We start from the raw sequence: 70,934 nt of genomic DNA, 5'->3' as shown, positions 1-70,934 counted from the left end.
GAGACACCTCTGTCTGTAACAGACTCTAATGTTAAAGAGGACTTTAGAGGACCAGGAGACACCTCTGTCTGTAACAGACACTAATGTTAAAGAGGACTTTAGAGGACCAGGAGACACCTCTGTCTGTAACAGACACTAATGTTAAAGAGGACTTTAGAGGACCAGGAGACACCTCTGTCTGTAACAGACACTAATGTTAAAGAGGACTTTAGAGGACCAGGAGACACCTCTGTCTGTAACAGACACTAATGTTAAAGAGGACTTTAGAGGACCAGGAGACACCTCTGTCTGTAACAGACACTAATGTTAAAGAGGACTTTAGAGGACCAGGAGACACCTCTGTCTGTAACAGACACTAATGTTAAAGAGGACTTTAGAGGACCAGGAGACACCTCTGTCTGTAACAGACACTAATGTTAAAGAGGACTTTAGAGGACCAGGAGACACCTCTGTCTGTAACAGACACTAATGTTAAAGAGGACTTTAGAGGACCAGGAGACACCTCTGTCTATAACAGACACTAATGTTAAAGAGGACTTTAGAGGACCAGGAGACACCTCTGTCTGTAACAGACACTAATGTTAAAGAGGACTTTAGAGGACCAGGAGACACCTCTGTCTGTAACAGACACTAATGTTAAAGAGGACTTTAGAGGACCAGGAGACACCTCTGTCTGTAACAGACTCTAATGTTAAAGAGGACTTTAGAGGACCAGGAGACACCTCTGTCTGTAACAGACTCTAATGTTAAAGAGGACTTTAGAGGACCAGGAGACACCTCTGTCTGTAACAGACTCTAATGTTAAAGAGGACTTTAGAGGACCAGGAGACACCTCTGTCTGTAACAGACTCTAATGTTAAAGAGGACTTTAGAGGACCAGGAGACACCTCTGTCTGTAACAGACTCTAATGTTAAAGAAGACTTTAGAGGACCAGGAGACACCTCTGTCTGTAACAGACTCTAATGTTAAAGAGGACTTTAGAGGACCAGGAGACACCTCTGTCTGTAACAGACTCTAATGTTAAAGAGGACTTTAGAGGACCAGGAGACACCTCTGTCTGTAACAGACACTAATGTTAAAGAGGACTTTAGAGGACCAGGAGACACCTCTGTCTGTCTGTAACAGACACTAATGTTAAAGAGGACTTTAGAGGACCAGGAGACAACTCTGTCTGTCTGTAACAGACACTAATGTTAAAGAGGACTTTAGAGGACCAGGAGACACCTCTGTCTGTAACAGACACTAATGTTAAAGAGGACTTTAGAGGACCAGGAGACACCTCTGTCCGTCTGTAACAGACACTAATGTTAAAGAGGACTTTAGAGGACCAGGAGACACCTCTGTCTGTAACAGACACTAATGTTAAAGAGGACTTTAGAGGACCAGGAGACACCTCTGTCTGTAACAGACACTAATGTTAAAGAGGACTTTAGAGGACCAGGAGACACCTCTGTCTGTAACAGACACTAATGTTAAAGAGGACTTTAGAGGACCAGGAGACACCTCTGTCTGTAACAGACACTAATGTTAAAGAGGACTTTAGAGGACCAGGAGACACCTCTGTCTGTAACAGACTCTAATGTTAAAGAGGACTTTAGAGGACCAGGAGACACCTCTGTCTATAACAGACACTAATGTTAAAGAGGACTTTAGAGGACCAGGAGACACCTCTGTCTGTAACAGACTCTAATGTTAAAGAGGACTTTAGAGGACCAGGAGACACCTCTGTCTGTAACAGACTCTAATGTTAAAGAGGACTTTAGAGGACCAGGAGACACCTCTGTCTGTAACAGACTCTAATGTTAAAGAGGACTTTAGAGGACCAGGAGACACCTCTGTCTGTAACAGACTCTAATGTTAAAGAGGACTTTAGAGGACCAGGAGACACCTCTGTCTGTAACAGACTCTAATGTTAAAGAGGACTTTAGAGGACCAGGAGACACCTCTGTCTGTAACAGACTCTAATGTTAAAGAGGACTTTAGAGGACCAGGAGACACCTCTGTCTGTAACAGACTCTAATGTTAAAGAGGACTTTAGAGGACCAGGAGACACCTCTGTCTGTAACAGACACTAATGTTAAAGAGGACTTTAGAGGACCAGGAGACACCTCTGTCTGTAACAGACACTAATGTTAAAGAGGACTTTAGAGGACCAGGAGACACCTCTGTCTGTAACAGACACTAATGTTAAAGAGGACTTTAGAGGACCAGGAGACACCTCTGTCTGTAACAGACACTAATGTTAAAGAGGACTTTAGAGGACCAGGAGACACCTCTGTCTGTAACAGACACTAATGTTAAAGAGGACTTTAGAGGACCAGGAGACACCTCTGTCTGTAACAGACACTAATGTTAAAGAGGACTTTAGAGGACCAGGAGACACCTCTGTCTGTAACAGACACTAATGTTAAAGAGGACTTTAGAGGACCAGGAGACACCTCTGTCTGTAACAGACTCTAATGTTAAAGAGGACTTTAGAGGACCAGGAGACACCTCTGTCTGTAACAGACTCTAATGTTAAAGAGGACTTTAGAGGACCAGGAGACACCTCTGTCTGTAACAGACTCTAATGTTAAAGAGGACTTTAGAGGACCAGGAGACACCTCTGTCTGTAACAGACTCTAATGTTAAAGAAGACTTTAGAGGACCAGGAGACACCTCTGTCTGTAACAGACTCTAATGTTAAAGAGGACTTTAGAGGACCAGGAGACACCTCTGTCTGTAACAGACTCTAATGTTAAAGAGGACTTTAGAGGACCAGGAGACACCTCTGTCTGTAACAGACACTAATGTTAAAGAGGACTTTAGAGGACCAGGAGACACCTCTGTCTGTCTGTAACAGACACTAATGTTAAAGAGGACTTTAGAGGACCAGGAGACACCTCTGTCTGTCTGTAACAGACACTAATGTTAAAGAGGACTTTAGAGGACCAGGAGACACCTCTGTCTGTAACAGACACTAATGTTAAAGAGGACTTTAGAGGACCAGGAGACACCTCTGTCCGTCTGTAACAGACACTAATGTTAAAGAGGACTTTAGAGGACCAGGAGACACCTCTGTCTGTAACAGACTCTAATGTTAAAGAGGACTTTAGAGGACCAGGAGACACCTCTGTCTATAACAGACACTAATGTTAAAGAGGACTTTAGAGGACCAGGAGACACCTCTGTCTGTAACAGACTCTAATGTTAAAGAGGACTTTAGAGGACCAGGAGACACCTCTGTCTGTAACAGACTCTAATGTTAAAGAGGACTTTAGAGGACCAGGAGACACCTCTGTCTGTAACAGACTCTAATGTTAAAGAGGACTTTAGAGGACCAGGAGACACCTCTGTCTGTAACAGACTCTAATGTTAAAGAGGACTTTAGAGGACCAGGAGACACCTCTGTCTGTAACAGACACTAATGTTAAAGAAGACTTTAGAGGACCAGGAGACACCTCTGTCTGTAACAGACTCTAATGTTAAAGAGGACTTTAGAGGACCAGGAGACACCTCTGTCTGTAACAGACACTAATGTTAAAGAGGACTTTAGAGGACCAGGAGACACCTCTGTCTGTCTGTAACAGACACTAATGTTAAAGAGGACTTTAGAGGACCAGGAGACACCTCTGTCTGTAACAGACTCTAATGTTAAAGAGGACTTTAGAGGACCAGGAGACACCTCTGTCTGTAACAGACACTAATGTTAAAGAGGACTTTAGAGGACCAGGAGACACCTCTGTCTGTAACAGACTCTAATGTTAAAGAGGACTTTAGAGGACCAGGAGACACCTCTGTCTGTAACAGACACTAATGTTAAAGAAGACTTTAGAGGACCAGGAGACACCTCTGTCTGTAACAGACACTAATGTTAAAGAGGACTTTAGAGGACCAGGAGACACCTCTGTCTGTAACAGACTCTAATGTTAAAGAGGACTTTAGAGGACCAGGAGACACCTCTGTCTGTAACAGACACTAATGTTAAAGAGGACTTTAGAGGACCAGGAGACACCTCTGTCTGTAACAGACACTAATGTTAAAGAGGACTTTAGAGGACCAGGAGACACCTCTGTCTGTAACAGACTCTAATGTTAAAGAGGACTTTAGAGGACCAGGAGACACCTCTGTCTGTAACAGACACTAATGTTAAAGAGGACTTTAGAGGACCAGGAGACACCTCTGTCTGTAACAGACACTAATGTTAAAGAGGACTTTAGAGGACCAGGAGACACCTCTGTCTGTAACAGACTCTAATGTTAAAGAGGACTTTAGAGGACCAGGAGACACCTCTGTCTGTAACAGACTCTAATGTTAAAGAGGACTTTAGAGGACCAGGAGACACCTCTGTCTGTAACAGACACTAATGTTAAAGAAGACTTTAGAGGACCAGGAGACACCTCTGTCTGTAACAGACACTAATGTTAAAGAGGACTTTAGAGGACCAGGAGACACCTCTGTCTGTAACAGACACTAATGTTAAAGAGGACTTTAGAGGACCAGGAGACACCTCTGTCTGTAACAGACTCTAATGTTAAAGAGGACTTTAGAGGACCAGGAGACACCTCTGTCTGTAACAGACACTAATGTTAAAGAGGACTTTAGAGGACCAGGAGACACCTCTGTCTGTAACAGACTCTAATGTTAAAGAGGACTTTAGAGGACCAGGAGACACCTCTGTCTGTAACAGACACTAATGTTAAAGAGGACTTTAGAGGACCAGGAGACACCTCTGTCTGTAACAGACACTAATGTTAAAGAGGACTTTAGAGGACCAGGAGACACCTCTGTCTGTAACAGACACTAATGTTAAAGAGGACTTTAGAGGACCAGGAGACACCTCTGTCTATAACAGACACTAATGTTAAAGAGGACTTTAGAGGACCAGGAGACACCTCTGTCTGTAACAGACACTAATGTTAAAGAGGACTTTAGAGGACCAGGAGACACCTCTGTCTGTAACAGACTCTAATGTTAAAGAGGACTTTAGAGGACCAGGAGACACCTCTGTCTGTAACAGACTCTAATGTTAAAGAGGACTTTAGAGGTCCAGGAGACACCTCTGTCTGTCTGTAACAGACTCTAATGTTAAAGAGGACTTTAGAGGACCAGGAGACACCTCTGTCTGTCTGTAACAGACACTAATGTTAAAGAGGACTTTAGAGGACCAGGAGACACCTCTGTCTGTAACAGACACTAATGTTAAAGAGGACTTTAGAGGACCAGGAGACACCTCTGTCTGTAACAGACTCTAATGTTAAAGAAGACTTTAGAGGACCAGGAGACACCTCTGTCTGTAACAGACACTAATGTTAAAGAGGACTTTAGAGGACCAGGAGACACCTCTGTCTGTAACAGACTCTAATGTTAAAGAAGACTTTAGAGGACCAGGAGACACCTCTGTCTGTAACAGACTCTAATGTTAAAGAGGACTTTAGAGGACCAGGAGACACCTCTGTCTGTAACAGACACTAATGTTAAAGAGGACTTTAGAGGACCAGGAGACACCTCTGTCTATAACAGACACTAATGTTAAAGAGGACTTTAGAGGACCAGGAGACACCTCTGTCTGTAACAGACACTAATGTTAAAGAGGACTTTAGAGGACCAGGAGACACCTCTGTCTGTAACAGACACTAATGTTAAAGAGGACTTTAGAGGACCAGGAGACACCTCTGTCTGTAACAGACACTAATGTTAAAGAGGACTTTAGAGGACCAGGAGACACCTCTGTCTGTAACAGACACTAATGTTAAAGAGGACTTTAGAGGACCAGGAGACACCTCTGTCTGTCTGTAACAGACACTAATGTTAAAGAGGACTTTAGAGGACCAGGAGACACCTCTGTCTGTAACAGACACTAATGTTAAAGAGGACTTTAGAGGACCAGGAGACACCTCTGTCTATAACAGACACTAATGTTAAAGAGGACTTTAGAGGACCAGGAGACACCTCTGTCTGTAACAGACACTAATGTTAAAGAGGACTTTAGAGGACCAGGAGACACCTCTGTCTGTAACAGACACTAATGTTAAAGAGGACTTTAGAGGACCAGGAGACACCTCTGTCTGTAACAGACACTAATGTTAAAGAGGACTTTAGAGGACCAGGAGACACCTCTGTCTGTAACAGACACTAATGTTAAAGAGGACTTTAGAGGACCAGGAGACACCTCTGTCTGTCTGTAACAGACACTAATGTTAAAGAGGACTTTAGAGGACCAGGAGACACCTCTGTCTGTAACAGACACTAATGTTAAAGAGGACTTTAGAGGACCAGGAGACACCTCTGTCTGTAACAGACACTAATGTTAAATTAGCCTAATATGGAGGACTTACATCTATGAATTTTATAAATATTTAGAGCTGATTAGAGCTAATTAGTAGTGCTGACTGTTGATGATAATGATGATGATGATGATGATGATGATGATGATGATTAATCCTATAATCATCTGAATGGACCCATCCCTAGTTTCTACCCATAATCCTCTGCAGGAGAGACTGAAACATCCCATTCAGTAAACATGGAGAGACTCAGAGAGGCTGAACCAGTCTGATGGGTGTGTCAGAGAAACTCACACACACTGGTGATTTCCCAGCATGCCTTGTGGTCTGCAGGGTGTGGTAGTCAACAGGCTGGAACAGGCACAGCTGGAGTGTCTGAGTCACACCTGGAAACCTGGTTCTGATTGGACAGCAGCACTGAAGCTGCATACACTCCTCTGCTCTGCTGCACTGCAGTAGACCAATCAGGAGCCAGGAACAAACCCAGGTAACCCTGCATTTACCTGAAGGTTTGCTTCCTTGTTAACTGGATTCTAGCGCTGTGTTTACACCAGTCTGGTCCAGGTCAGTTCAGTCCAGGTCTGTCTCAACTGCCAAAAGGAAAAACAAAGATCCACTCTATCGGATATCCTATGCTCTTGTGATGGGAAAAGTCCTCTGATTGGTCAGAACATTTGTAACTTCCTGTTTCATCATCTCTAACAATGAAGAAACACCTGAGCACAACTTATATATCCTGTAAATCTCAAAGAAGAAATTTAAAACTGAACCACCTGTAACAACGACAACGTATGTTACTCCTGCTACTAGCACCCCTGTGACGGTCTACCTGTTCTGTCTTTAATCACCTGTGACGGTCTACCTGTTCTGTCTTAAATCACCTGTGATGGTCTACCTGTTCTGTCTTTAATCACCTGTGACGGTCTACCTGTTCTGTCTTTAATCACCTGGTCCGGTCTACCTGTTCTGTCTTAAATCACCTGTGATGGTCTGCCTGTTCTGTCTTTAATCACCTGTGATGGTCTACCTGTTCTGTCTTAAATCACCTGTGATGGTCTACCTGTTCTGTCTTTAATCACCTGTGATGGTCTACCTGTTCTGTCTTAAATCACCTGTGATGGTCTACCTGTTCTGTCTTTAATCACCTGTGATGGTCTACCTGTTCTGTCTTTAATCACCTGTGATGGTCTACCTGTTCTGTCTTAAATCACCTGGTCCGGTCTACCTGTTCTGTCTTTAATCACCTGTGACGGTCTACCTGTTCTGTCTTAAATCACCTGTGATGGTCTGCCTGTTCTGTCTTTAATCACCTGTGATGGTCTACCTGTTCTGTCTTTAATCACCTGGTACGGTCTACCTGTTCTGTCTTTAATCACCTGGTACGGTCTACCTGTTCTGTCTTTAATCACCTGGTACGGTCTACCTGTTCTGTCTTTAATCACCTGTGATGGTCTACCTGTTCTGTCTTAAATCACCTGTGATGGTCTACCTGTTCTGTCTTTAATCACCTGTGATGGTCTACCTGTTCTGTCTTTAATCACCTGTGATGGTCTACCTGTTCTGTCTTAAATCACCTGTGATGGTCTACCTGTTCTGTCTTTAATATCCTGTGACGGTCTACCTGTTCTGTCTTAAATCACCTGTGATGGTCTGCCTGTTCTGTCTTTAATCACCTGTGATGGTCTACCTGTTCTGTCTTTAATCACCTGGTCCGGTCTACCTGTTCTGTCTTAAATCACCTGTGATGGTCTACCTGTTCTGTCTTTAATCACCTGGTACGGTCTACCTGTTCTGTCTTTAATCACCTGGTACGGTCTACCTGTTCTGTCTTTAATCACCTGGTACGGTCTACCTGTTCTGTCTTTAATCACCTGGTACGGTCTACCTGTTCTGTCTTTAATCACCTGTGACGGTCTACCTGTTCTGTCTTTAATCACCTGTGACGGTCTACCTGTTCTGTCTTTAATCACCTGTGACGGTCTACCTGTTCTGTCTTTAATCACCTGTGACGGTCTACCTGTTCTGTCTTTAATCATCTGTGACGGTCTACCTGTTCTGTCTTTAATCACCTGTGACGGTCTACCTGTTCTGTCTTTAATCACCTGTGACGGTCTACCTGTTCTGTCTTTAATCACCTGTGATGGTCTACCTGTTCTGTCTTTAATCACCTGTGATGGTCTACCTGTTCTGTCTTTAATCACCTGTGACGGTCTACCTGTTCTGTCTTTAATCACCTGTGATGGTCTACCAGTTCTGTCTTTAATCACCTGGTCCGGTCTACCTGTTCTGTCATTAATCACCTGTGTTTCTTTCTGCAGTGTATCCTGAGGGGGTGGAGTCACACCACAGATGTTTACAGAGTGGGAGGAGTCACAGTGTTTGTATTAGAAATGTGAGGCTAAGGGATCAGAGCAGCTGTCAATCAAACCACGGTCGCACCCCCAGGAGCAGCATTCAATCAGCATCAGTGTGCAGGTAAACCCACCAAATAGCAGACACCTGATTCAGGATGTTGATCCTTGGGATCAGACCAGTCCAGTCAGGAGAACTGATCCGGTTCATTAAAGAGGGTCAGTGTCAGAGCTGTCAAAGATCCAGATTAGATAATCTGGGAGAGATGGGATTAACAGATGAATAAATGTGATAACAGGACTTAAAGTCCCTTTTCTCTTCCTCTCTACTGTTTCATCCTACAGATCAGTCAGACCAGGACCATCAGGATGAATAAAACCAGAACAAAGGTGTACCAGTAAAACCTCATTTAATAATCCTCCAATCAGAGTGAGACACCTGGGCAGGTGTGTGAAAAATAAGCCCAAAGACACTTAGACTGTTATAAAATGATCTGGTTTTCCCCTTTTTTTAGATTTTTGTACTGGATCAGACAGAATGGTTCTGTATTTTGGTTTTAATCTAAAAATGCAGTCACACCCCTAGTAAATATGGCAAAATCATCTTTTTTTAAAAATAATTTTTCCTCTTTTCCCCAAACCGCCTTGTGGACTCAATGAGACCTGCTGGTGGGGTCAGATGTGGTTGAGTTTGACACCTGGGATCTAAAGGACTCTGAAGTCCCTCACCCTGAGAACTGACACTGAGATCCACACAGACAATCAGCCAAAGCTGCAGGAGTCTGGGAACAATCAGGATTACACAACAGCGAGGCTAACCAAGCCAGGAACCGGGTTATATAAACACGGGACAGAGAGACTGGGACAGAGGGACTAACCACAGGAACCGGGTTATATAAACACGGGACAGAGAGACCGGGACAGAGGGACTAACCACAGGAACCGGGTTATATAAACACGGGACAGAGAGACCGGGACAGAGGGACTAACCACAGGAACAGGGTTATATAAACACGGGACAGAGAGACCGGGACAGAGGGACTAACCACAGGAACCGGGTTATATAAACACGGGACAGAGAGACCGGGACAGAGGGACTAACCACAGGAACAGGGTTATATAAACACGGGACAGAGAGACCGGGACAGAGGGACTAACCACAGGAACAGGGTTATATAAACACGGGACAGAGAGACCGGGACAGAGGGACTAACCACAGGAACCGGGTTATATAAACACGGGACAGAGAGACCGGGACAGAGGGACTAACCACAGGAACCGGGTTATATAAACACGGGACAGAGAGACCGGGACAGAGGGACTAACCACAGGAACAGGGTTATATAAACACAGGACAGAGAGACCGGGACAGAGGAGCTAATGCGTAGTGTGGACTCTAGGTGGCGCTGTAGAGGTAATGCTGTAAACAAACATTTTGATCGATGTTGATATCAGGACTAAAGTCAACGATCAATAATCAACAATGACCTGATGAAGACTTATGGATGACAGCAGCCAATCACAGCGCTCCTTCTCTCCTCTGTCTGCTCTCTATTGGTCTATCTCTGTGATCTTACTGCTGTCCTCTGACCACGGTTCTCTCTCTCTTCCAGGACCACCATGCACCTGAAGGCGTGTCCTAAGCTCGTGCGTTCAGAGTTGCGGTTGGATGCGCCCAGTGCTCAGCAGAGTGGTCTGTTTGTGAGCCAGCAGGGGGCGCTGCTGAGGACCTGCGGCAGTAACCATGGCAACAGCCCCCGCCTCCCGCTCAGCGTCATCTCCACCAACACGCTGCGCTGCAGCGGCTCAACCAATCACGGTGTTGGCAGCAGCGTGGCGTCGCTACGGCTCAAGGTGTCGCCTGGCGGTCCCCTGCAGCTCCTCCCACCGACGGTAGGCTGTGAGAACAACACACTCAGACTGTGCCCGCCCACACTGGAGGTCACACCGGAGGTTATGGACGCCTCCCTGGACGTTTGGACTGTGATCAAGCCCGGACACGTCCGGGAGAAGATCGCCATCTTTGCCCCAGATGGACAGAGCTCAGACGGCAGTGGAGAACGGATGCCAACCAGCGGTTCTGGTAGCCGAGAAAGGACGCTGTCAGCCTGTCAGAGCTACAGCCCCTCATCAGGACCCCTCAGGGCCACCAAAGCGAAGGGAAGCCGGGAGGAAAACTGCAGCGCCAAGCGACGGCGACGGTCCGGGAATGCCATCCAGCAGGACCAAAGGGGCCAGGAACCCCAGCAGCCCGCCCACAGAACGTCTCCATGGCGACCAGAAGCGACCCAGCGGTTAGGCAGGGTGGCTTCTGAGGAGGAGGGGGAGGAGCAGAAGGTGTCCGTGGTGGAGATGGTTGCGTTCCTGGAGCAGAGAGCCAATGAGACAGACACCAAACCACTGCTAACTCTACAGAGGAGCTCCGCCTCCATTACCTTGTCCAGAGCCCCGCCCTGTGAATTCAAGGACCCCGCCAACATCAGGGAGGAGGAGCCAGAGAGCATCAGGGTGTCAGACATGGTGGCGAGGCTGGAGTGGGAGTGTCAACAGCGACGGACAGAGGGTGGGCTGTCCCGGAGCAACAGCCTGAGGAGAAGTGTGGGGCGGGTCCTGCTGGCTGCCGCTGAGCATGGCCCCGCCCCTGTGGAGCACAGCCCTGCCCCCTGCCAGTCAGCAGTGATATCATCATCGATGATGTCGTCTTCAGAGACGACACAAGTGATATCATCAGAGATGTCATTGCCTGCCAGCAGGGAGCCAATCAGCTGCTTTGGAACACCACCCACCTTAGCTGTGACCCTGCCCTCTTCCACCTGTCAGGCCACACCCCTTCCAGGTGAGTCCAGGGTGGCGACCATGACAGTCCCTAAAACAGAAGCCCCACCCCCCTCGCAGAACCTTTCCCTGAGCAAAGAGGTGGAGCCTCCACCAGGTTTGTTGTTTATGTCTCCTGCGCCACGCCCCTCCTCAGACTATGCACCTCCCAGCACAGACTCAAGGCCCCGCCCCCATGACTCTAATAGCCTATCAGAGCAGAGGAGGTCATGTGAGCGTGCCGTGCTTTCGGCCGCCGGGTGCTCCTTGGCGAAGGTTTCTGTAGGGCGGCGTGCGTCCGTGTCCCAGGACTTCCTGTTGATGCGTCAGCGTCTGCAGCAGCTGCTGGAGCCCCGCCCCTATCTTACGGTGCTCCCTCATCACGTATTGGTTAAGATCTTCTTGTTCCTGCCCACGCAGAGCCTCGCCGCGCTGAAGTGCACCTGCCAGTACTTCCACTTCATCATCGACACATATGGCGTACGGCCCGCTGACTCACTCTGGGTGTCTGACCCCCGTTACCGTGACGACCCCTGTAAGCAGTGTAAGAAGCGTTACGGGCGTGGTGACGTGTCGCTGTGCCGCTGGCATCATAAACCGTACTGTCAGGCGCTGCCCTACGGCCCCGGGTACTGGATGTGCTGCCACGGCGCCCACAGGGACACGCCCGGCTGTAACGTGGGTCTCCATGACAACCGCTGGGTTCCGGTGTTCCACAGCATCAATGTGCCGATCTACAGGAGGGGGCGCCATGACGACTGAGACTCCAAATGGGCTGGGCAGATGCGTATATGTCTCCTCCAATCCTTTGCCATTCAGCGTGTGTGAGAGCGTGTGGGCGTGGCCTCCTTCACTTTCAAGCCTGACATGAATCAAAGCAGCAGAAGAAGAACGGGTGCATAAACGGATTTCTATAGTTTCACAGCGAATGTTTACCTTACATGTGGTGCCCTCTGCTGCTCAAAGCTTCCCGATAATCATCTTCCTCTAATCAACTGTCCATTTATGGGAAGGGGGCGGAGTCTCAGACAGGACTTTTCCTCTTTTCTAAAAGGATCAAAGCATGCTCTACAAACTTCAAAGGATGACATCACCAAAGGCAGAGGGAGGATGCTGGTGAAGCTGGGGACACTGGGACTCTTGCCAATAGTCGGCCGTAGTTGGTAACTTTTGGAAAAGTGGGCGGAGCTGGGGAGGAGCGAAGGAGCTCCGCCTTTTTTCACTAAAGTTGCCAACTAAGGATGATGAACATGAGAGGATAATGACCCATGTTAGCTCTAATCCGCAGTGACCTGTCCAATCAGAGAGAGTTTTTAATGCCTGTCCCTTTGAGGAGGCGTGGCTTCATGTGGGCGGACTTCAGTGTGTGCTGCGCTCTGATTGGATGTTAGTTGTTGCACCTTGCTTGTGTTTACATTTGTACATAGTGAGAGTTTATGAGTGCGTGATAATCAGCGTGGCCTTGTGAGGAGACGATGCAATAAAAAAATCATAGTTTATATGTGAGGGGAGAAAAAAGAGTGAGCCTTGACCTTTGACCTTCAGAGATTTCCGTTTTTTAAGGGTTGTTGTGTTTCAGCTGTTTCATGGTGTTGCTTTAATAAAGTGCTTTATCTTTACTTCCTGTTTGGGTTCAAAATGTCTCGTCTCGTTCTTTAACGCCATGGAAGCCCCGCCTCCACCCTCTCTGCTGGTCTAAACCCGACCTTCATCACCTCTTCTCTCTCCTTTTCCTCACAGAAATGAATAAACTATGCTTTATTTTTTCCTTATACTGTTTGTTTGGATCAGAGAACAGTGGTGATGTAACATTCTTTTCTTCACAACTCTTGCTTCAGTTCAGAAATACAGGGAAATGAATGTTACATCCCCAAAGTTCAGTTCTTTAACCTTCCTGCTTTGATCAGAACACAGAAAAATCTGATTTAAAGACGAGAGTCTGTCCTTTATTTCTGTTTGGAAAATGAGAAGCAGAACACGATTTGGGAACAGGATGTTTTTAACTTTGGATTTATCACGAGAAATTAAGAATTCCCTTTCCTGGTTAAAATAAAACTTCAAACCTGAGGAGACTCTGTAATTCCATCTTAGATTTTTAGAGAGTTTTCCAGCGTTTTAGTTTCAATCACAAAAGCTGGAAAAAAAAAAACCCAAATTTTAAAAAATTGGTCCAACTTGAAGAAATGGAAAACATGACCAAACAGGAAAGGTAAACATTTCAAAGTAAAAGCCTCCGTGTCAAAATAAAACCCAACATAGGCACCTCCAAAGGTTTACAGTCTGATAACAGGCCTGCTGCCTCTACACATCCTGTTCTAATGTACTGCTGAATTAATGGTTTATATCTTTAGGAATATTTGTTCATGAATAGAATTATAAGAAAAAAACATTCCACCAAACAAAAACATCATAAAATAAAATCTGACTTCTGCTGCAGACATGGACAAATCCCTCCAGAAGTTCAGTCTCAGTAAATGATTCATTTTAATCTGCTTATAATAGAGCCCATGGATTCAGCAGTAGATTCACACTAGGATTATTTAGTAGGCCTATTATTTTACTGTCATACACAATGGATGGATCCCTAGGCTTTTATTTTGAAATGTTCATTCCCCTTGGGTAAAGTGATTTCCTTTTCAATCTAGTCTTCAATTACAACAGAAAAAAAGAGCCATCATATCTTAAAAACAAATACAGGAGCCAGTTTTTATTTTGTCTTTCCATTTCTGTGATTTACACTCAAAATTAGCTCACCTGTCCCTCAGGTGTGACCCCACACAGATGTCTCAGGTTAGCTCACCTGTCCCTCAGGTTTGACCCCACACAGATGTCCCAGGTTAGCTCACCTGTCCCCCAGGTTTGACCCCACACAGATGTCTCAGGTTAGCTCACCTGTCCCTCAGGTTTGACCCCACACAGATGTCCCAGGTTAGCTCACCTGTCCCTCAGGTGTGACCCCACAGATGTCTCAGGTTAGCTCACCTGTCCCCCAGGTGTGACCCCACACAGATGTCTCAGGTTAGCTCACCTGTCCCTCAGGTTTGACCCCACACAGATGTCCCAGGTTAGCTCACCTGTCCCCCAGGTTTGACCCCACACAGATGTCTCAGGTTAGCTCACCTGTCCCTCAGGTTTGACCCCACACAGATGTCCCAGGTTAGCTCACCTGTCCCTCAGGTGTGACCCCACACAGATGTCTCAGGTTAGCTCACCTGTCCCCCAGGTGTGACCCCACACAGATGTCTCAGGTTAGCTCACCTGTCCCTCAGGTTTGACCCCACACAGATGTCCCAGGTTAGCTCACCTGTCCCTCAGGTGTGACCCCACACAGATGTCTCAGGTTAGCTCACCTGTCCCTCAGGTTTGACCCCACACAGATGTCCCAGGTTAGCTCACCTGTCCCTCAGGTGTGACCCCACACAGATGTCTCAGGTTAGCTCACCTGTCCCCCAGGTGTGACCCCACACAGATATCTAAGGTCAAACTTTTCTTGAAGCCCAAACACCAAAATAAAAACTACTGAATGGAGACAAACTCCAGTTTTTAAATATTTCTTTAATTAAACTTTAATTTCGCTCCGGTCACCGTGACCTCATACTCGGATGCCGTGATGTCAGACTGATGCTGAGACATCATTTGATGCCACGGGGGCGTGGTCACCTGGGTCAGTGCATCAATCAGCTGATAATAGTTGTATTTGATGTCATAGTCCATGTCGTACCAGAAGTTCACTAGAACAGAGAGAGAAGGTTGAATGTTGGACCATTGATTATAGTGGTTACTTATTGATCAATAATCAATAATCATGAATGCTGTCTCATATTTAATCACATTAAACTATTTCAGGTATAAACAGAACCGTGTGTGGCTGATGTTTGATGAAAACTTGCTGATGAATGAAATGAAGTCAAAGAGATGGATCAGATCATGATTATTGATTATTGATTGATTATTTCAGTGAGTGCTCTGCTCCACCTGTGTGGAGACTGATTCTCTCTTTAACGATCTTTAACATTGAGGACGATGAGAATAAATGGCATCAAAGTGAGAATCATTCAGTTCACATGATTTTCTCATGAATGAAGATTCTAGAAAAACCTTCATGTCTGTGGTGTTCGTAATCCTCTGGTAACCTGGGTGACATGAGAGCAGGAGCTCAGTCTCCCAGGTGTTAGTAACCTCACCTTTACTGAGGTAGGAGGCTAGTGATGCTTTATTTCACTGCTCTGATCCTTTATCAGCCCAGGAGCCACCGTCATTCCTTCTGAAACTAAACTCTTAGTGAGAAATGGAGGACGCAGTCAGAGCAGCGATTCTCTGATGTCTGCCGTCAGACTGTAGTGGTAAATGTATCGGCAAACTCTGTGACCGTAGAGCAGTGAAACTCAGACTGCCTCTCTAACATGGGCTTAGAGACTAGACTCATCAGCTCTGATCTAGATATTTATATAAACAGAGAAACAGAATGTTAGAAAGAGGAGGACGTGTTTACTCCTGTCTGCCTCTGAACTCCTCCACTGTAGAGTACCAGTGTTCTGATTGGCCAGATTTATGTCAATAGAGCCAAAACTCTGAAAAAAAGTGGGCTCTTACCTACGTTCAGGGGCTCGTACCTACATTCAGGGGCTCGTACCTACGTTCAGGTGTTTATACCTTTGCTAAGGCGCTCGTACCTACGTTTAGTGGCTCATACCGATGTTCAGGGCCTGCACTCACGCTCAGGGCCTCGCACTCACGCTCAGGGCCTCGCATTCACGCTCAGGGCCTGCACTCCACGCTCAGTGGCTCGCACTCACGCTCAGTGGCCTCGCACTCACGCTCAGTGGCCTGCACTCCACGCTCAGGGCCTCGCTCAGGATTCACGCTCAGGGCCTCGCACTCACGCTCAGGCCCGCACCACGCTCAGGGCCTGCACTCACAGTTCCACGCTCAGGCCTGCACTCACGCTCAGGGCCTCGCACTCACATTCAGGCGCTTGTACCCACGCTCAGTGGCCTGCACTCCACGCTCAGGGGCCTGCGCACCCACGCTCAGGGGCCTGCACTCACGCTCAGGGCCTGCACTCACATTCAGGGTTCAGGTGTTTATACCTTTGCTAAGGCGCTCGTACCTACGTTCAGGGGCTCGTACCTACGTTCAGGGGCTCGTACCTACGTTCAGGCGCTCGTACCTACGTTCAGGGGCTCGTACCTACGTTCAGTGGCTCGTACCTACGTTCAGGGGCTCGTACCTACGTTCAGGGGCTCGTACCTACGTTCAGGGGCTCGTACCTACGTTCAGAGGCTCGTACCTACGTTCAGGCGCTCGTACCTACGTTCAGGGGCTCGTACCTACGTTCAGGGGCTCGTACCTACGTTCAGGGGCTCGTACCTACGTTCAGGCGCTCGTACCTACGTTCAGGGGCTCGTACCTACGTTCAGGGGCTCGTACCTACGTTCAGGCGCTCGTACCTACGTTCAGGGGCTCGTACCTACGTTCAGTGGCTCGTACCTACGTTCAGGCGCTCGTACCTACGTTCAGGGGCTCGTACCTACGTTCAGGCGCTCGTACCTATGTTCAGGTGTTTATACCTTTGCTAAGGTGCTCGTACCTGCAATGCAGCCATGTGACTGTTTGACGTGGTGAAACCATAGTGATGGCAGGAACAGCATCTCTCCAGCCTTCACGCTGCAGCTGATTGGATGAGCTCGGCCGTATTGAGGGAACCGGTCCAGATCGGGATCCAGCGGGTCCACAGAAATCCACGGTACCTGAGGGGGCGGAGTCAAAGTGAGTACAGTACAGAGACAGCGGAGATTAACCACAGACACCTGAACGCACCTTCTCAGAGCCACTCTGATCCACGACCTCGAACTCACCGTCATCTCTCTGGTGGTAGACGGCGGGCTGGAAGACGCCTGACCGACACGAAAAGATGTACAGACATGTAAACATAAACTTGTAAACAAGAACGGGGTTAACGGTGGGGGACTGGAGCTAACAGGCTAATGTGGTCAGAGGCTGGTTGCTATGGTTACCGTAGGGGATGAAGGGGCGGTCCGTTGGCGGCAGCAGGATGAAGTTTTTCTCTCCAGAGACGACGCAGTAGAGGTTCTCATAGTGGTCTTTGTGCACTGATACACAACAAAAATACACACCAGTATTAACACACTCACACACACACACAGACACAGACACACACACAGACCATGTTTAACACCGTTAGAGACTTTCTAACCCCCCAGAGTCCTTTATCCAGGTCTAAACTTCTGTATCTGGTTACCGTAGTCCTGGTCCCCAGAGCTCTACGGCTACCGCCAACAGATTCACTGACTGTTAACTTCACTAGTCACAGCTCACAGCTGAAATGCACACTCCACCAATCGGAGACATTCTGTGACACTGTGGGATTGTGGGTAATGTAGTGTTGTTGACTGAGGCTGATTCTACATGTTGTCTTGGTTTCTCCCTCAGCTAGCTCATGGTAAGTCCACCTGGAGTGGTCCTGACGTTATGGCTGAAAATCAGCAAAGACTGATGTTGTGGCTGATTAGGGACAGCAGGAGGGAGGGAGTGGGTGTGTCTTTATGACATCATAACCATGTGATATCTGTTTAAACATGGCAGTAGTGTTGGGTCTTACTGGACGTTATGGCGCTGTCCTCACCGAGCCAGAAGTTCACAGCGTCAGGTAACCGTCCTAGCAAAACAAACACAAATGTTAGGTTCATAAAGAAACGGTGCAATCTGAGCATGCTCAGTAGCCTGGACACACCAAGCGCCGTGCTCATCCAGGGTACGTGAGACTCGATGTCGTCTGTGAGTTCAGGAAGCTCATCGAGAAGGTTAGAGCACTGCTTCTGGACATAAAACACGCCACGGCGCCGCACCTGAAATACACACAGACAGGAAGTAAATAAACCACGCCACGGCGCCGCACCTGATATACACACAGACAGGAAGTGAATAAACCACGCCACGGCGCCGCACCTGATATACACACAGACAGGAAGTAAATAAACCACGCCACCGCGCCGCACCTGATATACACACAGTCTGTGTGTATATCAGGTGCGGCGCTCTGAGGGCGGGACTGACACTGTGAGGGCGGGACTGACGCTGTGAGGGCGGGACTGACGCTGTGAGGGCGGGACTGACGCTGTGAGGGTGGGACCCTGGTGCCACCAGTTGTAGTACTGCAGTGGCCCTGTAGGGGGCAGCAGCTCACCTTCCTCTCAATGATGTCCAGAACATCAGAAAAGGTCATCCTCCTCTCTTCAGGCATGACGAATCGATCCCCGCTGACAGCATCTGCGTACCCATTAGGAGTCACGGCTACGCTAATGACCTTTGACCCCACCTTCCCCCTGCTCACAGGAAACAGCTGATCACGACTCTTTATCAGGAAATTCCAAATAAGAAGAAGAGAGCAGGCCTGTGGGCGGGGCCTCCTCACCTCAAGTACTCAGGGGTCCACCTGGTCAGAGCTGGCCAATGGCTGATGGCGTTCCTGATGATCACAGGTTTGTTGGCAGAGATCCAGTCCCTGAAGAAGACCAGAGGGTCAGGTGACCCGTCCAGGTACGGCACCGAGTGGTTCAGGTAGAGATCTGAGAGACATCAATAATCAATCACCGATCAGAGATCTGAGAGACATCAATAATCAATCAGAGATCTGAGAGACATCAATAATCAATCAGAGATCTGAGAGACATCAATAATCAATCAGAGATCTGAGAGACATCAATAATCAATCAGAGATCTGAGAGTCATCGATAATCAATCACCGATCATTTAACATCAGCAGTATTGATCAGTAGTTATATTAATATCAGCAGTATTGATCAGTAGTTATATTAACATCAGCAGTATTGATCAGTAGTTATATTAACATCAGCAGTATTGATCAGTAGTTATATTAACATCAGCAGTATTGATCAGTAGTTATATTAATATCAGCAGTATTGATCAGTAGTTATATTAACATCAGCAGTATTGATCAGTAGTTATATTAACATCAGCAGTATTGATCAGTAGTTATATTAATATCAGCAGTATTGATCAGTAGTTATATTAATATCAGCAGTATTGATCAGTAGTTATATTAATATCAGCAGTATTGATCAGTAGTTATATTAACATCAGCAGTATTGATCAGTAGTTATATTAATATCAGCAGTATTGATCAGTAGTTTTATTAACATCAGCAGTATTGATCAGTAGTTATATTAATATCAGCAGTATTGATCAGTAGTTATATTAACATCAGCAGTATTGATCAGTAGTTTTATTAACATCAGCAGTATTGATCAGTAGTTATATTAACATCAGCAGTATTGATCAGTAGTTATATTAATATCAGCAGTATTGATCAGTAGTTATATTAACATCAGCAGTATTGATCAGTAGTTATATTAATATCATCAGTATTGATCAGTAGTTTTATTAACATCAGCAGTATTGATCAGTAGTTATATTAATATCAGCAGTATTGATCAGTAGTTATATTAATATCAGCAGTATTGATCAGTAGTTATTATTGATCTCCTTACCGTGAGCCTCCAGAGCAAACTCAGCCAGTCGGTCCTTCACGGTCTCCATCTTCTCTCTACGTCATAACAGTGACGGTGATGTGGTGACGTCACCGATTAGGGATCAGATCCTCAATAATCAATAACGGTTAAAGCAGTTGTTTCCGAAGTTCGGTGCCATGCTGTAGTGTTTACTTTTATGCGCATGCGCATTTTCCTCCACCGTCTTCTTTTACAATTTCCGGCAGTTTCGAAGCATGTTGTTGTATTACTGCCCCCTACCGGTGACCGAGAGTACTTCAGTCTGTCGGACAGGTCCTCTTCTTCTACAGTTTATTCCTACAGCATGGAGAAACTGAGCTGGGTTTCTTTCAGCAGGTAGAACCACTAACTTTCACTGATAGACAGCAGATCCACTTCTCTGATCATTTTAAACACTGTTTCTGTCTGTCTGTGTTTCCTACACTGCTTTAAGGGCCATCAGCTCACAGATCTAAATATTCATTCAGCCACAGCATCCCAGACTCAGCCTGGTCACCCTCAACACGTCCCAGACTCAGCCTGGTCACCCTCAACACGTCCCAGACTCAGCCTGGTCACCCTCAACACGTCCCAGACTCAGCCTGGTCACCCTCAACACGTCCCAGACTCAGCCTGGTCACCCTCAACACGTCCCAGACTCAGCCTGGTCACCCTCAACATGTCCCAGACTCAGCCTGGTCTCCCTCAACATGTCCCAGACTCAGCCTGGTCACTCTCAACACGTCCCAGACTCAGCCTGGTCACTCTCAACATGTCCCAGACTCAGCCTGGTCACTCTCAACATGTCCCAGACTCAGCCTGGTCACTCTCAACACGTCCCAGACTCAGCCTGGTCACTCTCAACACGTCCCAGACTCAGCCTGGTCTCCCTCAACACGTCCCAGACTCAGCCTGGTCACTCTGAACACGTCCCAGACTCAGCCTGGTCACCCTCAACACGTCCCAGACTCAGCCTGGTCACCCTCAACACGTCCCAGACTCAGCCTGGTCACCCTCAACACGTCCCAGACTCAGCCTGGTCACCCTCAACACGTCCCAGACTCAGCCTGGTCACCCTCAACACGTCCCAGACTCAGCCTGGTCACCCTCAACACGTCCCAGACTCAGCCTGGTCACCCTCAACACGTCCCAGACTCAGCCTGGTCACCCTCAACACGTCCCAGACTCAGCCTGGTCACTCTCAACACGTCCCAGACTCAGCCTGGTCACCCTCAACACGTCCCAGACTCAGCCTGGTCACCCTCAACACGTCCCAGACTCAGCCTGGTCACCCTCAACACGTCCCAGACTCAGCCTGGTCACCCTCAACACGTCCCAGACTCAGCCTGGTCACCCTCAACACGTCCCAGACTCAGCCTGGTCACACTCAACACGTCCCAGACTCAGCCTGGTCACCCTCAACACGTCCCAGACTCAGCCTGGTCACCCTCAACACGTCCCAGACTCAGCCTGGTCACTCTCAACACGTCCCAGACTCAGCCTGGTCACTCTCAACACGTCCCAGACTCAGCCTGGTCACCCTCAACACGTCCCAGACTCAGCCTGGTCACTCTCAACACGTCCCAGACTCAGCCTGGTCACTCTCATTACGTCCCAGACTCAGCCTGGTCACCCTCAACACGTCCCAGACTCAGCCTGGTCACTCTCAACACGTCCCAGACTCAGCCTGGTCACTCTCATTACATCCCAGACTCAGCCTGGTGATCCTCAACACGTCCCAGCCCACCTGGTGGACCAGCAGTGAGTGTGATGGAGCTGTAAGGAGAGGACTGGACTAGAGACAGGCTCAGCTGCTAGGATGGAGGAGTCTGAGACGTGGACGAGGTCTCACTTTTCTTCTATTGAGGGTTTGGTGGTGTTCAACGGTGGGTCATGACCTTAAAGTGGTCTCTGAGGGGTTTTCAGGGGTCATGAATGTTTGGTCTTGGTTCCTGGAGTATGGAAGCAGTTTTTCTGCTGAAAGGGGGGTGGTCTGGCTTGTATTCAGGACTGTAAATGTGTGTGTTTTTTATATACATATATATATATATATATTTTTTTTTATTTATGATTTTTCAAATGTTACTATAAACAACCCCATCTGAAAGGGAACATACATTTCAAAAGGGCTAACAAAGACAGCAAGGACTGTAAATGTGGTTTTAACCAACATCTCATCTCAGCGTGGACAAACGTCTACCTGTGCTCTCAGGTGTTCTGTCATGGTGAACCGCTCTGATTAAAACCGTCTGATTGGCTGAATGTTTCTTATATTTCAGTCCTGGTTCTTCATGAGGGAGGAGGAGGCTCCTGATCAGGGTCTAGGTGAGTCTGATGAATCCTGATTGGATGCAGCTGTGCAGATATCTGCCTGGAGCCTCAGCTCCTTGAATGAGGTCCTGGAAAGTCCTGGATCAGGAGTGTCTGAGGAGCTCAGCCATGGATGAGTCGGCGTTGGAGCGATACTTTGATGACTCAATAGCAGATGTGAGTAAAAAAAGTTCAAATTTTATTTAAAACAGAAGATTGACATGAAAATGTTTGGTAGGATGTTTTATTTGGTGACAGATGCATCCCTCTGTGACAGAAAAAGAAAACCAAACTGAAACACTGGCTCTTTTCCTTCAGTGTTGAGGTTAAGTGTGTTACACACTGAGAGAATAAACCTGTTAGAGGCTAAACCCTCACAGCCGGACTCTGACTCTGGCCCGTCAGAGGAGCATCAGACCGGCTGGGGGGGCTCTGCAGACCTGACTCAAACAGCTGATTCAGTAAAAACAACACCATCACACCTGAACGTCTGTTTATTCTGATGCTTGTGTCCCTTTGCTTCAACATCACAGATATTTCTGATCTGCATCGGTTAAACATCAGCATCAGCTCTCAGCCTCAGAATGAACCATCAGTCATCAGTGCTCCTCTGTGGTTCTAGAATGTTCTATGCTGCCATCTGGTGTTGGAAATAATCAGATGTGGACAATTCTGCCGTAAATACTTCATGAACACCTGTTTCCCTTCAGGTCTAGTCACTAGTCACATGTGACACTGCTCAACCAGTCGGCTCCAGTGTTAGGACTATGCTGGTGCATCAACATGGAAATACTCAGGAGTCTGCTGATGGCAGTGTTGTAGTACTCAAGTCTAGGACTTGGACTTGAGTCTGACTCGAGTCCTGATTTGGAGGACTCATGACTCAACTTGGACTTAAGCACTGATGACATGGACTTGAATTAAGACTTGAGTTTGAACAGTGTTAGCACTCAGGGGTTGAAGAGGAGGACTCAAATATTTTTTCTTTCATAAACACTAATTTATTGTGTAATATTTTACTTTAGTCTATAAAGGAGGAGGCTGGGGTGGAGGAGGTGGAGCTTTAGTCTATAAAGGAGGAGGCTGGGGTGGAGGAGGTGGAGCTTTAGTCTATAAAGGAGGAGGCTGGGGTGGAGGAGGTGGAGCTTTAGTCTATAAAGGAGGAGGCTGGGGTGGAGGAGGTGGAGCTATTAGAATGAATCATTGACGTGTAAGAGACAAATTTTTATAATAGACATACAGTTAATGAGGGGGAGTCTCGAGCGTCCTTGGGTAAAATGCAATGACGTACTGATGTTTTAAGGTGATGCAATGACGTGGCTCCAACTTGGCTCCTTGCCGGTGGAAAACCAAACCAGTTCTTATGAAGAACGTGATTAGAACCAACTAAGCACTGGCACAAGCACTAGCACTGAACGAGCTCCTGGTTCTTTTGATGGAAAAGGGGTATCTGTCTGCTTCTGCAGGACTCCAACTTCATGCTGGGGGAAGGCCTGGACCTACAAACCCCTGTCCAACCTGCACAGAGCCCCGCCCCCTCTGTTCAGGACTCCTCCTTCCTGTCAATGAAGGCAGAGCCAGAGCCAAGCGATGAGCTGGACCTCAGCTTCCTGCCTGATGACCTCAGCTCACAGGAAGAGACTGGTCGTCATGACAACAATGGTATGGCATCACAGATGTTTTTCATCAATAATCTTGAATTGATCAGAATCTCTCAGGTGGATGCTAACTGATCTTATTGAACCAGCTAATTACAAGCTAACTACTCTAATAGAACCATAAAGACCATCAGAGACACGACTGGTCATCTGATCCTCATACGAATTATTTATCTGATAGTAAACATTTACATTTAAATAAAATTGTTGATTGTTTAAACCTCCCTGTTTATTTCTCACCTGTCAGCTGATGGTCAGACCACTGATCCCAACGTGTCTCAGGACAGTGGCGTCTTCACTGACTTCAACTCCCAGGATTCCACTACAGCTGACAGCCAGCAGGGGGTGCCACTGTCCACACATTTGACCTCCCCCTTCTGCCCTATGACCCCCATGACCCCAATGACCCCGATGACCCCGGTGACGGAGAAGTCAGGGATCATCCCCCAGCTACAGTCAGCACCGTGTTTATTTACAGGATGTTTACGTTGCTGTGATGTTTGTTTACATGTTAATCAGGATGTTTACGCCGTTGTGATGTTTGTTTACGTGTTTTTCAGGATGTTTACATCCTTGTGACGTTTGTTTACATGTTAGTCAGAATGTTTATGCCGTTGTGATGTTTGTTTACGTGTTTTTCAGGATGTTTACATCCTTGGGATGTTTGTTTACATGTTTTTCAGGATGTTTACATCCTTGGGATGTTTGTTTATGTGTTTATCAGGATGTTTATATCCATTGTGATGTTTGTTTATGTGTTTATCAGGATGTTTATATCCATTGTGATGTTTGTTTATGTGTTTATCAGGATGTTTATATCCATTGTGATGTTTGTTTATGTGTTTATCAGGATGTTTACGTTACTCTGATGTTTGTTTACGTGTTTATCAGGATGTTTACGTTACTCTGATGTTTGTTTACGTGTTTATCAGGATGTTCCTTTTTGATGTTTACATGATTTTTGATATTTATTATTCTGATATTTATGATGATAAATCAGTCGTTTTTGAGGTATTTCCTGGAACTATTTTGTGCAGTGGAAGAATCCACATGTGATGAGGTCTCTCTGTAGGAACATCGTCTCTACGGTGAACCTGGGCTGTCCTCTGGACTTGAAGTTTATCGCCCTGCAGGCCAGAAATGCTGAGTACAACCCAAAGGTGAGAGGACAGTTTCAGGTGTAGGATGGGTGTAAATGGGCCAGATGTGTTCAGACCGATCCTTCACCACTCAATCTCTGAGTGTTTCACCATCAGTAGGAACACGTTCTTCTCTGTAAGCCATGAAGACAGTTCTATGATGTGGTGGTTCTGAATAAAGAGCCATATAGGAGCTGAAAGAGCCAGCTGTTCTTGCTGAACCGATCTCTATGATCTGGATTTCTGAACAGAACAGGAATTAGGACCCTTCAATTCTCAACCCGGAGGCACTAGGGCCAGCACACTTAGACACCTCTACAAAGAGTCACTCTGCCAGAACACACTTCAGTCAGGCATTTGTACAGACAGCAGATAGATGCAGTCAGCCATATACCAGGGTTTAACACAGTCTTGTTTCTCTTCCTTCAGCGCTTTGCAGCTGCAATCATGAGAATCAGAGAACCCAGAACCACAGCGCTCATCTTTAGCTCAGGGAAGATGGTGTGTACAGGAGCTAAGAGGTGTGGTTACCTGTACCTTTACCTGTCTGTCTACCTGTACCTTTACCTGTCTCCCTGTACCTTTACCTGTCTTGCTGTACCTTTACCTGTCTTCCTGTACCTTTACCTGTCTACCTGTACCTTTACCTGTCTGTCTACCTGTACCTTTACCTGTCTGTTTACCTGTACCTTTACCTGTCTGTCTCCCTGTACCTTTACCTGTCTGTCTCCCTGTACCTTTACCTGTCTATCTACCTGTACCTTTACCTGTCTCCCTGTACCTTTACCTGTCTGTCTCCCTGTACCTTTACCTGTCTTGCTGTACCTTTACCTGTCTTCCTGTACCTTTACCTGTCTACCTGTACCTTTACCTGATTGTCTACCTGTACCTTTTCCTGTCTTCCTGTACCTTTACCTGTCTACCTGTACCTTTACCTGTCTGTCTACCTGTACCTTTACCTGTCTTCTTGTACCTTTACCTGTCTGTCTACCTGTACCTTTACCTGTTTACCTGTACCTTTACCTGTCTGTCTCCCTGTACCTTTACCTGTCTGTCTCCCTGTACCTTTACCTGTCTGTCTCCCTGTACCTTTACCTGTTTACCTGTACCTTTACCTGTCTGTCTACCTGTACCTTTACCTGTTTACCCGTACCTTTACCTGTCTGTTTACCTCTACCTTTACCTGTCTGTCTCCCTGTACCTTTAGCTGTCTGTCTACCTGTACCTTTACCTGTCTGTTTACCTGTACCTTTACCTGTCTGTTTACCTGTACCTTTACCTGTCAGTCTACCTGTACCTTAACCTGTCTGTTTACCTGTACCTTTACCTGTATGTCTCCCTGTACCTTTACCTGTCTGTCTCCCTGTACCTTTACCTGTCTTGCTGTACCTTTACCTGTCTACCTGTACCTTTACCTGTCTTCCTGTACCTTTACCTGTCTGTTTAACTGTCTTCCTGTCTGTTTACCTGTCTTCCTGTACCTTTACCTGTCTGTCTACCTGTACCTTTACCTGTCTGTCTACCTGTACCTTTACCTGTCTGTCTACCTGTACCTTTACCTGTCTGTCTCCCTGTACCTTTACCTGTCTGTCTCCCTGTACCTTTACCTGTCTGTCTACCTGTACCTTTACCTGTTTACCCGTACCTTTACCTGTCTGTTTACCTGTACCTTTACCTGTGTGTTTACCTGTACCTTTACCTGTCTGTCTCCCTGTACCTTTACCTGTCTGTTTACCTGTACCTTTACCTGTCTGTCTACCTGTACCTTTACCTGTTTACCCGTACCTTTACCTGTCTGTCTACCTGTACCTTTACCTGTCTGTTTACCTGTACCTTTACCTGTCTGTCTACCTGTACCTTTACCTGTTTACCCGTACCTTTACCTGTCTGTCTACCTGTACCTTTACCTGTTTACCCGTACCTTTACCTGTCTGTCTACCTGTACCTTTACCTGTCTGTCTACCTGTACCTTTACCTGTCCAGTGACCTCATCACTCAGCTGACTAAGCTGGCTCCTCCCCCCTGTGTTTTTGTGAGCATGTGCAGTGAGGAGCAGTCTCGGTTAGCGGCCAGGAAGTACGCTCGTGTGGTTCAGAAGCTGGGCTTTCCCGCTCGCTTTCTGGATTTTAAGATCCAGAACATGGTGGCAAGCTGTGACGTTTGCTTCCCCATCAGACTGGAGGGACTGGTCCTGACCCACCAGCAGTTCAGCAGGTAGGAACACCTGAGGGCCTGTTAGCTAAGCAGTCACACCCAGAGAAGTTAGCCTAGCTTAGCTTTTAGAGCTGGGTCCACCCAGTGCAGCTTTCATTGATCTCACTTTAATGATCTCTATCAATCAATTACACCATGAACAGACCCATGACATCATGACAGAGCTCCCCTCTGATTGGACAGATCCCTTCAGACCCTGTTTCCACCTCTCACCTGTCTCTCAGACTGGCTGGTATTTACCAGGCAAGGATGGAATGTTTAAAAATCTTTGATGAAATCATCTTTGAAGGCAAGGATGGAATGTTTAAAAATCTTTGATGAAATCATCTTTGAAGGCAAGGATGGAATGTTTAAAAATCTTTGATAAAATCATCTTTGAAGGCAAGGATGGAATGTTTAAAAATCTTTGATGAAATCATCTTTGAAGGCAAGGATGGAATGTTTAAAAATCTTTGATGAAATCATCTTTGAAGGCAAGGATGGAATGTTTAAAAATCTTTGATAAAATCATCTTTGAAGGCAAGGATGGAATGTTTAAAAATCTTTGATGAAATCATCTTTGAAGGCAAGGATGGAATGTTTAAAAATCTTTGATGAAATCGTCTTTGAAGGCAAGGATGGAATGTTTAAAAATCTTTGATGAAATCCTCTTTGAAAGCAAGGATGGAATGTTTAAAAATCTTTGATAAAATCATCTTTGAAGGCAAGGATGGAATGTTTAAAAATCTTTGATGAAGTCATCTTTGTAGGCAAGGATGGAATGTTTAAAAATCTTTGATGAAATCGTCTTTGAAGGCAAGGATGGAATGTTTAAAAATCTTTGATGAAATCGTCTTTGAAGGCAAGGATGGAATGTTTAAAAATCTTTGATGAAATCGTCTTTGAAGGCAAGGATGGAATGTTTAAAAATCTTTGATAAAATCATCTTTGAAGGCAAGGATGGAATGTTTAAAAATCTTTGATGAAATCATCTTTGAAGGCAAGGATGGAATGTTTAAAAATCTTTGATGAAATCGTCTTTGAAGGCAAGGATGGAATGTTAAAAAATCTTTGATGAAATCCTCTTTGAAAGCAAGGATGGAATGTTTAAAAATCTTTGATAAAATCATCTTTGAAGGCAAGGATGGAATATTAAAAATCTTTGATGAAATCATCTTTGAAGGCAAGGATGGAATGTTTAAAAATCTTTGATGAAATCATCTTTGTAGGCAAGGATGGAATGTTTAAAAATCTTTGATGAAATCGTCTTTGAAGGCAAGGATTGAATGTTTATTAGCGTTGATGTTATTGACATTAAAGTCTATCATAGACCACAGCGCCCCCGGTGTCTATTTTTTCCTCAGTTATGAACCAGAGCTGTTTCCTGGTCTGATCTATCGGATGGTGAAGCCTCGCATTGTTCTCCTCATCTTTGTGTCTGGGAAGGTGGTCCTGACCGGTAAACGCCCTGATCTGTTTGTCTGTTTGCGTGGTGACAGCCCTGAACGTTAATCCTGCTCTCTCTCTGTTTTAAATAAGGTTCCAACCTTTCTGTATCTCTGCTGTATTCCAGGAGCTAAAGAGCGAGCAGAGATCTATGAGGCCTTTGAGAACATTTATCCAATCCTCAGAGGATTCAGGAAACAGTGAGGAAGGACCTCTGACATCACTTCCTGTTACTTAAGTTTATAAAATTAAACTTCCTGTTTATGTCTTTTATTTAAACATGGAGGATCGAGACTGTTTGTTTGTTTTAGAGTCTCTGTCAAAGATTGATCCTGATGAGAATAAAGTCATCTTCACTTCTGTTCATTCATTCATCCTGATTTAACTATTGATCTGTTTCTGATCAATAATATATTGATGCTAGTATTAGTCCTAGCCTGCTGATTTAACTATTGATCTGTTTCTGATCAATGATATTGATGCTAGTATTAGTCCTAGACTGCTGATTTAACTATTGATCTGTTTCTGATCAATGATATTGATGCTAGTATTAGTCCTAGCCTGCTGATTTAACTATTGATCTGTTTCTGATCAATGATATTGATGCTAGTATTAGTCCTAGCCTGCTGATTTAACTATTGATCTGTTTCTGATCAATGATATTGATGCTAGTATTAGTCCTAGACTGCTGATTTAACTATTGATCTGTTTCTGATCAATGATATTGATGCTAGTATTAGTCCTAGCCTGCTGATTTAACTATTGATCTGTTTCTGATCAATGATATTGATGCTAGTATTAGTCCTAGCCTGCTGATTTAACTATTGATCTGTTTCTGATCAATGATATTGATGCTAGTATTAGTCCTAGCCTGCTGATTTAACTATTGATCTGTTTCTGATCAATGATATTGATGCTAGTATTAGTCCTAGCCTGCTGATTTAACTATTGATCTGTTTCTGATCAATGATATTGATGCTAGTATTAGTCCTAGCCTGCTGATTTAACTATTGATCTGTTTCTGATCAATGATATTGATGCTAGTATTAGTCCTAGACTGCTGATTTAACTATTGATCTGTTTCTGATCAATGATATTGATGCTAGTATTAGTCCTAGACTGCTGATTTAACTATTGATCTGTTTCTGATCAATGATATTGATGCTAGTATTAGTCCTAGCCTGCTGATTTAACTATTGATCTGTTTCTGATCAATGATATTGATGCTAGTATTAGTCCTAGCCTGCTGATTTAACTATTGATCTGTTTCTGATCAATGATATTGATGCTAGTATTAGTCCTAGACTGCTGATTTAACTATTGATCTGCTTCTGATCAATGATATTGATGCTAGTATTAGTCCTAGACTGCTGATTTAACTATTGATCTGTTTCTGATCAATGATATTGATGCTAGTATTAGTCCTAGCCTGCTGATTTAACTATTGATCTGTTTCTGATCAATGATATTGATGCTAGTATTAGTCCTAGCCTGCTGATTTAACTATTGATCTGTTTCTGATCAATGATATTGATGCTAGTATTAGTCCTAGACTGCTGATTTAACTATTGATCTGTTTCTGATCAATGATATTGATGCTAGTATTAGTCCTAGCCTGCTGATTTAACTATTGATCTGTTTCTGATCAATGATATTGATGCTAGTATTAGTCCTAGACTGCTGATTTAACTATTGATCTGTTTCTGATCAATGATATTGATGCTAGTATTAGTCCTAGACTGCTGATTTAACTATTGATCTGCTTCTGATCAATGATATTGATGCTAGTATTAGTCCTAGCCTGCTGATTTAACTATTGATCTGTTTCTGATCAATGATATTGATGCTAGTATTAGTCCTAGCCTGCTGATTTAACTATTGATCTGTTTCTGATCAATGATATTGATGCTAGTATTAGTCCTAGCCTGCTGATTTAACTATTGATCTGTTTCTGATCAATGATATTGATGCTAGTATTAGTCCTAGCCTGCTGATTTAACTATTGATCTGTTTCTGATCAATGATATTGATGCTAGTATTAGTCCTAGACTGCTGATTTAACTATTGATCTGTTTCTGATCAATGATATTGATGCTAGTATTAGTCCTAGACTGCTGATTTAACTATTGATCTGTTTCTGATCAATGATATTGATGCTAGTATTAGTCCTAGACTGCTGATTTAACTATTGATCTGTTTCTGATCAATGATATTGATGCTAGTATTAGTCCTAGACTGCTGATTTAACTATTGATCTGTTTCTGATCAATGATATTGATGCTAGTATTAGTCCTAGACTGCTGATTTCAGGGTTTTTTTCTTTATTACCAGAGACTCTGAGTAATTTCACTGAACAGCCACAGAGTGTCAGAAAGTAGAGCAGCTACTGAACATTAAAGCTCTGCTGTATTTCAGATCTGCTCTCACTGCTTCACTGTAACTCTGCGCTAAACTGCCAAACCTCATATGTAAATTTGCTTTAAATCATTGTAAACTACACTTTCTCAGCTTCGTTTATAGAAGCCCCGCCCCAAAACGTCACAACATAAACAAACCGTCACGTTCCCGATGACACCGGAAGTGTGGGAGTGTGTAGATGAAAACAAAACCTGCTGAGAGTGAGCTCGTGGGGGTTCGATCAGGATATCGGATTAATAATGGCCTGATTATCGATCAGATGACCACCATGGGGCACACGGCGATCAATGACGTCAATGACGTCCGCCTCACCAGCTCTGACTCTGGCTTTGGTGAAGATACAGCGTCCGGTTAGCCTGTTAGCTCCGTTAGCCTGTTAGCTCTGCTAGCCCTTTAGCTGTGTTGTTAGCCTGTTAGCTCCGTTAGCCTGTTAGCTCTGCTAGCCCTTTAGCTGTGTTGTTAGCCTGTTAGCTCCGTTAGCCTGTTAGCTCTGCTAGCCCTTTAGCTGTGTTGTTAGCCTGTCAGCTCCGTTAGCCTGTTAGCTCTGCTAGCCTGTTAGCTGTGCCGCAGACTGATCTGCGTCAGAGACTGAGTACTTGACGGCAGGAACACTAGACTGATTTAAAAAAGATCTGTTTCTGATCAATGGAAGTGATAAATTAGTCTAGCTGCTGATTTAAAGATCTGTTTCTGACCAGATATTGATACACTTAAAGCTCTGATTTAAAACTCTAGATTAATCTATCAGATTAGATAAATATGTTAATACCAGATTAGATTAATCTGTTAGTATCAGATTAAATTAATCTGTTAGTATCAGTTTAAATAAATCTGTTAGTATCAGATTAAATAAATCTGTTAGTATCAGATTAGATAAATCTGTTAATACCAGATTAGATAAATCTGTTTATACCAGATTAGATAAATCTGTTAGTATCAGATTAAATTAATCTGTTAGTATCAGATTAAATAAATCTGTTAATACCAGATTAGATTAATCTGTTAGTATCAGATTAAATAAATCTGTTAATACCAGATTAGATAAATCTGTTAGTATCAGATTAAATTAATCTGTTAGTATCAGATTAAATAAATCTGTTAATACCAGATTAGATTAATCTGTTAGTATCAGATTAAATTAATCTGTTAGTATCAGATTAAATAAATCTGTTAATACCAGATTAGATTAATCTGTTAGTATCAGATTAAATTAATCTGTTAGTATCAGTTTAAATAAATCTGTTAGTATCAGATTAAATAAATCTGTTAGTATCAGATTAAATTAATCTGTTAGTATCAGATTAAATAAATCTGTTAGTATCAGATTAAATAAATCTGTTAGTATCAGTTTAAATAAATCTGTTAGTATCAGATTAAATTAATCTGTTAGTATCAGATTAAATAAATCTGTTAGTATCAGATTAAATAAATCTGTTAGTATCAGTTTAAATAAATCTGTTAGTATCAGATTAAATTAATCTGTTAGTATCAGATTAAATAAATCTGTTAATACCAGATTAGATTAATCTGTTAGTATCAGATTAAATTAATCTGTTAGTATCAGATTAAATAAATCTGTTAGTATCAGATTAAATAAATCTGTTAGTATCAGTTTAAATAAATCTGTTAGTATCAGATTAAATTAATCTGTTAGTATCAGATTAAATAAATCTGTTAGTATCAGATTAAATAAATCTGTTAGTATCAGATTAAATAAATCTGTTAATACCAGATTAGATTAATCTGTTAGTATCAGATTAAATTAATCTGTTAGTATCAGATTAAATAAATCTGTTAGTATCAGATTAAATAAATCTGTTAGTATCAGTTTAAATAAATCTGTTAGTATCAGATTAAATAAATCTGTTAGTATCAGATTAAATAAATCTGTTAGTATCAGTTTAAATAAATCTGTTAGTATCAGATTAAATAAATCTGTTAGTATCAGTTTAAATAAATCTGTTAGTATCAGATTAAATAAATCTGTTAGTATCAGATTAAATTAATCTGTTAGTATCAGATTAAATAAATATGTTAATACCAGATTAGATAAATCTGTTAGTATCAGATTAGATAAATCTGTTTATACCAGATTAGATAAATCTGTTTATACCAGATTAGATAAATCTGTTAGTATCAGATTAAATAAATCTGTTAATACCAGATTAGATAAATCTGTTAGTATCAGATTAAATAAATCTGTTAATACCAGATTAGATAAATCTGTTAGTATCAGATTAGATAAATCTGTTAATACCAGATTAGATAAATCTGTTTATACCAGATTAGATATATCTGTTAATACCAGATTAGATAAATCTGTTTATACCAGATTAGATAAATCTGTTAATACCAGATTAGATAAATCTGTTAGTATCAGATTAAATAAATCTGTTAATACCAGATTAGATAAATCTGTTAGTATCAGATTAGATAAATCTGTTTATACCAGATTAGATAAATCTGTTTATACCAGATTAGATAAATCTGTTAGTATCAGATTAAATAAATCTGTTAATACCAGATTAGATAAATCTGTTAGTATCAGATTAAATAAATCTGTTAATACCAGATTAGATAAATCTGTTAGTATCAGATTAGATAAATCTGTTAATACCAGATTAAATAAATCTGTTAATACCAGATTAAATAAATCTGTTTATACCAGATTAGATAAATCTGTTAATACCAGATTAGATAAATCTGTTTATACCAGATTAGATAAATCTGTTAGTATCAGATTAAATAAATCTGTTAGTATCAGATTAGATAAATCTGTTAATACCAGATTAAATAAATCTGTTAGTATCAGATTAAATAAATCTGTTAGTATCAGATTAAATAAATCTGTTAGTATCAGATTAAATAAATCTGTTAGTATCAGATTAGATAAATCTGTTAATACCAGATTAAATAAATCTGTTAGTATCAGATTAAATAAATCTGTTAGTATCAGATTAAATAAATCTGTTAGTATCAGATTAAATAAATCTGTTAGTATCAGATTAGATAAATCTGTTAGTATCAGATTAAATAAATCTGTTAGTATCAGATTAGATAAATCTGTTAATACCAGATTAAATAAATCTGTTAGTATCAGATTAAATAAATCTGTTAGTATCAGATTAAATAAATCTGTTAGTATCAGATTAGATTAATCTGTTAATACCAGATTAGATTAATCTGTTAGTATCAGATTAAATAAATCTGTTAGTATCAGATTAAATAAATCTGTTAGTATCAGATTAGATAAATCTGTTAATACCAGATTAGATTAATCTGTTAGTATCAGATTAAATAAATCTGTTAGTATCAGATTAAATAAATCTGTTAGTATCAGATTAGATAAATCTGTTAATACCAGATTAGATTAATCTGTTAGTATCAGATTAAATAAATCTGTTAGTATCAGATTAAATAAATCTGTTAGTATCAGATTAGATTAATCTGTTAATACCAGATTAGATTAATCTGTTAGTATCAGATTAAATAAATCTGTTAGTATCAGATTAAATAAATCTGTTAGTATCAGATTAGATAAATCTGTTAATACCAGATTAAATAAATCTGTTAGTATCAGATTAAATAAATCTGTTAATACCAGATTAAATAAATCTGTTAATACCAGATTAGATAAATCTGTTAGTATCAGATTAAATAAATCTGTTAATACCAGATTAAATAAATCTGTTAATACCAGATTAGATAAATCTGTTAGTATCAGATTAAATAAATCTGTTAGTATCAGATTAGATAAATCTGTTAGTATCAGATTAAATAAATCTGTTAATACCAGATTAAATAAATCTGTTAGTATCAGATTAGATAAATCTGTTAGTATCAGATTAAATAAATCTGTTAATACTAGATTAAATAAATCTGTTAGTATCAGATTAATTAATCTGTTAATACCAGATTAAATAAATCTGTTAATACCAGATTAGATAAATCTGTTAATACCAGATTAGATAAATCTGTTAGTATCAGATTAAATAAATCTGTTAGTATCAGATTAAATAAATCTGTTAGTATCAGATTAAATAAATCTGTTAGTATCAGATTAGATAAATCTGTTAGTATCAGATTAAATAAATCTTTTAATACCAGATTAAATAAATCTGTTAGTATCAGATTAAATAAATCTGTTAGTATCAGATTAAATAAATCTGTTAATACCAGATTAAATAAATCTGTTAGTATCAGATTAAATAAATCTGTTAATACCAGATTAAATAAATCTGTTAGTATCAGATTAAATTAATCTGTTAGTATCAGATTAAATAAATCTGTTAGTATCAGATTAGATAAATCTGTTAGTATCAGATTAAATAAATCTGTTAGTATCAGATTAGATAAATCTGTTAGTATCAGATTAAATAAATCTGTTAGTATCAGATTAAATAAATCTGTTAGTATCAGATTAAATAAATCTGTTAATACCAGATTAGATTAATCTGTTAGTATCAGATTAAATAAATCTGTTAGTATCAGATTAAATAAATCTGTTAGTATCAGATTAGATAAATCTGTTAATACCAGATTAAATAAATCTGTTAATATCAGATTAGATTAATCTGTTAATACCAGATTAGATAAATCTGTTAATACCAGATTAAATAAATCTGTTAATATCAGATTAGATTAATCTGTTAATACCAGATTAGATTAATCTGTTAATACCAGATTAGATAAATCTGTTAATACCAGATTAAATAAATCTGTTAATATCAGATTAGATTAATCTGTTAATACCAGATTAGATTAATCTGTTAATACCAGATTAGATAAATCTGTTAATACCAGATTAAATAAATCTGTTAATATCAGATTAGATTAATCTGTTAATACCAGATTAGATTAATCTGTTAATACCAGATTAAATAAATCTGTTAGTATCAGATTAGATAAATCTGTTAGTATCAGATTAAATAAATCTGTTAGTATCAGATTAGATAAATCTGTTAGTATCAGATTAAATAAATCTGTTAGTATCAGATTAGATAAATCTGTTAGTATCAGATTAAATAAATCTGTTAGTATCAGATTAAATAAATCTGTTAGTATCAGATTAGATAAATCTGTTAGTATCAGATTAAATAAATCTGTTAGTATCAGATTAAATAAATCTGTTAATACCAGATTAAATAAATCTGTTAGTATCAGATTAAATAAATCTGTTAGTATCAGATTAAATAAATCTGTTAATACCAGATTAAATAAATCTGTTAGTATCAGATTAGATAAATCTGTTAGTATCAGATTAGATAAATCTGTTAATACCAGATTAAATAAATCTGTTAGTATCAGATTAAATAAATCTGTTAGTATCAGATTAGATAAATCTGTTAGTATCAGATTAAATAAATCTGTTAGTATCAGATTAGATAAATCTGTTAGTATCAGATTAAATAAATCTGTTAGTATCAGATTAAATAAATCTGTTAGTATCAGATTAGATAAATCTGTTAGTATCAGATTAAATAAATCTGTTAGTATCAGATTAAATAAATCTGTTAGTATCAGATTAAATAAATCTGTTAGTATCAGATTAGATAAATCTGTTAGTATCAGATTAAATAAATCTGTTAGTATCAGATTAAATAAATCTGTTAGTATCAGATTAAATAAATCTGTTAGTATCAGATTAAATAAATCTGTTAGTATCAGATTAGATAAATCTGTTAGTATAGGATTAAATAAATCTGTTAGTATAATATTAAATAAATCTGTTAGTATCAGATTAAATAAATCTGTTAGTATCAGATTAAATAAATCTGTTAGTATCAGATTAAATAAATCTGTTAGTATCAGATTAGATAAATCTGTTAGTATCAGATTAAATAAATCTGTTAGTATCAGATTAAATAAATCTGTTAGTATCAGATTAGATAAATCTGTTAGTATCAGATTAAATAAATCTGTTAGTATCAGATTAAATAAATCTGTTAGTATCAGATTAGATAAATCTGTTAGTATCAGATTAAATAAATCTGTTAGTATCAGATTAAATAAATCTGTTAGTATCAGATTAGATAAATCTGTTAGTATCAGATTAAATAAATCTGTTAGTATCAGATTAAATAAATCTGTTAGTATCAGATTAAATAAATCTGTTAGTATCAGATTAATATTAGGGGCGCGCGGATCATCGATCTTTAAAAAGAACATTTAAAAATGTTCCAGTCTTATTTTACTGAAAAACATTGAACAATACCCGTGAAACAATACAAACTTGTTGTTTTAGCTGCACATGAGGTAGTTCTCTCAAATACAAATGAAAAGTTTAGAGCATTGCTGTCCAAACTACTGAATTATATCAGTACTTTAGTCTTTCATTTTCACGTTTTAGTAGGTAGAGGCAGATAAGATCGTAAGGATCGGCCGATCCCCCAAAATTAAGGAAATCGTCACAGATTCCGATTTTGGCCGATCAATCGGTGCATCCCTAATTAATATACAACATTAGTAAGTACCAGTTAGCATGATAATCCAGATTAATGACAGCCTCTGGGTCTGATGCTAGTCTGGATTTGGAACAGGGTCACCAGTGTGCTTGTCTGCCAGGAATTATCAATAATTATCAATAATTATCACACTCTGATTGTCTAATTACTGTCATTGGGGGCGTGTCCATCTAGTCCGTCTGTCTTGATCTGCACTCAGAACCCTGTACTGGTTCAAATCTGGTGCCATAAAAAAACAACAGTCAACCTACATTAGCCTGCTGTTAGCCTACCTTAGCCTACCTTAGCTTCTGTTAGCCTCCATTAGCCTCCGTTAGCTCCTCTATGTGCAGGTTTTAGGTGACCCCAACTTTAAAGCTGCTGATACACACTCTCTGTGTTGTTATGCTAGCTCAGTTAGCATCCCTGCTAAAGCTTGACAACATGCAGAAACCAAAATAGCTCTGACCCCACAGTTTCCACGTTACACAAAGGTTTCCCGAACTGAGGTCTGTGGCCCTTGAGGGGTCTCAGTAGAGATTCTGAGGGACCAGTAAAACACATTGCCAAAGTGTTTGTGTGCGATAATTACATATGAACATTTTTAACACAATATTGACCGTGAAGTTTATGTGTTTTCCTAAAGATAAAGTTAGATGTGTTTTATATTAATAATGATAAAGAGTAGTGTTAGTAGAAAGGAAACAGTATTTTTATAAACAATGATGAATGCACATTTTCATTATTGGAATAATAATAAACATGTCTTTCTCTCCGTGTGTCGCAGATACTCAGAGAAGCTGCAGCGTTTGAAGGAGCTGAAGGAGGAGAAGGAGCAGCTGCAGCACAGGTAACTCACCTTTACACTCACCTGGGGTTTCTCTGACCCTGATTGCACCTCACATCTGTTTTGGTCATTCAGATTCCAGATACATCAGCCTGAGAGAAAGCTGAAGCTGGTGGTTGTCATGTAAACGTACTGAGGAGGGTCAGATATCATAGTGGAGATAAAGCTGAAGCTGGTGGTTGTCATGTAAACATACTGAGGAGGGTCAGATGTCATAGTGGAGATAAAGCTGAAGCTGGTGGTTGTCATGTAAACGTACAGAGGAGGGTCAGATGTCATAGTGGAGATAAAGCTGAAGCTGGTGGTTGTCATGTAAACGTACAGAGGAGGGTCAGATGTCATAGTGGAGATAAAGCTGAAGCTGGTGGTTGTCATGTAAACGTACTGAGGAGGGTCAGGTATCATAGTGGAGATAAAGCTGAAGCTGGTGGTTGTCATGCAAACGTACTGAGGAGGGTCAGATATCATAGTGGAGATAAAGCTGAAGCTGGTGGTTGTCATGCAAACGTACTGAGGAGGGTCAGATGTCATAGTGGAGATAAAGCTGAAGCTGGTGGTTGTCATGTAAACGTACTGAGGAGGGTCAGATATCATAGTGGAGATAAAGCTGAAGCTGGTGGTTGACATGTAAACGTACTGAGGAGGGTCAGGTATCATAGTGGAGATAAAGCTGAAGCTGGTGGTTGACATGTAAACGTACTGAGGAGGGTCAGGTATCATAGTGGAGATAAAGCTGAAGCTGGTGGTTGTCATGCAAACGTACTGAGGAGGGTCAGATATCATAGTGGAGATAAAGCTGAAGCTGGTGGTTGTCATGTAAACGTACTGAGGAGGTCAGGTATCATAGTGGAGATAAAGCTGAAGCTGGTGCTTGTCATGTAAACGTACTGAAGAGGGTCAGATATCATAGTGGAGATAAAGCTGAAGCTGGTGGTTGTCATGTAAACATACTGAGGAGGGTCAGATATCATAGTGGAGATAAAGCTGAAGCTGGTGGTTGACATGTAAACGTACTGAGGAGGGTCAGGTATCATAGTGGAGATAAAGCTGAAGCTGGTGGTTGACATGTAAACGTACTGAGGAGGGTCAGATATCATAGTGGAGATAAAGCTGAAGCTGGTGGTTGTCATGTAAACGTACAGAGGAGGGTCAGATATCATAGTGGAGATAAAGCTGAAGCTGGTGGTTGACATGTAAACGTACTGAGGAGGGTCAGGTATCATAGTGGAGATAAAGCTGAAGCTGGTGGTTGACATGTAAACGTACTGAGGAGGGTCAGGTATCATAGTGGAGATAAAGCTGAAGCTGGTGGTTGTCATGTAAACGTACTGAGGAGGGTCAGATATCATAGTGGAGATAAAGCTGAAGCTGGTGGTTGTCATGTAAACGTACTGAGGAGGGTCAGATATCATAGTGGAGATAAAGCTGAAGCTGGTGGTTGTCATGTAAACGTACTGAGGAGGGTCAGATATCATAGTGGAGATAAAGCTGAAGCTGGTGGTTGTCATGTAAACGTACTGAGGAGGGTCAGGTATCATAGTGGAGATAAAGCTGAAGCTGGTGGTTGTCATGTAAACGTACTGAGGAGGGTCAGGTATCATAGTGGAGATAAAGCTGAAGCTGGTGGTTGTCATGTAAACGTTCTGAGGAGGTTCTGTTATAGTGGAGATAAAGCTGAAGCTGGTGGTTGTCATGTAAACGTACTGAGGAGGGTCAGGTATCATAGTGGAGATAAAGCTGAAGCTGGTGGTTGTCATGTAAACGTGCTGAGGAGGGTCAGATATCATAGTGGAGATAAAGCTGAAGCTGGTGGTTGTCATGTAATCGTTCTGAGGTGGGTCAGATATCATAGTGGAGATAAAGCTGAAGCTGGTGGTTGTCATGTAAACGTACTGAGGAGGGTCAGATATCATAGTGGAGATAAAGCTGAAGCTGGTGGTTGTCATGTAAACGTACTGAGGAGGGTCAGGTATCATAGTGGAGATAAAGCTGAAGCTGGTGGTTGTCATGTAAACGTACTGAGGAGGTTCAGATATAGTGGAGATAAAGCTGAAGCTGGTGGTTGTCATGTAAACGTACTGAGGAGGGTCAGGTATCATAGTGGAGATAAAGCTGAAGCTGGTGGTTGTAATGTAAACGTACTGAAGAGGGTCAGATATCATAGTGGAGATAAAGCTGAAGCTGGTGGTTGTCATGTAAACGTACTGAGGAGGGTCAGATATCATAGTGGAGATAAAGCTGAAGCTGGTGGTTGACATGTAAACGTACTGAAGAGGGTCAGATATCATAGTGGAGATAAAGCTGAAGCTGGTGGTTGTCATGTAAACGCGTGCTGAGGAGGGTCAGGTATCATAGTGGAGATAAAGCTGAAGCTGGTGGTTGACATGTAAACGTACTGAGGAGGGTCAGATATCATAGTGGAGATAAAGCTGAAGCTGGTGGTTGTCATGTAAACGTACTGAGGAGGGTCAGTTATCATAGTGGAGATAAAGCTGAAGCTGGTGGTTGTCATGTAAACGTACTGAGGAGGGTCAGGTATCATAGTGGAGATAAAGCTGAAGCTGGTGGTTGTCATGTAAACGTACTGATGAGGGTCAGATATCATAGTGGAGATAAAGCTGAAGCTGGTGGTTGTCATGTAAACGTACTGAGGAGGGTCAGATATCATAGTGGAGATAAAGCTGAAGCTGGTGGTTGTCATGTAAACGTACTGAGGAGGGTCAGATGTCATAGTGGAGATAAAGCTGAAGCTGGTGGTTGTCATGTAAACGTACTGAGGAGGGTCAGATATCATAGTGGAGATAAAGCTGAAGCTGGTGGTTGTCATGTAAACGTACTGAGGAGGGTCAGGTATCATAGTGGAGATAAAGCTGAAGCTGGTGGTTGACATGTAAACGTACTGAGGAGGGTCAGGTATCATAGTGGAGATAAAGCTGAAGCTGGTGGTTGTCATGCAAACGTACTGAGGAGGGTCAGATATCATAGTGGAGATAAAGCTGAAGCTGGTGGTTGTCATGTAAACGTACTGAGGAGGGTCAGATATCATAGTGGAGATAAAGCTGAAGCTGGTGGTTGTCATGTAAACGTACTGAGGAGGGTCAGATATCATAGTGGAGATAAAGCTGAAGCTGGTGGTTGTCATGTAAACGTACTGAGGAGGGTCAGATATCATAGTGGAGATAAAGCTGAAGCTGGTGGTTGTCATGTAAACGTACTGAGGAGGGTCAGATATCATAGTGGAGATAAAGCTGAAGCTGGTGGTTGTCATGTAAACGTACTGAGGAGGGTCAGATATCATAGTGGAGATAAAGCTGAAGCTGGTGGTTGTCATGAAAACATACTGAGGAGGGTCAGATATCATAGTGGAGATAAAGCTGAAGCTGGTGGTTGTGACATGTAAGCGTACTGAGGAGGGTCAGATATCATAGTGGAGATAAAGCTGAAGCTGGTGGTTGTCATGTAAACGTACTGAGGAGGGTCAGATATCATAGTGGAGATAAAGCTGAAGCTGGTGGTTGTCATGTAAACGTACTGAGGAGGGTCAGATATCATAGTGGAGATAAAGCTGAAGCTGGTGGTTGACATGTAAACGTACTGAGGAGGGTCAGGTATCATAGTGGAGATAAAGCTGAAGCTGGTGGTTGTCATGTAAACGTACTGAGGAGGGTCAGATATCATAGTGGAGATAAAGCTGAAGCTGGTGGTTGTCATGTAAACGTACTGAGGAGGGTCAGATATCATAGTGGAGATAAAGCTGAAGCTGGTGGTTGTCATGTAAACGTACTGAGGAGGATCAGGTATCATAGAGGAGATAAAGCTGAAGCTGGTGGTTGACATGTAAACGCCTGAGGAGGGTCAGATATCATAGTGGAGATAAAGCTGAAGCTGGTGGTTGTCATGTAAACGTACTGAGGAGGGTCAGATATCATAGTGGAGATAAAGCTGAAGCTGGTGGTTGTCATGTAAACGTACTGAGGAGGGTCAGGTATCATAGTGGAGATAAAGCTGAAGCTGGTGGTTGTCATGTAAACGTACAGAGGAGGGTCAGATATCATAGTGGAGATAAAGCTGAAGCTGGTGGTTGTCATGTAAACGTACTGAGGAGGGTCAGATATCATAGTGGAGATAAAGCTGAAGCTGGTGGTTGTCATGTAAACGTACTGAGGAGGATCAGGTATCATAGTGGAGATAAAGCTGAAGCTGGTGGTTGACATGTAAACGTACTGAGGAGGGTCAGGTATCATAGTGGAGATAAAGCTGAAGCTGGTGGTTGTCATGCAAACGTACTGAGGAGGGTCAGGTATCATAGTGGAGATAAAGCTGAAGCTGGTGGTTGTCATGCAAACGTACTGAGGAGGGTCAGATATCATAGTGGAGATAAAGCTGAAGCTGGTGGTTGACATGTAAACGTACTGAGGAGGGTCAGGTATCATAGTGGAGATAAAGCTGAAGCTGGTGGTTGTCATGTAAACGTACTGAGGAGGGTCAGATATCATAGTGGAGATAAAGCTGAAGCTGGTGGTTGTCATGTAAACGTACAGAGGAGGGTCAGATATCATAGTGGAGATAAAGCTGAAGCTGGTGGTTGTCATGTAAACGTACTGAGGAGGGTCAGATATCATAGTGGAGATAAAGCTGAAGCTGGTGGTTGTCATGTAAACGTACTGAGGAGGGTCAGATATCATAGTGGAGATAAAGCTGAAGCTGGTGGTTGACATGTAAACGTACTGAGGAGGGTCAGATATCATAGTGGAGATAAAGCTGAAGCTGGTGGTTGTCATGTAAACGTACTGAGGAGGGTCAGATATCATAGTGGAGATAAAGCTGAAGCTGGTGGTTGTCATGCAAACGTACTGAGGAGGGTCAGATATCATAGTGGAGATAAAGCTGAAGCTGGTGGTTGACATGTAAACGTACTGAGGAGGGTCAGATATAGTGGAGATAAAGCTGAAGCTGGTGGTTGTCATGTAAACGTACTGAGGAGGGTCAGATATCATAGTGGAGATAAAGCTGAAGCTGGTGGTTGTCATGTAAACGTACTGAGGAGGGTCAGATATCATAGTGGAGATAAAGCTGAAGCTGGTGGTTGTCATGTAAACGTACTGAGGAGGGTCAGATATCATAGTGGAGATAAAGCTGAAGCTGGTGGTTGACATGTAAACGTACTGAGGAGGGTCAGATATCATAGTGGAGATAAAGCTGAAGCTGGTGGTTGTCATGTAAACGTACTGAGGAGGGTCAGACGGAGCTGACCAGTCGGTGTCTCTCGGTTATTAAAGCTCATTGACAGTTTTCTGGTCTATTTCTCCTCAGAGTGATCCAGGACATGGAGAGGAAGCTGCAGGCCGATCAGATGGTCAGTTCACTGATTTCACCGTCCAGGTTTCACCCTGACCATGAGCAGAGGAGGAACAATCTCAATCTGAACAGTAACTGCTCAGGATGTGAATATTTAAGGTGGCTTTTTCTTCTCCTCAGAAGTGGAAGATCATGTCCTGTAAAATGAAGATTGAACAGCTGAAGGAGGCGATCGCCGGGGGAAACGAGGAGGTGACGAGTGGTGGGTCAAAGCTCTGTAGAGTTTATATTTCATCATTAAATCTTTCAAAGGTTTTTCTCTCCCTGGTTTATGAGCGGGCTCTCTAGTTTGCTCTGTTTGTTATTGTCTGAAATCTCAGACACGATAACTACTGTCATCTTCAGACGAGCCGTTCATGATTAGAGCAGGTTTAACCTTCGTTACCATAGAAGAAGAGTGTCTAATAACCTCCTCCTCCTCAGATAAGGAGCTGCTCCAGCGCTCTCAGGAGGAATGTCAGCGGCTGCAGCGGCGTGCTGGGCGTCATCAGGAGAAACGGGACAAAATCGATCGTCACAACCATCGTCTTGGCGAGCTGCTGGAGCGCCGTAGTCGAGAGCTGCAGAGCCGTCTCAGTCAGCTGGCTGCTCTGAGACGAGAACACATCCTGGAACTCAGCACGTTCATGTTCCCGCTGAAGGAGGAGAAACAGGAGCGCAGGTAGCTGTCCCAGTCCCGATCTTCCTTATGTTACGTCAGACTTTATTAATCCCTGAAGGGAAATTCCCAGTTTACACTCTATTGTTACACATGCTACACACACACAGGCTGAATTACATCAAATACACAACCAGGATCCCCATGCACTAATGGAGAGATGTCAGAGTGATGGCCTTGCTGCTCTGGTGGGGAGGTGGACCAGTTAAAGGGGAATGCTGCTGTATAACCCTGACCTTGGCTGGGACAGGTCAGGGTTGATGTTCTAGAAGGAATAAATGAGTCAAACCAAAAAAGCTGGTTGAACCAATCAGAATGCTTTTGTCACCTGTGCTTTGCACCTGCGTCTCTCCCTCAGAGACCCTGCAGACGTGGTGGCAGAGTGTGACCCCGCCCTGACCTCCAGCACGGTGAGCGAGCTGGCCGAGGCTAGGAGAACCACCTACCTGTCTGGACGCTGGATATGGGATGACCAGAACGGAGAGACCAGCATCAGCATCACGGGGCCCCCCGTCAGCCTGCCTAGCAACGGAGACTGCTCCGCCTACTACACCTGGGTGGAGGAGAAGAGCACCAATCAGGGCCCAGGTCTGTTGTTCTTTTCTGTCCATTCAGATATCAGTTTGAGCTTCTCATGTTGACCTTTGACCCTCTGTGTGCTGCAGAGTTGGACCACATTAACCCCGCCCATACCATCAGCGCTGCTCTCTGCTACGCCACTCAGCTGGTCACCATCCTGTCTCACATCCTTGACGTCAACCTGCCCAAGAAGCTCTGTAACAGGTGAGACAAGCCCCGCCCCCATCTCCTTCACTGACCAACCAGAGCCAGGAAAACAGCGTCTGATTAACGTCTCTGTCCTCAGTGAGTTCTGTGGAGAGAACCTGAGCCGCTACCGCTTCACCAGAGCTCTGAGCAAGCTCAACACCAACATCCTGCACCTGTGCTTCTCTCAGGTGAGACACGCCTATTTATAGAGAAGACACACCCATCTAGGTAAGACACGCCCACATACAGTTCCTCTAAAAAGTCTTGACCCCTTCCATGTTTGACCCTTTTATTGATTTTAATAATCAATCACGGTTAATATGTTTTGGATTTTTGACAAAAAAAAAATAGAAAAATCCTCTTTGATGTGAGAACAGATTTCTACAAAGACGTGAATAAACATTAACCCTTTAAAGTGGCTGAGCTAATCCAGCAGAGGTCCAGACAGTCGGTGCTAGTAGTCTCACAGTTAGAGAGATGAGGATCAGCTGAGTCTGGAAGGTCCAGTCTCTGGTTCATCAGTATTCCTGGCTACCATTACACCATGAAGACAAAAGAACACTCAGAGAAAAGGTTACTGAAAGTCTAAGTCAGAGGATGGAGTCAGAAACATCTCCAAGTCTCTGAACATCCCCCAGAGTTCAGTTAAATCCATCCTGAAGAAATGAAGGAATATGTCACATGTGTAAATCTGCCTAGATCAGACCGTCCTCACAAACTGAGTGGGCGTGCAAGAAGGAGACTAGTGAGAGAGGACACCAAGACACCTATGACTACTCTGAAGGAGCTCCAAGCTTCAGCAGCTGAGATGGAGAGACTCTGCAGACAACAACTGTTGGCCGGGTTCTTCACCAGTCAGAGCTTTATGGGAGAGTGGCAAAGAGAAAGACACTGTTGAAGAAAACTCAGATTCAATCTGGACTAGAGTTCACCAGAAGGACTGTGGGAGACTCCATGGTCAAGAGGAAGGAAGGTCTTTGGTCTGATGAGACCAGAATGGAGCTTTGAGACCATCAGACAAGACGCCAAACACTGACATCACCACAAACACACCATCCCCACTGTGGAGCACGCTGGTGGCAGCATCATGCTGTGGGGATGCTTCTCAGCAGCAGAAGCCTACAGAGAAAGCTCCACAGAAATGGTTTAGAGACAACAAAGGGAATGTTCTGGCGTGGCCGAGTCAAAGCCCAGACCTCCATCCAGTAGAGGATCATTGTCTGGACTCTGTTACTGTTTAGAGTCGCTGTTTAACCATTCTTTGCAAAGATAAACTCCACAGGTAAGGTAAGACGCGCCCCAACTATGAAATAACTTTTACCAGAACAAATCTGCATTGGGCCAAAAGTCGTCAAATATTCACCAAGCTAAGACAGGTCAGACCCCAGTGTGGGGATTAAAGCTTGTTTTTTTGTGTGTCTTCAGCATGTGGACAGTGAGAAGCTCCACCCACATCACACTCTGAGGAACATCATGTTTCTGGTTGCCCCTGACAACGACAATCTGGGAAGGTGAGAGCCTTCTTCTGACTGTGTGAATGTGAGGGTAAGATCAGGGACCATTACTGAGGGTCACCAGGGGGTTTTATAGGGGTCGTGTTCATTAAAGCTTGGTAACTTCAAAGGTCAAGGACCAGTCAGAGAGCAGCACTGTGGTCCTGGCCCCTCCCCTCTTAATTATTAGTGCCCGTTCCAGGACGGGTCCTTTCGAGGTCAGCGCTGACCTGGAGGAGTCCATGGAGTTCGTGGAGCCGGAGGCGGCGGGGCCAGCTGAGGAGAGCGGGGACGAGGAGGTGACGGATGAGGAGACGGACCTGGGGACGGACTGGGAGACGGTGCCGAGTCCTCGATTCTGTGACATTCCCTCACAGGTAAACTCACCTGGACCAGGCTCAGCTCTGACAGATCAGGGTTAACTATTGATCAGGTAGAGGATGGACTGACCAATAGGAAGCAGGTAGAGGATGGACTGACCAATAGGAAGCAGGTAGAGGATGGACTGACCAATAGGAAGCAGGTAGAGGATGAACTGACCAATAGGAAGCAGGTAGAGGATGAACTGACCAATAGGAAGCAGGTAGAGGATGAACTGACCAATAGGAAGCAGGTAGAGGATGAACTGACCAATAGGAAGCAGGTAGGGTGATCATTGTACCCTCTGAATGATCTTAAAAAGTGAACCAGAGATCTTTATGAGGCTCTTTCGTATTTTTATTGTCATTCAGCTGTTAAAAAATAAATAAATAAAAAAGGCTGACTCAGCGGTGGTCGGCGTGCACCTGCCTTTAATTGCATCATTAAAGGGCGGCAGCCCTGGAGTTTTGTGACCATAGTGACTCCGTATCATTGGTCACCAGTAAACAGCGCGTATTTATTTGTCTGTCCTCCCTGGTCCTGTCATTCCAGTCTGACCAGAACCAGAAACCAGTGTTCTGGTTAAGCCTGGTTATAAATAAAGTTTTATTCAATCTCGCTCATTAGAACATTAACTTTAATTATGCTCATGCATTTATTAACACCCTCCTCCTCCCTCCACAGTCCATGGATCTTTCCCAGAGTGCTTTGCAGGTGTCTCAGCCCTCTGCCAACACCGGGGGGATGATCTCATCAGCTGCTGCTTCCGTCACTTCCTGGTTCAGGGCGTACACCGGACAGCGCTAATGGACAGGCGTCAAGGACAGGAAGTGGACCAGGTCTGACGTGAACTGGACTTGTACAGACCTCAGACTCGGGTCGAACTGAATGTGAATCAAACAGATTAGTCACAGAGACATCTGAAGGCAGCACGATGCGTTCATGGACCCAGCAATAAAGATGAACGAACCAGCCAATCACAGAGCTTCGTTTCACTCTTTGAATAAACTTTATTTAATCCTTGGAAATAAAAAAAAGTCTATAAGGCTCCTGGTAACGATCAGATAATTAACGTGATCAATAATCAATAATCAGGTTAGAGCAGACCTCAAAGATCCTCTCTGAGGGAGATGCTCCCCTCTGTAGCAGCACTAAAGTCCAGCAGAGTGAGATGTCCTCCCAGTAGAGGATCTCTGAAGGTTTATCATTGATAATGTCTGCAGTGACCTCGCTAGTGTAATTATTGATCACATGTTAATCAGAACTAATGAATGTTGAGTCCATCTGTCTGAGGATCAAAGGGAGTCTGCATGGTTTTACTTTGTTTGTTTTCTGGAGCTCTAAACATGAATGGACTGATAAACTACAGTTACCATGGTAACATCAGATACTGTTTACAGACATGGACTAGGTAGCGAGACCTGAACCAGGACAGCAGAACCATAACTAGTTTGGATCAGTTAAACTGCTTTGGATCACTTAAAATGGTTTGGATCAGTTAGACTGGTTTAGATCAGTTAAACTGGTTTGGATCAGTTAGACTGGTTTAGATCAGTTAAACTGCTTTGGATCACTTAAAATGGTTTGGATCAGTTAGACTGGTTTAGATCAGTTAAACTGGTTTGGATCAGTTAGACTGGTTTAGATCAGTTAAACTGCTTTGGATCACTTAAAATGGTTTGGATCAGTTAAACTGGTTTAAGTCAGTTAAACTGGTTTGGATCAGTTAGACTGGTTTAGATCAGTTAAACTGGTTTAGATCAGTTAGACTGGTTTAGATCAGTTAAACTGGTTTTGATCAGTTAAACTGGTTTTGATCAGTTAAAATGGTTTGGATCAGTTAGACTGGTTTAGATCAGTTAAACTGGTTTGGATCAGTTAGACTGGTTTAGATCAGTTAAACTGGTTTGGATCAGTTAAACTGGTTTGGATCAGTTAAACTGGTTTAGATCAGTTAAAATGGTTTGGATCAGTTAGACTGGTTTAGATCAGTTAAAATGGTTTGGATCAGTTAAACTGGTTTAGATCAGTTAAACTTGTTTTGATCAGTTAAACTGGTTTTGATCAGTTAAACTGGTTTGGATCAGTTAGATTGGTTTAGATCAGTTAAACTGGTTTGGATCAGTTAAACTGGTTTAGATCAGTTAAACTGGTTTTTATCAGTTAAACTGGTTTTTATCAGTTAAACTGGTTTAGATCAGTTAAACTGGTTTTGATCAGTTAAACTGGTTTGGATCAGTTAGACTGGTTTTGATCAGTTAAACTGGTTTAGATCAGTTAAACTGGTTTGGATCAGTTGGACTGGTTTTGATCAGTTAAACTGGTTTAGATCAGTTAAACTGGTTTGGATCAGTTAAACTGGTTTAGATCAGTTAGACTGGTTTAGATCAGTTAGACTGGTTTAGATCAGTAAGACTGGTTTAGATCAGTTAACCTGGTTTAGATCAGTTAACCTGGTTTAGATGAGTTAGACTGGTTTAGATCAGTTAGACTGGTTTAGATGAGTTAGACTGGTTTAGATCAGTTAACCTGGTTTGGATCAGTTAAACTGGTTTAGATCAGTTAGACTGGTTTAGATCAGTTAGACTGGTTTAGATCAGTTAAACTGGTTTAGACCAGTTAAACTGGTTTTGATCAGTTAAAATGGTTTGGATCAGTTAGACTGGTTTAGATCAGTTAAACTGGTTTGGATCAGTTAGACTGGTTTAGATCAGTTAAACTGGTTTTGATCAGTTAAACTGGTTTTGATCAGTTAAAATGGTTTGGATCAGTTAGACTGGTTTAGATCAGTTAAACTGGTTTGGATCAGTTAGACTGGTTTAGATCAGTTAAACTGGTTTGGATCAGTTAAACTGGTTTGGATCAGTTAAACTGGTTTAGATCAGTTAAAATGGTTTGGATCAGTTAGACTGGTTTAGATCAGTTAAAATGGTTTGGATCAGTTAAACTGGTTTAGATCAGTTAAACTTGTTTTGATCAGTTAAACTGGTTTTGATCAGTTAAACTGGTTTGGATCAGTTAGATTGGTTTAGATCAGTTAAACTGGTTTGGATCAGTTAAACTGGTTTAGATCAGTTAAACTGGTTTTTATCAGTTAAACTGGTTTTTATCAGTTAAACTGGTTTAGATCAGTTAAACTGGTTTAGATCAGTTAAACTGGTTTTGATCAGTTAAACTGGTTTGGATCAGTTAGACTGGTTTTGATCAGTTAAACTGGTTTAGATCAGTTAAACTGGTTTGGATCAGTTGGACTGGTTTTGATCAGTTAAACTGGTTTAGATCAGTTAAACTGGTTTGGATCAGTTAAACTGGTTTAGATCAGTTAGACTGGTTTAGATCGGTTAGACTGGTTTAGATCAGTAAGACTGGTTTAGATCAGTTAACCTGGTTTAGATCAGTTAACCTGGTTTAGATGAGTTAGACTGGTTTAGATCAGTTAGACTGGTTTAGATGAGTTAGACTGGTTTAGATCAGTTAACCTGGTTTGGATCAGTTAAACTGGTTTAGATCAGTTAGACTGGTTTAGATCAGTTAGACTGGTTTAGATCAGTTAAACTGGTTTAGACCAGTTAGACTGGTTTAGATCAGTTAACCTGGTTTGGATCAGTTAACCTGTTTTGGATCAGTTAAACTGGTTTAGATCAGTTAGACTGGTTTAGATCAGTTAGACTGGTTTTGATCAGTTAGACTGGTTTAGATCAGTTAAAATGGTTTGGATCAGTTAACCTGGTTTAGATCAGTTAGACTGGTTTGGATCAGTTGGACTGGTTTGGATCAGTTGGACTGGTTTAGATCAGTTAAAATGGTTTGGATCAGTTAACCTGGTTTAGATCAGTTAGACTGGTTTGGATCAGTTGGACTGGTTTGGATCAGTTGGACTGGTTTAGATCAGTTAGACTGGTTTGGATCAGTTGGACTGGTTTGGATCAGTTAGACTGGTTTAGATCAGTTAAAATGGTTTGGATCAGTTAACCTGGTTTGGATCAGTTAGACTGGTTTGGATCAGTTGGACTGGTTTGGATCAGTTGGACTGGTTTAGATCAGTTAGACTGGTTTGGATCAGTTGGACTGGTTTGGATCAGTTAGACTGGTTTAGATCAGTTAAAATGGTTTGGATCAGTTAACCTGGTTTAGATAAGTTAGACTGGTTTGGATCAGTTGGACTGGTTTGGATCAGTTAGACTGGTTTAGATCAGTTAAAATGGTTTGGATCAGTTAACCTGGTTTGGATCAGTTAGACTGGTTTGGATCAGTTGGACTGGTTTGGATCAGTTGGACTGGTTTAGATCAGTTAGACTGGTTTGGATCAGTTGGACTGGTTTGGATCAGTTAGACTGGTTTAGATCAGTTAAAATGGTTTGGATCAGTTAACCTGGTTTAGATAAGTTAGACTGGTTTGGATCAGTTGGACTGGTTTGGATCAGTTAGACTGGTTTAGATCAGTTAAAATGGTTTGGATCAGTTAACCTGGTTTAGATCAGTTAGACTGGTTTGGATCAGTTGGACTGGTTTGGATCAGTTAGACTGGTTTAGATCAGTTAAAATGGTTTGGATCAGTTAACCTGGTTTGGATCAGTTAGACTTGTTTGGATCAGTTGGACTGGTTTGGATCAGTTAGACTGGTTTAAACTCTTTTTTTGTGTTTTTTTAAGAACAAAGGTGTTTTATTTTTTCCTTTTCGTTGAAAGTTTAACTTTGAGACAGTTTTGTTTTTCCAGGTTTTTGAACTTTCAGAATAAAGTTCAGGTAAACTCTGAGCTATTTGCGGTGAAGTTGAAAATAAAAAGCTCATGTACTGTTTCTACTGTTTTTTTTTTTTTTTGTCTGTTTTTTACAGCTCTGTTTTTTTTTGGGAGCCTTCCCCTTTAAACACAGTAGCTGTGCACGTGGGTGCGCACGTGTCAGAGTGAGCTCTCTGAGCTGCAGATTAGCGTGTTAGCTATGTTTGGTATGCTAAGACCTGCAGAAACATTAGCATGACTCACGCAAACTTTAGTTTCTGATTTTACAGGTGACAACAACAACACCTATTAACAGGTTAGATCTAGATACACAGGTCTAGATAAACAGATCTAGATAAACAGATCTAGATAAACAGAACTAGATAAACAGGTTCCAAGTTCTAAAGGGGGTCATTGTTTAGACCCTGGTAGTTCTAAAGGGGGTCATCATTTAGACCCTGTTTATCTTAAAGGGGGTCATCATTTAGACCCTGTTTATCTTAAAGGGGGTCATCATTTAGACCCTGTTTATCTTAAAGGGGGTCATCATTTAGACCCTGGTAGTTCTAAAGGGGGTCATCATTTAGACCCTGTTTATCTTAAAGGGGGTCATCATTTAGACCCTGTTTATCTTAAAGGGGGTCATCATTTAGACCCTGGTAGTTCTAAAGGGGGTCATCATTTAGACCCTGTTTATCTTAAAGGGGGGTCATCATTTAGACCCTGGTAGTTCTAAAGGGGGTCATCATTTAGACCCTGTTTATCTTAAAGGGGGTCAACATTTAGATGCTGGTAGCATCAGCCAGACAAGCCTGATCCACCTCCATCAGGGGTTAGGGGTCACAGCCCACTGACTGTTTAAGAAGGACAGAACCTTTCAAAACAAACTCAGAGGCTGATTGGACAAAGTTTCTGTCACATTCATTGCAGCCAATCAGAGCTCTAAACCATGATGTCATAGGCGTGCACCGCCACTGTGGAGGACCCTCGAAAAGGTGATCTGCATCCACACTAGTCTCTACACCAGCCGCCATCGTTTATAGGACTAAACCACACCCACAGCCACCCCTTTTTCCCCTCTAATCATCTGATTGGTCCGGCCGTTCTCTGACCAGGACTCGCCAATCGGTTTGTCCACCAGGGAGCGCTGCGCATTTTTCCATTGTTAACCTGTAATCCTTCTCTTATTAAATCAACAGATCTGATGATCAGGAAGTGTAAAATAGCAGCTACATCAAAGATGGTTTGTGTCAGAGAAGTCTCACTCTGACCCAAATTTGTAGCTCCAACAGTGATCAGCTGTTGTTGATCCCTGCCAAAGGTTTCACCGCAGCTTTCTCCAGGATTACGGACTTTCTGAGTATATAAGCTGTTGAATCTCGTTCAAACTGGTTTCCATGTCAGAATGGAGGCTGTGTTCCTGCTGCTGGTCCTCTGTTGGACTCCAGCGGCCGCTCAGACCCAAGCTGAGGTCTCTGTTTCCCCCACTGAGGAGGTGAAGATGGGGCTGGGAGCGGGGGACATCAGGGTGCAGGCAGATGGTCCCTCAGAGCTGGCTGTCCTCTGGGACGAGCTGAGGGGCCTGAAAGATCTGGTTCTGAGCCTGAAGACGGCAGAGGTGGGGCAGCGCCAGAGTCTGAGGAGCATGGAGAGCCGTATGAGGGACTGGGAGGTGGAGGCGGAGCTTCAGAGACACAGCGTGGACGAGCTGACTGAGACAGTGGAGGAGCACAGGAAGGAGCTGAGGAGCGTGGGTCTGAAGGCCGAGGCTGACAGGAAGCTGGTGATGGAGCTGAGCTCTGATCTGAGCAGGAAGATGGAGAAACTGGAGGAGCAGAGCAAAGGTAGGAGGACCAGCTTCAGGTAGGCTGATAAAACATGAAAAAGAAACGCTGACACCCTCATCACGGTTCATCCTGATGTTGATTACATAAATGTTTATTTATCTACCCCAAAAACAGACTTTAGTATTGAGATCAGAACTGAAACCTCATTCTGACATCAGGATTCACAGTAAATGTAGCTCAGCTTCCTTTGTTAATGTAGCTCAGGTTCCTCTGTAAATGTAGCTCAGGTTCCTCTGTAAGTGTAGCTCAGGTTCCTCTGTAAGTGTAGCTCAGGTTCCTCTGTAACTGTAGCTCAGGTTCCTCTGTAACTGTAGCTCAGGTTCCTCTGTAAGTGTAGCTCCGGTTCCTCTGTAAGTGTAGCTCAGGTTCCTCTGTAACTGTAGCTCAGGTCCCTCTGTAAATGTAGCTCAGGTTCCTCTGTAAATGTAGCTCAGGTTCCTCTGTAAGTGTAGCTCAGGTTCCTCTGTAAGTGTAGCCCAGGTTCCTCTGTAAGTGTAGCCCAGGTTCCTCTGTAAGTGTAGCTCAGGTTCCTCTGTAAGTGTAGCCCAGGTTCCTCTGTAAGTGTAGCTCTGGTTCCTCTGTAAGTGTAGCTCAGGTTCCTCTGTAACTGTAGCTCAGGTTCCTCTGTAAATGTAGCTCAGGTTCCTCTGTAAATGTAGCTCAGGTTCCTCTGTAACTGTAGCTCAGGTTCCTCTGTAAATGTAGCCCAGGTTCCTCTGTAACTGTAGCTCAGGTTCCTCTGTAAATGTAGCTCAGGTTCCTCTGTAAGTGTAGCTCAGGTTCCTCTGTAAATGTAGCTCAGGTTCCTCTGTAAATGTAGCTCAGGTTCCTCTGTAAGTGTAGCTCAGGTTCCTCTGTAAATGTCACTCAGGTTCCTCTGTAAATGTAGCTCAGGTTCCTCTGTAAATGTCGCTCAGGTTCCTCTGTAAGTGTCGCTCCGGTTCCTCTGTAAGTGTAGCTCCGGTTCCTCTGTAAGTGTAGCTCAGGTTCCTCTGTAAGTGTAGCTCTGGTTCCTCTGTAAGTGTAGCTCAGGTTCCTCTGTAAGTGTAGCCCAGGTTCCTCTGTAAGTGTAGCTCAGGTTCCTCTGTAAATGTAGCCCAGGTTCCTCTGTAAGTGTAGCTCAGGTTCCTCTGTAAATGTAGCTCAGGTTCCTCTGTAAGTGTAGCCCAGGTTCCTCTGTAAGTGTAGCTCAGGTTCCTCCATGTCTCTGGTCTCTGCTGAAATGTTTATACACCTTGATTGGAGTCCACCTGTGCTAAATTAACCTGATTGGACATGATTTTAAAGCCACGCCCTTCTATAGAAGGCCTCATAGCTGACAGTGATATCAGAGCAGAAGCCAAGGGTCAAAGGTCAGAGGAGTTCCAGAGACAGGATTATTGAGAACAGTGGCCTCAAAAATTCACAACCAGGACTCTTCTAGACCTGGTCACCATCGGGGGAGAAGGACCTTAGTGAGAGAGGAGACCAAGAACCTAATGGTCCCTCTGACTGAGCTCCAGAGATCCTGGAGGAGATGGGACAAAGTTCTGGAAGGAGAACCATCACTGCAGCCCTCAGCTGATCTGGACTTTATGGAGGAGAGGAGAGAGGAAGACTCTCCTCAGAGAAGAACAAGAAAGACCTGAAGGACTCTGAGACTGAGAGAGACCAGATTCTCTGGTCTGAAGAGACCCAGACTGAACTGTTTGGCCTCAGTTCTAAACGTTATGTCTGGAGAAACCAGGTCATCCCAGCAGTGGAGCATAGTGGAGGCAGCATCATGCTGTGGGGGTGTTTCTCAGCAGCAGGGACTGGGGGACTGGTCAGGGTTGAGGTACAGAGATGTCCTCAATGAAAACCTGATCCACATGCTCAGGACCTCAGACTGGACTGAAGGTCCATGATGACAGTGACCTTGAGACCACAGGAGTGGATAAAGGAGACTCAGTGAATGTCCTAGAGGGGCCCAGAGCCCTGACCTGAAGCCTGCCCAACATCTACGGACAGACCTGATCTGTCCTCGGACGGTCCCCATCGACCCTGACTGAGCTGGAGAGGACTACCAAAGAAGAAGAGCAGAATATTCCCGGTCCAGAAGAAAAGCTTGTTGGTCGAAAGAAGGGAGGCTGAGTCCTCTGCTGGAGCTCCAGCTGATGGTTGTCATGGTAACCATGCTGAGACCTCTGCTGGAGCTCCAGCTGTTGAGTCAAAGCTCTAAATACTGACAGAGATGTGATATTTCAGTTTTTATCTCGTGGTAACAATCTGTTTTCATGTTTTCATGATGGTTGTCATGGTAATGGTGCTGAGACCTCTGCTGGAGCTCCAGCTGATCATTGTCATGGTAACCATGCTGAGACCTCTGCTAGAGCTTCAGCTGATGGTTGTCATGGTAACCGTGCTGAGACCTCTGCTAGAGCTTCAGATGTTGGTTGTCATGGTAACCATGCTGAGACCTCTGCTGGAGCTCCAGCTGATCATTGTCATGGTAACCATGCTGAGACCTCTGCTGGAGCTTCAGCTGATGGTTGTCATGGTAACCGTGCCGAGACCTCTGCTGGAGCTTCAGCTGTTAAGTCAAGGCTCTGAATACTGACGGAGATGTGATATTTCAGTTTTTATCTCATGGTAACAATCTGTTTTCATGTTTTCATGATGGTTGTTATGGTAACCGTATGTCATATGACCTCAGTGTTGGCGTTGGAGCTGCCCTTCCTGGAGACTAGACTGAGGGCAAGTGAGCTGATGGTGGAGCAGCTGAAGAGGAAGAGTGCTGGTCAGTTTCTTCATCATAGATCTGTTATTGAAGATTTCCCTGGTTAACAGGCTGTGATGTCACTTCCTGGTCCCTAGACTGAAGCTGTTTCCTGTAGATGGCACCTTTTCAAAATAAGAGTCCAAGTTTGAGAATGTTTGTTTCCATGGTGATAAGCTGCTGTTTGTTTCAGTGCTGACAGCCCGACTGTGTAACACTGAGAGTGTGATGAAGGAGCTGAGGGAGAGGAGCACAGGTCAGAGATAATCAATCATTATATTTGATCCCTTATTGATCCTGTACTGATCCCTTATTGATCTGTACTGATCCCTTATTGATCCTTTACTGATCCCTTATTGATCCTGTACTGATCCCTTATTGATCCTGTACTGATCCCTTATTGATCCTGTACTGATCCCTAATTGATCCTGTACTGATCCCTTATTGATCCTTTACTGATCCCTTATTTGTCCTGTACTGATCCCTAATTGATCCTGTACTGATCCCTTATTGATCCTGTACTGATCCCTTATTTGTCCTGTACTGATCCCTTATTGATCCTGTACGGATCCCTTATTGATCTGTACTGATCCCTAATTGATCCTGTACTGATCCCTTATTGATCTGTACTGATCCCTTATTGATCCTGTACTGATCCCTTATTTGTCCTGTACTGATCCCTTATTGATCTGTACTGATCCCTAATTGATCCTGTACTTATCCCTAATTGATCTGTACTGATCCCTTATTGATCCTGTACTGATCCCTTATTTGTCCTGTACTGATCCCTTATTGATCTGTACTGATCCCTAATTGATCCTGTACTGATCCCTTATTGATCTGTACTGATCCCTAATGGATCCTGTACGGATCCCTTATTGATCTGTACTGATCCCTTATTTGTCCTGTACTGATCCCTTATTGATCTGTACTGATCCCTAATGGATCCTGTACGGATCCCTTATTGATCTGTACTGATCCCTTATTGATCCTGTACTGATCCCTTATTTGTCCTGTACTGATCCCTAATTGATCCTGTACTGATCCCTTATTGATCTGTACTGATCCCTAATTGATCCTGTACTGATCCCTTATTGATCTGTACTGATCCCTAATTGATCCTGTACTGATCCCTTATTGATCCTGTACTCATCCCTTATTGATCCTGTACTGATCCCTTATTGATCCTGTACTGATCCCTTATTGATCTGCACTGATCCCTTATTGATCCTTTACTGATCCCTTATTGATCTGTACTGATCCCTTATTGATCCTGTACTGATCCCTTATTGATCTGCACTGATCCCTAATTGATCCTGTACTGATCCCTTATTGATCTGCACTGATCCCTTATTTGTCCTGTACTGATCCCTAATTGATCCTGTACTGATCCCTTATTGATCTGTACTGACCCCTAATTGATCCTGTACTGATCCCTAATTGATCCTGTACTGATCCCTTATTGATCTGTACTGATCCCTTATTGATCCTGTACTGATCCCTTATTGATCTGTACTGATCCCTTATTGATCCTGTACTGATCCCTTATTGATCTGTACTGATCCCTTATTGATCCTGTACTGATCCCTTATTGATCCTGTACTGATCCCTTATTTGTCCTGTACTGATCCCTAATTGATCCTGTACTGATCCCTTATTGATCTGTACTGATCCCTAATTGATCCTGTACTGATCCCTAATTGATCCTGTACTGATCTCTTATTGATCTGTACTGATCCCTTATTGATCCTGTACTGATCCCTTATTGATCTGTACTGATCCCTTATTGATCCTGTACTGATCCCTTATTGATCCTTTACTGATCCCTTATTGATCCTTTACTGATCCCTTTTTGATCTGTACTGATCCCTTATTGATCCTCTACTGATCCCTAATTGATCCTGTACTGATCCCTTATTGATCTGCACTGATCCCTAATTGATCCTGTACTGATCCCTTATTGATCCTGTACTGATCCCTTATTTGTCCTGTACTGATCCCTCATTTGTCCTGTACTGATCCCTTATTTGTCCTGTACTGATCCCTAATTGATCCTGTACTGATCCCCCTCTGCTCTTGTATTGATCCCTTATTTATTAGTATTATAGCAGAATTTACTAGTTTATAACGTAAATGTAACTAACAGCAGGTCGTTTCTGTCTTTATTAATAAGTTTTATTAGAAAAATTAAATATTTAGTGACTTTAATTTTTGACAATAATGCTTTACTTTCATTTCCCAGCAGCCTTTGCTTTGAACAGCTCAACTGAGCCTCAGGACGAGCTAAAGTCAGACACAGCAGGTAAACTGATCAATCAATTTATCCTATTTTATACTGAACCTTTCCGTATGATACTATGTTATACCATATTATTCTAAATGCACTGTACACATTACCTTCTATACTGTACTGATGTATTAGCTCCTATTTAAATTTATTTTGTTTATTAACTGTAAGGTTTAGTGCTACAGTAGTGCTAAAGTATAGCTAAAGTACTGCTACAGTTGTGCTAATGTAGTGCTACAGTAGTGCTACGGTGGTGCTAAAGTAGAGCTACAGTTGAGCTAAAGTAATGCTAAAGTAGAGCTAAAGTACTGCTTATGTAGTGCTACAGTAGTGCTAAAATAGAGCTACATTAGAGCTAAAGTATTGCTACAGTAGTGCTAAAGTAGTGCTAAAGTAGAGCTACAGTAATGCTAATGTAGTTAGAAATAAAGCTACAGTGGTGCTAAATTGGAGCTATAGTAGAACTACATTAGAGCTACAGTAGTGCCAAAGTAGTGCTACAATGGTTCTACAGTAGAGCTACGACAGTTCTACTGTAGTGCTACAATGGTTCTACAGTAGAGCTACGACAGTTCTACTGTAGTGCTACAGTACTGCTAAAATAGTGCTACAGTAGAGCCAAAATAATGCTAAAGTAGTGCTACAGTAGAGCTACAGTAGAGCAAAGCAGTGCTACAGTAGAGCTAAAGAAGTGCTACAGTAGTGCTTAAATAGTGCTTAAGTAGTGCTACAGAAGTTCTACAGTAGTGCCATGGAAGAGCCAAATTAGTGCTACAGTAGAGCTACAGTAGAGCTACAGTAGTGCTAAAGTAGAGATACAGTAGTGCTAGAGTAGAGCAAAAGAAGTGCTACTGTAGTGTTGTTGTAGTGCTACAATGGTTCTACAGTAGAGGTACAGTGGTGCTACAGTAGAGCCAAAGTAGTGCTACAGTGGAGCTACAGTAGTGCTATAGTAGAGCCAAAGAAGTGCTACATTAGAGCTACAGTAGTGCTAGAGTGGTGCTACAATAGAGCTGCAGTAGAGCTAAAGTAGTGCTACAGTAGGGCAAAAGTACTGTTACATTAGAACTACAGTAGTGCTACAAAAGTGCTACAGTAGAGCTACAGTAGTGCTACAGTAGAGCTTAAGTAGAGCCAAAGTCATGCTACAAAAGAGCTATAGTTGAGCTAAAGAAGTGCTACAGTAGAGCAACAGTAGAGGTACAGTGGTGCTTCAGTAGAGCTACAGTAGTGCTTCAGTAGTGCTACAGTAGAGCTACAGAAGTGCTACAGTAGTGCTACAGTAGTGCTACAGTAGAGCTACTGTAGAGCCAAAGTAGTGCTACAGTGGAGCTACAGTAGTGCTACGGTAGACCCAAAGAAGTGCTACAGTAGAGCTTAAGTAGAGCCAAAGTAGTGCTACAGTAAAGCTAAAGTAGTGCTACAGTAGAGCTACAGTAGTGCTACAGTGGTGCTTCAGTAACGCTACATTAAATCTACAGTATTGCTACAGTAGTGCTACAGTAGAACTACAGTAGAGCTACAGTAGACCCAAAAAAGTGCTACAGTGGAGCTAAAGTAGTGCTAGAGTAGTGCTACAGTAGAGCTTAATCAGAGCCAAAGTAGTGCTACAGTAGAGCTACAGTAGGCTTACAGTAGTGCTTCAGTAGAGCTACAATAAAGAAAAAGTAGTGCTACAGTAGAGCTACAGTAGAGCTACAGTGCTGATGTTCTGATGTGTTGAACATGATCATGTTACTCAGGATCCTGAACATTTGCTTCTGTTCTGTTTATTTAAACTGCTAACATGATTGCACATAGCCCTGTTACAGAATTAGCTCATACAGGTGTGTTTGTCATGTTATGGCACAGGTAGAGCATAGGTGAGTGTATGTATGTCTGTAATACTGCTCTGTAGATGTTAACATAGTTCTATGTTCATCTGTGAGTATAGAGATAAAATAAATAATCACACCACACTGTGTGGTTGTCCCCTCCCTCTCTCTGTTATCCTGCTCCAGGTCAGTTAGCTGATGTTTCAGTCCAGAGAGACGGTCAGGCTGAAGACAGAGAACAGCTGACTGAGCTCCCGACTCAGCGCACAGGTGTCTGTTACACACTCATACACACCCCTACATACCCATACACACTCATACACACATACAGTGCTGTGAAAAAAGTGTTTGCCCCCTCTCTGATTCCTGATGTTTTTACATATTTATCACACTTAAATGTTTCAGATCATCAAACCAATTTTAATATCTCACAAAGACAACCCAAGTAAATAGAAAATGCATTTTCTAAATGATGATTTTATGTTTTAAGGGGGAAAAAATCCAAACCTATCTGGCCTTGTGTGAAAAAATAATTGCCCCACTTGTCAAATCATGAGTTAACTGTGATTAACCACAGTTCTTGGAAAGCTGAGTTCAGTTTCTCTGTCCACAACCAGGCCTGATTACCTCCAGATTAGTTGAATGAAGAAATCCCTTAAATAGAAGCTGTCAGAAAAAGTGAAGTAGGCTCCAAGATTTCAGAAGGAAACGCATCATGCCACCATCCCAAGAATCCCTCGGACAAGTTATTAAAATGTACAAAGTGTCAGAAGAAAAGGCCAAAAAAGACCACATTTGGACCTTTCACTGTTTGTGGTGCGGCTCCTGTACATTTTTCTGTCTAACCATGACACATATGTGTACCAATATTATGCAAGTAGCTCCTACCAAGGGCCCTCTCACTTTTGGCGCCCCCCCCCCCCCAGGGCCACAGTGTGATGGACTTACACAGTTCCACCTCTAGATGGCTTTTTCTGCAGGGAGAAAATCTGGAGGAATGTTTGGTGAGTTTTGGGGCATTTTAGGCCCCCAAACAGACAGACTGTCTCCACAGACAGATCCAACCTGGTCCTCACCAATCCTAGAATGGTGCTCGGGTCCTGAACATAAAGAAGTCCAGGTGGGATACTAAAGTCCAGATCAGCTGTGCAGTTTCTTCAGATGAATAAATCAATCGAGAACTTTATTAGTACCTTCAGTGTGCAAAATATGGGGAGCATCAGAAACATGCACACCACATAAAACACCTAAGAGGACCAAAAACATGTAAGAGTACAATTTGACACATACAAGCATAAAGTACATAAAACAAGAGACAAATTTAAAACCCATTAAGGAAATTGATCAAATAATTAATCACACTTCCTGTCACACAATGCAAAAAAAAAATTCGGACTGGAGTTAAGGAGAGAAATGGAAGTATAAACATAGTAGAGATAGATAGTAGAGATAGATAGTAGAGATAGATAGTAGAGATAGATAGTAGAGATAGATAGTAGAGATAGATAGAAGAGATAGATAGTAGAGATAGATAGTAAAGATAGATAGTAGAGATAGATAGTAAAGATAGATAGTAGAGATAGATAGAAGAGATAGATAGTAGAGATAGATAGTAAAGATAGATAGTAGAGATAGATAGAAGAGATAGATAGTAGAGATAGATAGTAGAGATAGATAGTAAAGATAGATAGTAGAGATAGATAGTAGAGATAGATAGTAGAGATAGATAGTAGAGATAGATAGCAGAGATAGATAGTAGAGATAGATAGTAGAGATAGATAGTAGAGATAGATAGTAAAGATAGATAGTAGAGATAGATAGTAGAGATAGATAGTAGAGATAGATAGTAGAGATAGATAGAAGAGATAGATAGCAGAGATAGATAGCAGAGATAGATAGTAGAGATAGATAGCAGAGATAGATAGTAGAGATAGATAGTAGAGATAGATAGAAGAGATAGATAGCAGAGATAGATAGTAGAGATAGATAGAAGAGATAGATAGTAGAGATAGATAGTAGAGATAGATAGAAGAGATAGATAGCAGAGATAGATAGCAAAGATAGATAGTAAAGATAGATAGTAGAGATAGACAGTAGAGATAGACAGTAGAGACGGTAGAGATAGACGGTAGAGATAGATAGTAGAGATAGATAGTAGAGATAGATAGTAGAGATAGATAGTAGAGATAGATAGCAGAGATAGATAGCAGAGATAGATAGTAGAGATAGATAGTAGAGATAGATAGAAGAGATAGATAGCAGAGATAGATAGTAGAGATAGATAGAAGAGATAGATAGCAGAGATAGATAGCAGAGATAGATAGTAAAGATAGATAGTAGAGATAGACAGTAGAGATAGACAGTAGAGACGGTAGAGATAGACGGTAGAGATAGACGGTAGAGATAGATGGTAGAGATAGATAGAAGAGATAGATAGTAGAGATAGATAGAAGAGATAGATAGTAGAGATAGATAGCAGAGATAGATAGTAGAGATAGATAGTAGAGATAGATAGAAGAGATAGATAGCAGAGATAGAAGAGATAGATAGTAGAGATAGATAGTAGAGATAGATAGCAGAAATAGATAGTAAAGATAGATAGTAGAGATAGATAGAAGAGATAGATAGTAGAGATAGATAGTAGAGATAGATAGCAGAGATAGATAGTAGAGATAGATAGAAGAGATAGATAGCAGAGATAGATAGCAGAGATAGATAGCAGAGATAAACAGTGGAGACAGTAGAGATAGATAGTAGAGATAGATAGTAGAGATAGACATTGGAGATAGACATTAGAGATAGTAGAGATAGACAGCAGAGATAGACAGTAGAGATAGACAGTAGAGATAGATAGTAGAGATAGACAGTAGAGATAGATAGTAGAGATAGATAGCAGAGATAGACAGTGGAGACAGTAGAGATAGATAGAAGAGATAGATAGTAGAGATGGTAGAGATAGACATTAGAGCTAGACAGTAGAGATAGACAGTAGAGATAGATAGTAGAGATAGATAGTAGAGATGGTAGAGATAGACAGTAGAGCTAGACAGTAGAGATAGATAGCAGAGATAGATAGAAGAGATAGATAGTAGAGATAGATAGTAAAGATAGATAGTAGAGATAGATAGTAAAGATAGATAGTAGAGATAGATAGAAGAGATAGATAGTAGAGATAGATAGTAAAGATAGATAGTAGAGATAGATAGAAGAGATAGATAGTAGAGATAGATAGTAGAGATAGATAGTAAAGATAGACAGCAGAGAAAGTAGCGATAGACATTAGAAATAGACAGTAGAGATAGACGGTAGAGACAGAGATGGACAGACGAGGTAGACAGTAGAGACAGTAGAGATAGACAGTAGAGATAGACAGTAGAGATAGACAGTAGAGATAGATAGTAGAGATAGACAGCAGAGAAAGTAGCGATAGACATTAGAAATAGACAGTACAGATAGACGGTAGAGACAGAGATGGACAGACGAGGTAGACAGTAGAGATAGTAGAGATAAACAGTAGAGATAGATAGTAGATAGTAGAGATAGACAGCAGAGATAGACAGCGATAGACATTAGAAATAGACAGTAGAGAAAGACAGTAGATACAGAGATGGACAGACGAGGTAGACAGTAGAGATAGTAGAGATAGACAGTAGAGATAGACAGCAGAGATAGATAGTAGAGATAGATAGTAGAGATAGACAGTAGAGATAGACAGTAGAGATAGACAGCAGAGATAGATAGTAGAGATAGACAGTAGAGATAGACAGTAGAGATAGACAGTAGAGATAGTCAGCAGAGATAGATAGTAGAGATAGACAGCAGAGATAGATAGTAGAGATAGACAGTAGAGAAAGTAGCGATAGACATTAGAAATAGACAGTAGAGATAGACAGTAGAGACAGAGATAGACAGACGAGGTAGACAGTAGAGATAGTAAAGATAGACAGTAGAGATAGACAGCAGAGATAGATAGTAGAGATAGATAGTAGAGATAGACAGTAGAGATAGACAGTAGAGATAGACAGCAGAGATAGACAGCAGAGATAGACAGCAGAAATAGAAGAGATAGACAGTAGAGATAGATAGTAGATAGTAGAAATAGACAGTAGAGACAGAGATAGACAGACGAGGTAGACAGTAGAGACAGTAGAGATAGACAGTAGAGATAGACAGTAGAGATAGATAGTAGAGATAGTAGAGATAGACAGTAGAGCTAGACAGTAGAGATAGATAGTAGAGATAGACAGCAGAGATAGACAGCAGAAATAGAAGAGATAGACAGTAGAGATAGATAGTAGATAGTAGAGATGGACAGTAGAGACAGAGATAGACAGACGAGGTAGACAGTAGAGACAGTAGAGATAGATAGTAGAGATAGACAGTAGAGATAGACAGTAGAGATAGTAGAGATAGACAGTAGAGATAGACAGTAGAGATAGTAGAGATAGAAAGCAGAGATAGACAGTAGAGATAGACAGCAGAGATAGACAGCAGAGATAGACAGTAGAGATAGATAGTAGAGATAGACAGTAGAGACAGAGATAGACAGACGAGGTAGACAGTAGAGATAGTAGAGATAGACAGTAGAGATGGCAGTAGGAATCCAGGAGTGTTTGTCTCTGTTGGCTTTGATTGGTGGATGTCTGAGGAGGGAACCTGGTGGAAGAAGAACAGTTGATGTAATGGATGAGAGCTGTCTGAATAATCATCTATTGATCCTCATTCATCAGAATCATTTCGAAGATTACAGCAGTTACTAAAGTTAAAGCTCCTTTCAGTCCAGGAGGGGGCGCTGTCTGCTGTGACTTTGAGACTGAACATCAGTGAGGGGCAGCTCCACCTGCTGAGGGCCCAGACCACAGGTACCGGGACCTGCATGATATCAGCCAATAACAGACCAATAATCAATTATTGTATCAGTACATAAACCAGGTGTATATTTTACCAGAGCTACAGGTGAGGCTCGGGGTTGTGGAGGTCACTGTGAATCAGCTGATGGACAATCATGAAGGTAAACTCTTCCTTGAGTTGAACCTGTTCAGACAGGATGTGATGTGACCTGGCATTAAGATGTTTCCTGTCTGCAGCTAAGACTGATCAGCTGACTAATCAGCTGATGGATCAGCTGACTGAACTCTACTCAAGACTGGAGGCTGCAGAACACCATAGCTCAGGTAAGACCAACACTTGGTTACTAAGACTGTAGAAGACAAGGAACCAGGATGGTAGATGGTCTGAAAGGACGCTAGATGGTCTGAGAGGATGGTAGATGGTCTGACAGGACGGTAGATGGTCTGAGAGGATGGTAGGTGGTCTGACAGGATGCTAGATGGTCTGAGAGGATGGTAGATGGTCTGAGAGGATGGTAGGTGGTCTGACAGGATGCTAGATGGTCTGAGAGGATAGTCTGAGAGGACGGTAGATGGTCTGACAGGATGCTAGATGGTCTGACAGGACGCTAGATGGTCCGACAGGATGCTAGATGGTCTGATAGGATAGTCTGAGAGGATGGAAGATGGTCTAACAGTATGGTAGATGGTCTGACAGTATGGTCGATGGTCTGACAGGATGGTAGATAGTCTGAGAGGATAGTCTGAGAGGATGGTAGATGGTCTGACAGGATGGTAGATGGTCTGACAGGAAGGTAGATGGTCTGACAGGATGGTAGATGGTCTGACAGGATGGTAAATGGTCTGACAGGATGGTAGATGGTCTGACAGGATGGTAGATGGTCTGACAGTATGGTAAATGGTCTGACAGGATGATAGATGGTCTGACAGGATGATAGATGGTCTGACAGTATGGTAGATGGTCTGACAGGATGGTAGATGGTCTGACAGTATGGTAAATGGTCTGACAGGATGGTAGATGGTCTGACAGGAAGGTAGATGGTCTGACAGTATGGTAAATGGTCTGACAGGATGGTAGATGGTCTGACAGTATGGTAAATGGTCTGACAGGAAGGTAGATGGTCTGACAGGATGGTAGATGGTCTGACAGGATGATAGATGGTCTGACAGTATTGTCGATGCTCTGAGAGGACAGTAGATGGTCTGAGAGAACTGTAGATGGTCTGACAGGATGGTAGATGGTCTGACAGTATTGTCGATGCTCTGAGAGGACAGTAGATGGTCTGAGAGAACTGTAGATGGTCTGACAGGATGGTAGATGGTCTGACAGGATGGTAGATGGTCTGACAGGATGGTAAATGGTCTGACAGGATGGTAGATGGTCTGACAGGATGGTAAATGGTCTGACAGGATGGTAGATGGTCTGAGAGGATGGTAGATTTTGAATAATCTTATTTCTCAAACATGAACAGGGTCAGAACTTTTATTTTTCAGAGCTGGAGGTCAGACTGAAACTCACTGAGAACCACCTGTCAGACCTGAGGACAGAAAACAGAGGTAGCTCTGATCATACCATTCTTTCATATTTCAATCAATCACCTCCATATTTGTAGATTTCACTTACAGAGACCAACAAGAATGCTTCATATTAGTGGATCCATAGGAGTTTTGAATGAATTCTATTGTTGAACCCTTTAGAGCTGGAGGAGAGAGTGGATGAGAGTGACAAAGAGCTGGAAACCCTGAGGACAGAACACAGAGGTAATTCTGGACATTTAAACTTTTTTTCACAGCTGAAATTAAACCAATGAAAACGGTCAAACATAGACCCTGAATCTGCTCTCAGACTGCTGTACCTGGTTCTTCATCAGCCCCTCTACAGCTGGTACAACATGCTGCTCTCTGACTCTGGTCTGTCCTCTCAGATCTCTCTGATTCTGGTCTGTCCTCTCAGATCTCTCTGATTCTGGTCTGTCCTCTCAGATCTCTCTGATTCTGGTCTGTCCTCTCAGATCTCTCTGATTCTGGTCTGTCCTCTCAGATCTCTCTGACTCTGGTCTGTCCTCTCAGATCTCTCTGACTCTGGTCTCTACTCTCAGATCTCTTTGATTCTGGTCTGTCCTCTCAGATCTCTCTGACTCTGGTCTGTCCTCTCAGATCTCTCTGATTCTGGTCTGTCCTCTCAGATCTCTTTGATTCTGGTCTGTCCTCTCAGATCTCTCTGATTCTGGTCTGTCCTCTCAGATCTCTTTGATTCTGGTCTGTCCTCTCAGATCTCTTTGATTCTGGTCTGTCCTTTCAGATCTCTCTGATTCTGGTCTGTCCTCTCAGATCTCTTTGATTCTGGTCTGTCCTCTCAGATCTCTCTGATTCTGGTCTGTCCTTTCAGATCTCTTTGATTCTGGTCTGTCCTCTCAGATCTCTCTGATTCTGGTCTGTCCTCTCAGATCTCTCTGATTCTGGTCTGTCCTCTCAGATCTCTTTGATTCTGGTCTGTCCTCTCAGATCTCTCTGATTCTGGTCTGTCCTCTCAGATCTCTTTGATTCTGGTCTGTCCTCTCAGATCTCTTTGATTCTGGTCTGTCCTCTCAGATCTCTCTGACTCTGGTCTGTCCTCTCAGATCTCTCTGACTCTGGTCTCTACTCTCAGATCTCTCTGACTCTGGTCTCTACTCTCAGATCTCTTTGATTCTGGTCTGTCCTCTCAGATCTCTCTGACTCTGGTCTGTCCTCTCAGATCTCTCTGACTCTGGTCTCTACTCTCAGATCTCTCTGACTCTGGTCTCTACTCTCAGATCTCTTTGATTCTGGTCTGTCCTCTCAGATCTCTCTGACTCTGGTCTGTCCTCTCAGATCTCTCTGACTCTGGTCTCTACTCTCAGATCTCTCTGACTCTTGTCTGTCCTCTCAGATCTCTCTGATTCTGGTCTCTACCTTAATGCTAGCTCGATGCTAGCTTGACTGTAGCTCGATGCTAGCTTGATGCTAGCTCAATGCAAGCTCGATGCTAGCCTGATAGTTGCTCGAAGCTAACTTGTTTGTAGCTCGATGCTAGCTTGATGCTAGCTCGATGCTAGCTTGATGCTAGCTCAATGCAAGCTCGATGCTAGCCTGATTGTTGCTTGATGCTAGCTCGATGCTAGCTTAGCAGTGATGTGGAGATGAACGGTCAAAGTTTGGTGGAACAGACGAGCCGTGCTAACATTCTCTCAGTGAAGTCGCTGGTGTTTGACTCAGGATTCATCTGTAGGAATGCAAACACGGCACACTGAACATGGGGCTGAACTGTCTGAATTTCTGTCTTAGATCTAAAGGTGAGAGTGGGCGGGGCTGAGAAACAGCTGACTGACCTGAGGACAGAACACAGAGGTCAGTGAGCATCAGAAGCTGTGACCTTGATCCTGATTGGCTCCTTCTTGATTGATTTCAGACATTTAGAGATTTGAAACTCAGGTCCAGGTCAGTTCAAGAAGTAGAGAGAGGATCCGGCGTGCTTCCTGAGGGACTCTGGATAAATCTGCTCTATAGTGCTGGATCTACACACGTGTTTGTTTGTTTACTTCTTTGTTTGTTTGTTTATCATGTGTGTAATGTTTCTCAGAGCTGGAGCTCAGACTGAGCGCGGGTCAGAAAGAGCTGGAAGAGCTGAAGACCGAAAACAACGGTAACTGAGAACACTTCAAATGTTTGTCACCCTCAGCCACTTCATTAGGTACACCTCTGAAACCACTGCTCATCACCTGTACCGGTCAGCCAATCACACGCAGACATGCTGAAGCTTTCTGATTGGACCCTCAGCTCGTGCTCTTCAGCGTGTGATTGGCTGATCAGATACCTGGATTAATAAACAGGTGTACCTAATGAAGTGACCAGTGAGTGAATTAAAGATAATGATTCTTTGGTTTCTATTTCCAAACAGAGCCATCAACTAGAATGAAGATGGAGGATCTGACAGAGATCCTGAGGAACACCTTCATCAGGAATAAAGTCTGATTTGATTTCATTTCAGGTCTGGAGGTGAGAGTGGGCGGGGCTGAGGAACAGCTGACAGCACTTCAGACTGAACACACAGGTAACACTTGACCTTTACAACACTGATTCTTCTTTAAACAGCCGTTAGAATGATGGACACCACTTTCTCCTCTGATTGGTAGAGAGTTTGAATCAGAGTCACCTCTTTTTAAAGACCAGACCATCCAACATGGCCGCCTGAGGAAGTCCTCCACCATTGATAAATGTGAAATGTTTATTTTTAACTTCAGATCTGGAGGTGAGAGTGGGCGGGGCTGAGAAACAGCTGGAACACCTGGAGACAGAAAACAAAGGTAAGTGTAAACGTTCATATTCTGTTCATCTGAGTCTCTCTTTCTGATTGGTTTAGAGATTCTCTGAGTTCTGAGCAGAGCTACTGTGTGGAGGGGGTGGAGCCTAAACTTTAGGGCTATGATTGGTTCACTTCAAACGGGCTTGGTTAAAGGGGTGGGGGTGTGGCCTTGTACATCAGGTCATCCTATCATAGTTAAATTGTTATTAAAATGTCATTATTAATAGAAAATGTTCTGGAATATGTTCCAGTTGACATCAAACCAGAGAAATCTAAAAATAGAATAATAAGGTGTGTGTATTCTTATCATATATATTGTGTATATCGGACCCCTGCTCTATTCAACGATAAGCTGTCAGAAACGTACAGCTCAGTTAAAACAACAAGCTTGTTTTTGTCTGTGGTGGTCTGAGTCTAGATCCTGGACATCCCCATAGACAAACACCGAGCCAACATGCTCTAAAGTGGATGTTTAGCCTTGGTTTTATCCTGGGAGGATAACAGCAAACGCTGCTGCTCTGATGGAGCTGTTAGGATCATGTGTCTGTGTTTGCAGCCATGATGACAGTAACATAGAAGAAGAAACCACGACATTAGCCAGACATGTAACTGATGAACTACTGATAGCCTTAGGACAGACCTCGTGGATATTCTTGGTGAAAATGTAGATGAATGACATATTTATCTCTATTATTTCACATTTGTAAGACAAACATTTTCCTCTGGTGGTTAAAGTGGATAAAAGTAAATATGCTGACAAGCCAGGATAACAAAGGGGTTAGAAATGCCTGTAAAAGAAAAATGTGTTGTTTAAGGAATTCATAAAACAGAACAAAAGAAGCTGAAAACAAAGAAATACTGAAATAAATAAACTAGTGTTGTGAGAAAACCAGGTCTGATGTTAAAATACATGGAGAGTTCTAGATGGAATCACTAAAAGGATCCAGGAAAAGAAATAGCCACAGGATTTTTATTCCAGCAGTCATGATAAAAGAAAATGAACAAATAGCAAATGAGTTGAATGAATATTGAGTTGATGTGGGGAAACGGTTCTCTCTGCAGGTCAAACAGCTGCAGGCGGTCCTAGTACTGATCTGAACTCCCTAAAAACTCAAACTGAAAACCTCTACGGACTGGAACAGTCTGGATCTGTGGTTGGTGCACCTTTAACTTCTATTTGTGGTCCATCGCTCATGGCTGGGAAATTTCCTAAAGGAATGAAAATAGTCAAAGTCATCCCACTTTACCAATCAGGTGGTAAACATGTTTTCATTCCTCTGTTATCACAATGTTCAAAAAT

General features: G+C 42.5%; 4 protein-coding genes across 9 annotated transcripts in view; 3 read left to right on the top strand and 1 right to left on the bottom strand.

Moving 5' to 3' along the window:
• Nucleotides 1-13,051, top strand: part of fbxo34 (F-box protein 34) — a 17,644-nt gene extending 4,593 nt beyond the window's left edge. The window contains exons 1-3 of one of the 4 annotated variants that reach the window (XM_041812685.1): nt 8,586-8,742; nt 8,964-9,065; nt 10,232-13,051. In XM_041812685.1, coding sequence (XP_041668619.1) covers nt 10,239-12,194 — 1,956 coding nt within the window. In that variant the 5' untranslated portion in view covers nt 8,586-8,742; nt 8,964-9,065; nt 10,232-10,238 and the 3' untranslated portion in view covers nt 12,195-13,051. Of the gene's footprint in view, nt 1-8,585; nt 8,743-8,818; nt 8,838-8,963; nt 9,066-10,231 lie in introns of those variants that run through there. The other 3 variants (XM_041812686.1, XM_041812684.1, XM_041812683.1) reach the window with 3 other exon arrangements.
• A 1,916-nt stretch (nt 13,052-14,967) lies between these two features.
• Nucleotides 14,968-20,177, bottom strand: jmjd7 (jumonji domain containing 7). Its single transcript, XM_041813323.1, has 9 exons — nt 19,964-20,177; nt 18,868-19,021; nt 18,640-18,778; nt 18,187-18,301; nt 18,055-18,111; nt 17,450-17,545; nt 17,253-17,329; nt 17,023-17,182; nt 14,968-15,163 (listed from the first exon to the last, which is right to left on the bottom strand). Exons 1-9 carry the CDS (start codon nt 20,010-20,012, stop codon nt 14,988-14,990), a joined length of 1,023 nt encoding a protein of 340 aa, XP_041669257.1. The 5' UTR covers nt 20,013-20,177; the 3' UTR covers nt 14,968-14,987.
• Nucleotides 20,178-22,255: 2,078 nt separating this feature from the next.
• On the top strand, nt 22,256-29,073 carry tbpl2 (TATA box binding protein like 2). 3 transcript variants are annotated; one of them, XM_041813320.1, is made up of 8 exons: nt 22,256-22,450; nt 23,740-23,935; nt 24,179-24,386; nt 25,004-25,091; nt 25,500-25,591; nt 27,117-27,284; nt 28,628-28,722; nt 28,837-29,073. In XM_041813320.1, exons 1-8 carry the CDS (start codon nt 22,355-22,357, stop codon nt 28,911-28,913), a joined length of 1,020 nt encoding a protein of 339 aa, XP_041669254.1. In that variant the 5' UTR covers nt 22,256-22,354; the 3' UTR covers nt 28,914-29,073. The 3 variants fall into 3 exon arrangements, with proteins under 3 accessions (XP_041669254.1, XP_041669253.1, XP_041669256.1); XM_041813319.1 differs by having other exon boundaries at nt 27,108-27,284; XM_041813322.1 differs by lacking the exons at nt 28,628-28,722; nt 28,837-29,073 and adding an exon at nt 27,428-27,523 and having other exon boundaries at nt 27,108-27,284.
• A 2,322-nt stretch (nt 29,074-31,395) lies between these two features.
• Nucleotides 31,396-48,031, top strand: atg14 (autophagy related 14). Its single transcript, XM_041813160.1, has 11 exons — nt 31,396-31,472; nt 38,358-38,420; nt 43,731-43,773; nt 43,896-43,977; nt 44,199-44,436; nt 44,792-45,021; nt 45,099-45,216; nt 45,299-45,389; nt 46,627-46,712; nt 46,897-47,071; nt 47,739-48,031. The coding sequence occupies exons 1-11, from the start codon at nt 31,396-31,398 to the stop codon at nt 47,859-47,861; spliced, it is 1,326 nt and encodes a 441-aa protein (XP_041669094.1). The 3' UTR covers nt 47,862-48,031.
• The last annotated feature ends 22,903 nt before the right edge of the window (nt 48,032-70,934 follow it).

The sequence above is a fragment of the Cheilinus undulatus genome, linkage group 18, assembly GCF_018320785.1.
Source record: "Cheilinus undulatus linkage group 18, ASM1832078v1, whole genome shotgun sequence".
In the NCBI taxonomy this organism is placed as follows: domain Eukaryota; kingdom Metazoa; phylum Chordata; class Actinopteri; order Labriformes; family Labridae; genus Cheilinus; species Cheilinus undulatus.
The sequence above is the reverse complement of the archived record's forward strand: the minus strand, read 5'-3'. Positions and strand labels throughout refer to the sequence as shown.

Excerpts from the sequence above, each read along its gene's own strand:
- atg14 (XM_041813160.1), top strand. The coding sequence starts at position 31,396 with ATGGGGCACACGGCGATCAATGACGTCAATGACGTCCGCCTCACCAGC. Across the intron at positions 31,473-38,357 it reads GGCTTTGGTGAAGATACAGC|ATACTCAGAGAAGCTGCAGC; the intron begins GTCCGGTTAGCC and ends CGTGTGTCGCAG. Across the intron at positions 45,390-46,626 it reads TGCACCTGTGCTTCTCTCAG|CATGTGGACAGTGAGAAGCT; the intron begins GTGAGACACGCC and ends GTGTGTCTTCAG.
- jmjd7 (XM_041813323.1), bottom strand. The coding sequence starts at position 20,012 with ATGGAGACCGTGAAGGACCGACTGGCTGAGTTTGCTCTGGAGGCTCAC. Across the intron at positions 18,779-18,867 it reads TGGACCCCTGAGTACTTGAG|GGGGAAGGTGGGGTCAAAGG; the intron begins GTGAGGAGGCCC and ends TCCTGTGAGCAG. Across the intron at positions 18,302-18,639 it reads TGGACATCATTGAGAGGAAG|GTGCGGCGCCGTGGCGTGTT; the intron begins GTGAGCTGCTGC and ends TGTGTATTTCAG.
- tbpl2 (XM_041813319.1), top strand. The coding sequence starts at position 22,355 with ATGAGGTCCTGGAAAGTCCTGGATCAGGAGTGTCTGAGGAGCTCAGCC. Across the intron at positions 23,936-24,178 it reads TGGTCGTCATGACAACAATG|CTGATGGTCAGACCACTGAT; the intron begins GTATGGCATCAC and ends CTCACCTGTCAG. Across the intron at positions 25,092-25,499 it reads ATGCTGAGTACAACCCAAAG|CGCTTTGCAGCTGCAATCAT; the intron begins GTGAGAGGACAG and ends CTCTTCCTTCAG.